Consider the following 72,089-nt stretch of genomic DNA (forward strand, 5'->3'; position numbering starts at 1 on the left):
ACTGCCTGGTGGGTTTTTTTTTTCTCTCATTCATTCATTCAATCGTATTTATTGAGCGCTTACTGTGGGCAGAGCACTAAGCGCTTGGGAAGTACAAGTCAGCAACATATAGAGACGGTCCCTACCCAACAACAGGCTCACAGTCTAGAAGGGGGAGACAGACAACAAAACAAAACATGTAGACAGGTGTCAAAATCGTCAGAACAAACAGAATTAAAGCTATATGCACATCATTAACAAAATAGCAGAGTAAATATGTACGAGTAAATATGTACAAGTAAAATAAATAGAGTAATGAATCTGTACAAATATATATACAAGTGCTGTGGGGAGGGGAAGATGGTAGGGCGGGGGGGATGGGGAGGAGGAGAGGGAAAAGGGGGCTCAGTCTGGGAAGGCCTCCTGGAGGAGGTGAGCTCTCAGTAGGGCTTTGAAGGGAGGAAGAGAGCTAGCTTGGTGGATCATCATCAATCGTATTTATTGAGCGCTTACTGTGTGCAGAGCACTGTACTAAGCGCTTGGGAAGTACAAATTGGCAACATATAGAGACAGTCCCTACCCAACAGTGGGCTCACAGTCTAACAGGGGGAGACAAAACCAAACATACTACAAAATAAAATAGAATAGATATGTACAAGTAAAATAAACAAACAAATAAATAAATAAATAAATAAATATGGGCGGAGGGAGGGCATTCCAGGCCAGGGGAGGGACGTGGGCTAGGGGACGATGGTGGGACAAGTGAGAATGAGGCCAGTGAGGTGGTTAGTGGCAGAGGAGCGGAGGGTGCGGGCTGGGCTGGAGAAGGAGAGAAGGGAAGTGAGGCAGGAGGGGGCGAGGGGATGGACAGCCTTGAAGCCGAGAGGGAGTTTTTGTCACTTTCTCCCTTTCTCCCTCCCATCCCTCATCCCCCCACAAGCTTCCTTCCAAACGGTGGACCCACTGGGTCCTAGGTCAGCCTGGAGTCATGGCCTGTCAGCAAAGGCCTAAAAATGGAATCAACAGCTCCTCTCCCAGAACACGGGTCCCATGCAGCACCCCTCAAATCCGGCACAAGGTGGGGGGGGGGGGGGGGAATGTAATTATTCATTCATTCATTCATTCAATCGTATTTATTGAGCGCTTACTGTGTGTAGAGCACTGTACTAAGCGCTTGGGAAGTACAAGTTGGCAACATATAGACGGTCCCTACCTAACAGTGGGCTCACAGTCTAGAAGGGGGAGACGGAGAACAAAACAAAACATATTAACAAAATAAAATAAATAGAATAAATATGTACAAGTAAAATAAACAAATAAATAGAGTAATAAATACGTACAAACATATATACATATATACAGGTGCTGTGGGGAAGGGAAGGAGGTAAGGCGGGGGGGATGGAGAGGGGGAGGAGGGGGAGAGGAAGAAGGGGGCTCAGTCTGGGAAGGCTTCCTGGAGGAGGTGAGCTCTCAGTAGGACCTTGAAGGGAGGAAGAGAGCTAGTTTACAGCATCTTTCGTCTCACTAAGTAGAACCCTGACTTGTCAGCACCCTCTTGCAACTCACTTGCGTGTGCATCAGGAAGAAAATTCTGGAAATTCCATTGTCCCACCCTGTGCTCCTTGGCAAATGGCCATCGCTTACTGAAGCTTTCTGGTCAAACTAGAGCGGCCACAACTACCCAGCCAAAATTAAATCCGGCCATTTTAAAGCTGGCTAGGGCAGTAGGTGAATAGATTGTGCAACTGGAATGGAATTTAAAGCTAAAAACTTTAGACATAATTCTGGAGTGAGATTTTGCGTCTGCGTGAAAGGCTCCTCAAGAAGGTCACAGTTTGCTTTGACCAGTGCACTGTGTGCCAAACTCTCATTATTACTTTGAAAAATGCATTACCCAACGATGTCTGGACTCTGGCAAAGATAAGTTAATTAATTTCAAAATATCAAAGTTCTCCCTAATGAGACTGAGTGGTTAATTGTAAAATCACATCCATTTATCCCATAAAGTTTGAATTGAAATTATTCCTAAAAGGCAAGTTGACTGCCTTTTTCTTAAGTAGATTTCACCATTTCTTCCTAATAAGACTGAGTGGCTAATTGTAAAATCACATCTATTTATCCCATAAAGTTTGAATTGAAATTATTCCTAAAAGGCAAGTTGACTGCCTTTTCCTTAAGTAGATTTCACCATTTCTTCCTCATTCATTTTCCTGTGAAATGGGTAGGAGCAGGTGGTTTAAGCCCATGTGATCAAGAGGGAAATTGAGGCGCAAAAAATATGCCAGGTTCATGGAGTTCTTCAGTGATAAAGTTGGGAATGAAAGATAAGTCCCTTGCCCTGAAAGTGCCATTGGATTGTTAGGGAGAGACATAGTTATGAGGATCATCATCACAGTATTTATGAATGGCCTTTTTTAGAGAGAGAATTGTTTTAGAAGCAGTGTGGCTCAGTGGAAAGAGCACGGGCTTGGGAGCCAGAGGTCGTGGGTTCTAATCTGGGCTCCACCACATGTCTGCTGTGTGACCTTGGTTAAGTCACTTAACTTCTCTGAGCCTCAGTTCCCTCATCTGTAAAATGGGGATTAAGACTGTGAGCCCCAGGTTGTACAACCTGATTACCTTGTATCCCCCCACCAGCGCTTAGAACAGTGCTTCACACATAGTAAGCGCTTAACAAATGCCATCATTATTATTATTATTTAGAGAGTGACCAGCAGTATAAAATAAAATTAAGACTTGGACCCGGCCCTTGCGATGTTTATAAAATAGAGAATTGTTGAAGGGCAAATGTTTAAGAACTGCCCATATCATTGACCACAAAATTAACTCTTCTCAGTAGCCAATTTAAATGGGAAGGAACCCTTTCCTTTTTTTTTTGTTACAATTTTTAATTGAAGAAGAAAAAAATGGATGATAAAAGTAAATTGTGAAGCTTGCCACCTGCTGCTGAAGCCTAGAGCACTGAAAGTTATAAAAATGAAATAGAAGTAGAAATGACATCTTATAGGATCACCTAGTATTCCCAGAGACTTTTCCATTTAAATATTCATTATGCACAGTGACAATTCTACTTAACGATGTGTATATAGCTATAATTCTATTTATTTATATTGATGCTATTGATGCCTGTTTACTTGTTTTGATGTCTGCCTCCCCCCTTCAAGACTGTGAGTCCCTTGTGGGCAGGGATCGTCTCCATTTGTTGCTGAATTGTACTTTCCAAGAATTTAGTCCAGTGCTCTGCACACAGTAAGCGCTCAATAAATACGATGGAATGAATGAATGAATGAACTAACTTCTACAGGTTTAGATGTGTATAGAGTGTTTTTCTAGTAGTCTAACAATTATCTATATGTTTAGTATTATTGTCTGTCTCCCCCTTCTAGACTGTGGGCCCGCTGTTGGGTAGGGACTGTCTCTATGTGTTGCCAACTTGGACTTCCCAAGCGCTTAGTACAGTGCTCTGCACACAGTAAGCACTCAATAAATACGATTGATTGATTGATATATATAACCTGTATATATGTGTATATGTTTGTACATATTTATTACTCTATTTATTTGTTTATTTTACTTGTACATATCTATTCTATTTATTTTATTTTGTTAATATGTTTGGTTTTGTTCTCTGTCTCCCTCCTCTAGATTGTGAGCCCACTGTTGGGTAGGGACTGCCTCTATATGTTGCCAACTTGTACTTCCCAAGTGCTTCGTACAGTGCTCTGCACACAGTAAGCGCTCAATAAATACGATTGATTGATTGATATTAGACACAATCCCGCCCCACACTGGGCTCACGGTCTAAACAGTGCTTGGCACATAGCAAGCGCTTAACAAATACCATCATCATTATTATTATTAAAAGGCATTTTTACAGCCTCTCTGTTTCCCTCCCAGGTCAATATGTATTCTGTCAACATGTCCAAGCTGTGGAACTCAGCGGAGGGTGGCTGCGCCTAAAAATTAAAACGCTGGATATAAAGGCATCTGATACAATATTCTTAAAGTAAACTGTCCAACTCTACCTCCCAGCGTCCCCATCTCAGCTTCTACTGCCGATTCCACAGCTCAGAAGAGGTTTCCGTGTTCATGTGACTGTGGGAAGGGAAAAATAATGATAATCAATGGTACTGAGTGTTTACTGTGTGCCGAGCACTGTATTAAGCAGTTGGGAGAGTACCATACGGGAGAGTTGGTAGACATATTCCCTGTCCACAACAAGCTGGTAATGGTATTTGTTAAAGGTTCACCATGTGCTAAGTACTGAAGCATTGATGGGATCAGATTCCTGTCTTACATGGGGCTCAGTCTAAAGGGAAAATGGGAGACGGGTATTGAATCCCCATTTTACAGATGAGAAACTGAGGCAAAGAGAAGTTATGACTTGCCCAAAGGCATACAGCAGGAGGAGGTGGGCTTAGAGTGTAGGTCTCCTGACTCCCACTCCTGTGCTCTTTACCTTAGACCACATTGATAATAATAATAATAATGATGGTATTTATTAAGCACTTACTATGCACAAAGCACTGTTCTAAGCACTGGAGAGGTTACAAGGTGATCAGGTTGTCCCACGGGGGCTCAAAGTCTTAATCCCCATTTTACAGATGAGGGGACTGAGGCACAGAGAAGTGAAGTGACTTGCCCAAAGGCATACAGCAGGAGGAGATGGGCTTAGAACGCAGGTCTCCTGACTCCCACTCCTGTGCTCTTTACCTTAGACCACACTGATAATAATAATAATAATAATAATAATAATAATGGTATTTATTAAGCACTTACTATGCACAAAGCACTGTTCTAAGCGCCGGGGAGGTTACAAGGTGATCAGGTTGTCCCACGGGGGCTCACAGTCTTATTCCCCATTTTACAGATGAGGGGACTGAGGCCCAGAGAAGTGAAGTGACTTGCCCAAAGTCACACAGCTGACAATGGGCGGAGCCGGGATTCGAACCCATGACCTCTGACTCCGAATGGGGTAGGGACCGTATCTATATGTTCCCAACTTGTACTTCCCAAGCACTTAGTGCGGTGCATCTGCACACAGTAAGCGCTCAATAAATACGATTGAATTCATTCATTCACTCATTCACTCGTATGTATTGAGCGCTTACTGTGTGCAGAGCACTGTACTAAGCGCTTGGGAAGTACAAGTTGGCAACATATGAATGAATGTCTGTCTCCCCCTTCTAGACTGTGAGCCCACTGTTGAGTCGGGACCGTCTCTATATGTTGCTGACTTGGACTTCTCAAGCGCTTAGTACAGTGCTCTGCACACAGTAAGCGCTCAATACATATGAGTGAATGAATGAGTGAATGTGTGAATGAATGAATGGATGAATGAGTGAATGAATGAATGAATGAATGAGTGAGTGAGTGAATGAATGAGCCCGTTGTTGGGTAGGGACCGGCTCTATATGTTGCCAACTTGGACTTCCCAAGCGCTTAGTACAGTGCTCTGCACACAGTAAGCGCTCAATACATACGAGTGAATGAATGAGTGACTGTATGAATGAATGGATGGATGAATGAGTGAGTGAATGAATGAGCCCGTTGTTGGGTAGGGACCGTCTCTATATGGTGCCAACTTGGACTTCCCAAGCGCTTAGTACAGTACTCTGCACACAGTAATCGCTCAATACATACAAGTGACTGAATGAATGAATGGATGGATGGACGAATGAATGAATGAGTGAATGAATGAATGAGTGAGTGAATGAATGAATGAGCCCGTTGTTGGGTAGGGACCATCTCTATATGCTGTCAATTTGTACTTCTGAAGCGCTTAGTACAGCGCTCTGCACACAGTAAGCGCTCAATAAATACCATTGAATGAATGAATGAATGGATGGATGGATGAGTGAGGGAGGGAATGAATGAATGGATGGATGGATGAGTGAATGAATGAGTGAGTGAGTGAGTGAGTGAGTGAGTGAATGAGTGAATGAATGGATGGATGGATGAGTGAATGAGTGAGTGAATGAATGGATGGATGGATGAGTGACTGTGAGCCCACTGTTGGGTAGGGACTGTCTCTATGTGTTGCCAATTTGTACTTCCCAAGCTCTTAGTACAGTGCTCTGCACATAGTAAGCGCTCAATAAATACGATTGATGATGATGATGATGATGAGTGAATGAATGAATGAGTGAGTGAGTGAGTGAATGAATCAATGAGCCCGTTGTTGGGTAGGGACCGTCTCTACACGCTGCCAATTTGTACTTCCCAAGCGCTTAGTACAGTGCTCTGCACACAGTAAGTGCTCAATAAATGTCACTGAATGAATGAATGAATGGATGGATGGATGAGTGAGTGAATGAATGAATGGATGGATGGATGAGTGAATGAATGAATGAGTGAGTGAGTGAATGAATGGATGGATGGATGAGTGAATGAATGAATGAATGAATGAATGAGTGAGTGAGTGAGTGAGTGAATGAATCAATGAGCCCGTTGTTGGGTAGGGACCGTCTCTACATGCTGTCAATTTGTACTTCTGAAATGCTTAGTACAGTGCTCTGCACACAGTAAGTGCTCAATAACTACCATTGAATGAATGAATGAATGAATGGATGGATGGATGAGTGAGGGAATGAATGGATGGATGAGTGAATGAGTGAGTGAATGAATGAATGGATGGATGGATGAGTGAATGAATGAATGAGTGAGTGAGTGAATGAATGGATGGATGGATGGAGACTGTGAGCCCACTGTCGGGTAGGGACTGTCTCTCTATGTTGCCAACTTGTCCTTCCCAAGCGCTTAGTCCAGTGCTCTGCACACAGGAAGCGCTCAATAAATACGGTTGATTGATTGATGAGTGAGCGAATGAATGAATGAACGAACGAATGAATGAACGAACGAACGAGGCGGTTGCGCGTCGGGCCTCGCCGTTGGGCGCGAGGCGAGCGCCCCCGCCCTCGTCGTCGCGTGCGTCGGGGCCTGCGCACGCGCGCGCCGGGGAGGGGAGGGGGGGGGTGCTCTCGCGAGATCCGGAAGCCGGCGCGGGAGCCGTGGGCGAGCGCGGCCTGAGGAGAAGGAGGAGGCGGCGGCTGAGGAGAAGCCGGTTGAGGGGGGTCGGCCGGGCCCCGTGCTTCCCTTCCCGTCGACGGGCCTCCCGCCGCCCCGGACTCCCGTCTCCCGCCCGCCGCCGCCATGTCCGCCGAGCCGCCTCCGCCGCCGCCGCCGCCGCCATCGGAGCGGGCCGCCCTGCCCGCCGCCAACCACCACAACAAAAGCGGGGCCGACCCCGCCCCGACCCCCGCCGCGCCAACGGAGGTGAGCGCCAACGCCCGGCCCGTGTGTGTGTGTGTGTGTGTGTGTGTGTGTTTATTCATTCATTCACTCCCTCCATTCATTCATTCATTCAGGCCAGAAGGAAAGGTGATCATCGTTCAATCAGTCAATCAATCAATCGTATTTATTGAGCGCTTGCTATGTGCAGAGCACCGTACTAAGCGCTTGGGAAGTCCAGATTGGCAACACCTAGAGACGGTCCCTACCCAGCAGCGGGCTCACAGTCTAAAAGGGGGAGACGGAGAACAGAACCACACATACCCGCAAGATAAAATAAATAGGATAGATATGTACAAGTAAAATAAATAAATAGGGTAATAAATATGTGCAGCCGTATATACATATAGACAGGTGCTGTGGGGAAGGGAAGGAGGTAAGATGGGGGGGGGATGGAGAGGGGGACGAGGGGGAGAGGAAGGAAGGGGCTTAGTCTGGGAAGGCCTCCTGGAGGAGGTGAGCTCTCAGCAGGGCCATTCAATCGTCTTCATAACCCTAGGGTAATCCTATCCTATCAAATCATATCGCATGATATCAAATCATATTATTTTTAGACTGCGAGCCCACTGTTGGGTAGGGACTGTCTCTGCATGTTGCCAGTTTGTACTTCCCAAGCGCTTAGTACAGCGCTCTGCACAGCGTAAGCGCTCAGTAAATACGATTGATGAGGATGATTCATCCACTCCCTCCCTCATTCATTCATTCGTTCACTCCCTCCCTCATTCATTCATTCATTCATTCATTCACTCACTCCCTCCCTCATTCATTCATTCATCCAGGCAGCGTGGCCTAGAGGAAGGACCCTGAGCCCGCTGTTGGGTCGGGGCCGATGATGATGATAATGATGATGGCGTTTATTAATCAATCAATCGTATTTATTGAGCGCTTACCGTGTGCAGAGCACTGTACTAAGCGCTTGGGAAGTACAGGATGGCAACATCAAGAGACGGTCCCTCCCCAGCAGTGGGCTCACAGTCTAAGAGGGGGAGACGGAGAACAAAACCAAACATACTGACACAATAAAATAAATAGAATAGATATGTACAAGTAAAATAAATAAATGAATAAATAGAAGAAATAAATAAATAGAATAAATAAATAAGTAAATGCCATTATCATCATCATCAATCGTATTTATTGAGCGCTTACTATGTGCAGAGCACTGTACTAAGCGCTTGGGAAGTACAAATTGGCAACATATAGTGACAGTCCCTACCCAGCAGTGGGCTCACAGTCTAAAAATGATATGATTTGATGTCATATGATATGATATAATTTGATATCATATGATATGATTATCCTATGATTATGAAGACGATTGAATGATTATCATCTTTCCTTCTGCCTCCTTTCTTCCCTCCAGCCCCGAATAGATATGAACATTAAGCGCTTACTACGCTTACTACGCGCAAAGCACTGTTCTAAGCGCTGGGGAGACGAACAATAAATACGATCGATTGATTGATTATATGTTTGGTTTTGTTGTCTGTCTCTCCCTTCTAGACTGTGAGCCCGCTGTTGGGTAGGGGCCGTCTCTATCTGTTGCCGCCTTGTACTTCCCCAGCGCTTAGTACGGTGCCCTACACACAGTAAGCGCTCAATAAATACGATTGAATGAATGAGTGAAAGCCCTACTGAGAGCTCACCTCCTCCAGGAGGCCTTCCCGGGCTGAGCCCCCTCCTTCCTCTCCCCCTCCTCCCTATCCCCCCACCTTACCTCCTTCCCCTCCCTACAGCACCTGTATATATGTTTGTACAGATTTATTACTCTATTTTACTTGTACGTATTTATTCTATTTATTGTATTTGGTTTATACATATATATGTTTATATTTATTTATTTTATTTGTGCATATCTATTCTATTTATTTTATTTTGTTAGTATGTTTGGTTTTGTTGTCTGTTCTCCCCCTTTTAGACTGTGAGCCCACTGTTGGGTAGGGACTGTCCCTATATGTTGCCAACTTGTACTTCCCAAGCGCTTAGTACAGTGCTCTGCACACAGTAAGCGCTCAATAAATACGATTGATTGATTGATTGAACAGGATTCAGTACACCCCCTGGCAGTGGAAGCCTGCGCGAGCATCGCCCAGCTGCTGGGCCGGGAGGACTTGGAGGCGCACACTACGGCGGGCCGCAGAGGACGAGTCCTGGCGGGTTTGCTACGTGGTGGCCGATAAGCCCCACATGGGGCTCGCGCTCTCGGGGAGGAATTGAATTCCCAGCTTACAGATGAGGAAACTGAGGCCCAGGAACGTCAAGTGACCTACCCAAGCTGTGGGGTCCGAACCCATCATCATCAATCGTGTTTATTGAGCGTTTACTATGTGCAGAGCACTGTACCCAGCAGCTTTCCTCTGAGGTGGAGGGGTTCCCCCTCTCCACCCCCCCATCTTACCTCCTTCCCTTTCCCACAGCACCTGTATATATGTATATATATTTGTACATATTTATTACTCTATTTTACTTGTACATATCTATTCTATCTATTTTATTTTGTTAGTATGTTTGGTTTTGTTCTCTGTCTCCCCCTTTGAGACTGTGAGCCCACTGTTGGGTAGGGACTGTCTCCATATGTTGCTAACTTGTACTTCCCAAGCGCTTAGTACAGTGCTCTGCACACAGTAAGCGCTCAATAAATGCGATTGATGATGATGATGATGACAGGGTGATCAGGTTGTCCCACGGGGGGCTCACAGTCTTCATCCCCATTTTATAGATGTCTCATCATCATCATCATCATCATCAATCGTATTTATTGAGTGCTTACTGTGTGCAGAGCACTGTACTAAGCGCTTGGGAAGTACAAATTGGCAACGTATAGAGACAGTCCCTACCCAACAGTGGGCTCACAGTCTAAAAGGGGGAGACAGAGAACAAAACCAAACATACTAACAAAATAAAATAAATAGAATAGATATGTACAAGTAAAATAAATGGAGTAATAAATATGTACAAACATATACATATATACATATATATACATATACCTCCCCCTTTTAGACTGTGAGCCCACTATTGGGTAGGGACCGTCTCTGTATGTTGCCAACTTGTACTTCCCAAGCACGTAGTACAGTGCTCTGCACACAGCGCTCAATAAATACGATTGATGATGATTTACAGATGAGGTAACTGAGGCCCAGAGAAGTGAAGTGACTTGCCGAGAGTCACACAGCTGACAACTGGCAGAGCCGGGATTTGAACCCATGACCTCCGACTCCAAAGCCCGGGCTCTTTCCACCGAGCCACGCTGCTTCTCTCAATGATGTGCAGCTAGTTTTACTTCTGTTTGTTCTGACGACCTGACACCTGGCCACATGTTTGGTTTTGTTGTCTGTCTCCCCCTTCTAGACTGTAAGCCCTATGTCGCGTAGGTACTGTCTCTATATGTTGCCAACTTGGACTTCCCAAGTGCTTACTACAGTGCTCTGCACACAGTAAGCGCTCAATAAATACATTTGAGTGATTGAATGAGTGTCCCCCCCCCCCCCCCCCCCCCCAGACTGTGAGCCCGCTGTTGGGTAGGGACCGTCTCTGTATGTTGCCAACTTGGACTTCCCAAGCACTTACAACAGTGCTCTGCACACAGTAAGCGCTCAATAAATATGATTGAGTGATTGAATGAGGGTCCCCCCCTTCTAGACCGTGAGCCGGCCGTTGGGTCGGGGCCGTCTCTCTATGTTGCCAACTTGGACTTCCCAAGTGCTTACTGCAGTGCTCTGCATACAGAAAGCGCTCAATAAATACGATTGAATGAGTGCCCCCCCACACCTTCTAGACTGTGAGCCCGCTGTTGGGTCGGGACCGTCTCTGTATGTTGCCAACTTGGACTTCCCAAGCGCTTACAACAGTGCTCTGCACACAGTAAGCGCTCAATAAATACGATTGAATGATTGAATGAGTGCCCCCCCCCCCCCCCCCCCCTTCTAGACTGTGAGCCCGCTGTTGGGTAGGGACCGTCTCTATATGTTGCCAACTTGGACTTCCCCAGCGCTTAATACAGTGCCCTGCTCACAGTAAGCGCTCAATAAATACGATTGCATGAATGAATGAATTCCCTCCCTCCCTCCCTCATTCATTCATTTATTCAGGCAGCGAGGCCTAGAGGAAAGACTGTGAGGCCGCTGTTGGGTCGGGGCCAATGATGTGCATTTAGCTTTACTTCTGTTTGTTCTGACGACTTGACACCTGGCCACATGTTTGGTTTTGTTGTCTGTCTCCCCCTTCTAGACCGTGAGCCCGATGTCGCGTAGGGACCATCTCTATATGTTGCCAACTTGGACTTCGCAAGCGCTTACTGCAGTGCTGTGCACGCAGTAAGCGCGCAATAAATACGATTGAGTGAATGAATAAATGTCTCTCTCCCCCTTCTAGACCGTGAGCCTGCTGCTGGGTCGGGAATGTCTCTATATGTTGCCAACTTGGACTTCCCAAGCGCTTAGTACAGTGCTCTGCACACAGTAAGCGCTCAATAAATGCGATTGAATGAGTGAATGAATTCCCTCCCTCCCTCCCTCATTCATTCATTCATTCAGGCAGCATGGCCTAGAGGAAAGACCATGATGCCGCTGTTGGGTCGGGGCCAATAATGTGCATTTAGCTTTCCTTCTATTTGTTCTGACGACTTGACACCTGTCCACATGTTTTGTTTTGTTGTCTCTCTCCCCCTTCTAGACCCTGAGCTCGATGTTGCATAGGGACCGTCTCTATATGTTGCCAACTTGGACTTCCCAAGCACTTACTACAGTGCTCTGCACACAGTAAGCGCTCAATAAATACAATTGAGTGAATGAATGAATGTCTGTCTCTCCCTTCTAGACTGTGAGCCCGCTGTTGGGTCGGGGCCGTCTCTATATGTTGCCAATTTGGACTTCCCAAGCGCTTACTATTCATTCAGTTGTATTTATTGAGCACTTACTGTGTGCAGAGCACTGTACTAAGCGCTTGGGAAGTACAAGTTGGCAACATATAGAGACGGTCCCTACCCAACAGCGGGCTCGCGGTCTGGAAGGGGGAGACAGACAACAAAACAAAACATTCACAAAATAAAATAGAGTAAATACGTACAAATAAAATAAATAGAGTAATAAATACATACAAACATATATGCATATATACAGGTGGTGTAGGGAGGGGAAGGAGGTAAGGCTGGGGGGATGGGGAGGGGGAGGAGGGGGAGTGGAAGGTGGGGGCTCAGTCTGGGAAGGCCTCCTGGAGGAGGTGAGCTCTCAATAGGGCTTTGAAGGGAGGAAGAGAGCTAGCTTGGTGGATGTGCGGAGGGAGGGCATTCCGGGCCGGGGGTCGATGGCGGGACAGGTGAGAACGAGGCACGGTGAGAAGATTAGTGGCAGAGGAGCGGAGGGTGCGGGCTGGGCTGGAGAAGGAGAGAAGGGAGGTGAGGTAGGAGGAGGCGAGGTGATGGACAGCCTTGAAGCTGAGGTTGAGGAGTTTCTGCCTGATGCATAGGTTGATTGGCAGCCACTGGAGATTTTTGAGGAGGGGAGTAACATGCCCAGAGCGTTTCTGGACAAAGACGATCCGGGCAGTGGCGTGAAGTATGGATTGAAGTGCGGAGAAACAGTAGGATGGGAGATCATAGAGGAGGCTGATGCAGTAATCCAGACGGGATAGGATGAGAGATTGAACCAGCAGGGTAGCGGTTTGGATGGAGAGGAAAGGGCGGATGTTGGCGATGTTGTGGAGGTGAGACCGGCAGGTCTTGGTGACGGCTTGGATGTGAGGGGTGAACGGGAGAAAGGAGTCGAGGATGACACCAAGGTTCCGGACTTGTGAGACGGGAAGGATGGTAGTGCCATCAACAGTGATGGGAAAGTCAGGGAGAAGGCAGGGTTTGGGAGGGAAGACACGGAGTTCAGTCTTGGACATGTTGAGTCTGGATGGCGGGCAGACATCCAGATGGAGATGTCCTGAAGGCAGGAGGAGATGTGAGCCTGGAGGGAGGGAGAGAGAGCAGGGACAGAGATGTAGATCTGGGTGTCATCAGTGTAGAGATGATACTTGAAGCCATGGGAGCGAATGAGGTCACCAAGGGAGTGAGTGTAGATCGAGAACAGAAGGGGGACCGAGAACTGACCCTTGAGGAACCCCTACAGTAAGGGGATGGGAGGGGGAGGAGGAGTCTGCAAAAGAGACTGAGAATGAACGGCCAGAAAGATAAGAGGAGAACCAGGAGAGGACGGAGTCTGTGAAGCCAAGGTTGGATAGTGTATTGAGGAGAAGGGGGTGGTCCACATTTTCGAAAGCAGCTGAGAGGTCGAGGAGGATTAGGATAGAGTATGAGCCGTTGGATTTGGCAAACAGGAGGTCATTGGTGACTTTTGAGAGGGCAGTTTCCTTGGAATGTAGGGGACGAAAGCCAGATTGGAGGGGGTCGAGGAGAGAGTTGGTGTTGAGGAATTCGAGGTAGCACGTGTAGATGACTCAATCAATCAATCGTATTTATTGAGCGCTTACTGTGTGCAGAGCACTGTACTAAGCGCTTGGGAAGTACAAGCTGGCAACATATAGAGACAGTCCCTACCCAACAGTGGGCTCACAGTCTAGAAGGGGGAGACAGAGAACAAAACCAAACATACTAACAAAATAAAATAAATAGAATAGGTAGGTACAAGTAAAATAAGTAAATGAAGAGTAATAAATATGTACAAATATATATACATATTTGGGTCGGGGCCGTCTCTGTATGTTGCCCACTTGGACTTCCCAAGCGCTTACTACAGTGCTCTGCACAAAGTAAGCGCTCAGTAAATACGATTGAATGAATGAATGTCTGTCTCCCCCTTCTAGACTGTGAGCCCGCTGTTGGGTAGGGGCCGTCTCTATATGTTGCCAACTTGGACTTCCCAAGCACTTAGTACAGTGCTCTGCACACAGTAAGCACTCAATAAATATGATTGAGTGAATGAATGAATGTCTGTCTTCCCCCTTCTAGACTGTGAGCCTGCTGTTGGGTAGGGACCGTCTCTATATGTTGCCGACTTGTACTTCCCAAGCTTTCAGTACAGTGCTCTGCACACAGTAAACGCTCAACAAATACGATTGAATGAATGAATGAATAATCCCCGGCCCTAACTCCTGTCTGCTGGGTGACCTTGGGCGAGTCACTTCCCTGGTCCCCTTGTCTGGAAAATGGGGAGTGAGACTGGGAGCCCCACACAGGACAGGGACTGGGTCCAACCCAACTGGCTTGTATCTACCCTAGCGCCTAGTACAGTGCCTGGCGTACAGTAAGTGCTTAACCAATTCCATCATCAGTATTATTGTTATTTATTGAGAGCCCCATGCGAGACAGGGACTGGGTCCAGCCTGACTGGCTTGTATCTACCCCAGCGCTTAGTGCAGTGCTTGGCACATAGTAAGTGCTTAACCAATACCATCATCATCATTATTATTGTTATTAATTGGGAGCCCCACGCAGGTCAGGGACTCGGTCCAACCTGACCGGCTTATATCTACCCCAGCGCTTAGTGCAGTGCTTGGCACATAGTAAGTGCTTAACCAATACCATCATCATCATTATTATTGTTATTAATTGGGAGCCCCATGCAGGTCAGGGACTCGGTCCAACCTGATTGGCTTGTATCTACCCCAGCGCTTAGTGCGGTATCTGGCACGTAGTAAGTGCTTACACTATTATTGTTATTTATTGGGAGCCCCACGCGGAACAGGGATTGGGTCCAATCTGACTGGCTTGTATCTACCCCAGTACTTCCCAAGCGCTTAGTACAGTGCTCTGCACACAGTAAGCGCTCAATAAATATGATTGAATGAATGAATGAATGGCACATAGTAAATACTTAACACTATTATTGTTATTTATTGGGAGCCTCATGCGGGGCAGGGATTGGGTCCAACCCGACTGGCTTGTATCTACCCCAGCGCTTAGTGCAGTGTCTGGCACGTAGTAAGTGCTTAACCAATACCACCATCATCATTATTATTGTTATTACTATTATTGTTATTTATTGGGAGCCCTACGCGGGACAGGGACTGGGTCCAACCCGACTGGCTTGTATCTACCCCAGTGCTTAGTGCAGTGTCTGGCTCGTAGTAAGTGCTTAACCAATACCATCATCATCATTAGTATTGTTATTACTATTATTATTATTATTTATTGGGAGCCCCACGTGGGACAGGGAGTGGGGCCAACTCGACTTGGCTTGTATTTACCCCAGCGCCTAGTACAGTGCCTGGCACATAGTAAGTCCTTAACCAATACCATCATTGTTATTACTGTTATTACTATTATTATTATTTATTGGGATCCCCATGCGGGAGAGGGACTGGGTCCAACCCGACTGGCTTATGTAAACCCCAGCGCTTAGTGCAGTGCCTGGCACACAATAAGTGCTTAATCAGTACCATCATCATCATTATTATTGTTATTACTATTATTATTTATTGAGCGCTTACTGTGTGCAGAGCACTGGACTAAGCGCTTGGAAAGTACAAATAGGCAACATATAATAATAATAATGTTAAGCGCCTACTATGTGTATGTATGATGGTATTGGTTAAGCGCTTCCTATGTTATGAGCGCTGTTCTAAGTGCTGGGGTAGATACAAGGTGATCAGGTGGTCCCAAGTGGGGCTCACATCTTAATCCCCATTTTCCAGATGAAGTCACTGAGGCACAGAGAAGTCAAGCGACTTGCCCAAAATCACCCAGGTGATGAGTGGTGGAGCTGGGATTAGCACCCACGACTGTTCTAAACTCCGGGGTGAATACAAGGTGATTGGGTTGTCCCACCTGGGGCTCACAGGCTTCATCCCCGTTTTCCAGATGAGGTCACACAGCTGGCAAGGGGTGGAGGCAGGATTAGAACCCACGACCTCTGGCTCCCCAGCCCGGGCTCCTGCCACTGAGCCCCGCTGCTACTCCAATATAGAAACAACCCTGACCCAACGGCGGGCTCACAGTCTAGAAAGGGGAGACAGACAACAAAACAAGTAGACAGGCGTCAGTACCATCAAAATAGATAAACAGAATTATAGCTATATGCACATCATTAGTAAAATAGAGTAATGGAGATGTACAAATAAAATAGAGTAATAATTATGTACAATTATACACAAGTGCTGTGGGGAGGGGGGAGAAGGAGGAGGGAAGGAAAAGGGGGGGTGTTCAGTCTGGGCAGGCCTCCTGGAGGAGGTGAGCTCTCAGTAGGGCTTCGAAGGGAGGAAGAGAGGTGCGGCCGGGGCCGGTCCTGGCGGGTTGAACCCCATTGCGGGCAGTCAGGCAGGGGATGAGGCCGTGCCCAGCCCCCGGCCCCGTCCTTGGCCCTCCCCCCGTCGCTCGCCGCGTGTGGGAGCTGAAACAATCCCGGCCCCCCGCTCCTCGGGGCTCCCCCAACTCCCAGGACTCTACGAGACGCCCCTTCCCCCGAGCCGAGCCGGCGCCTCCAAATTGGAGGCCCCTGGGGGCCCGGCCGCCTGGGGCCTAGACAGAGGGGCGGGGGGGAGCAGCTGGGGAAAGTCTCCACCAGATGCCAGCCTGCCCCCCCGGGCCCGGAGAACCAGCCGGGCTCAGTGGAAAGAGCCCAGGCTTGGGAGTCAGAGGTCGTGGGTTCTCATCCCGGCTCCGCCACTTGTCTGCTCCATGTGACTTTGGGCAAGTCACTTCTCTGAGCCTCAGTTCCCTCATCTGTCAAATGGGGGTGAATCAATCAATCAATCAATCAATCAATCAATCGTATTTATTGAGTGCTTACTATGTGCAGAGCACTGTACTAAGCGCTTGGGAAGTACAAATTGGCATCACATAGAGACAGTCCCTACCCAACAGTGGGCTCACAGTCTAAAAGGGGGAGACAGACAACAGAACCAAACATACCAATAAAATAAAATAAGTAGGATAGAAATGTACAAGTAAAATAAATAAATAAATAAATAAATAAATAAATAGAGTAATAAATATGTACAACCATATATACATATATACAGGTGCTGTGGGGAAGGGAAGGAGGTAAGACGGGGGGATGGAGAGGGGGACGAGGGGGAGAGGAAAGAAGGGGCTCAGTCTGGGAAGGCCTCCTGGAGGAGGTGAGCTCTCAGCAGGGCCTTGAAGGGAGGAAGAGAGCTAGCTTGGCGGATGAGCAGAGGGAGGGCATTCCAGGCCCGGGGGATGACGTGGGCCGGGGGTCGATGGGGTGAACACTGTGAGCCCCATGTGGGACAACCTCATCACCTTGTATCCTCCCCAGCGCTTAGAACAGTGCCCTGCACATAGTAAGCACTTAACAAATGCCATTGTTATTATTCTTAAGAGCCCGGGCTTGGTAGTCCGAGGGTATGGGTTCTAATCCCGGCTCCACCTCTTGTCTGCTCCATGTGACTTTGGGCAAGTCGCTTCACTGCTTTGAGCCGCAGTTCCCTCACCTGTCAAATGGGCGTGAAGACTGTGAGCCCCACGTGGGACAACCTGGTCACCTTGTATCCCCCCCAGCGCTCAGAACAGTGCTTAGCACATAGTAAGCGCGTAACAAATGCCATCATTATTATTATTATCCATTCATTCATTCAGTCGTATTTATTGAGTACTTTCTGCAGAGCTCTGTACCAAGTGCTTGGGACGTACAAATCGGGGTGGGATCGCAGTCAGCCGCCTGCCCTCTGCCAGCTCTTGGGCCTTCCTTTCCTCCGCCCCACCGAGGGCAGGACCAGGCCTGGGGGCAGAGGGGCCGGGCCCAAGGCTCCCCCGCAACTAAGTGACGCCTCCTTGTTGGCCTGAGCCGGCCCCCCGTCCCTGCTGCGGGTGGGGGGAGCTCACTACGAGTCGGCGCCCCCCCAGCCGCCCTTGTCCCCTCGGCTCCAGATGGCCGCTCGGTTGGAGCCAAGCTACCAGCCGGGATTTCAGAAACCGTCTCAGTGGCCTTTTGGTTCAGGCCGAGGGCCTTTAATCCAGGGCCAAACCAGGCCCAGTAAGTGATGCGTTGAGGAGGAGCAACCAGCCATAGTTCAGAAAAAGAACAACAAGTGGTCACCAGTTTGGGGGCAAGGCCTTTAGGTGGTTCCCCCCAACCCCGGAAGCATATTTTACCTTCATTATTGGGTGTTGCTCAGTCCGAACACATTAGGAAATGCCCATTATTTGAAACGAACCCTTTGAGTGGCCAGTAGAAACAAAAATCCCACCCATGGTGGTTTTGTTTAACTCCAGAGCCTCTAAGCAGCTCAAACCGTAAGGCGAAAAGTCCGGACGGGAAGTTTTAAAATCACTTCTAAAGGGCAAAGTGAAGTGTACATCCGGGATGGTGTTCAGAACGAAGAAATCTAGGGCGAAGGAGGATCGTCATTCTCTGGTAAATGAATCCTCCAGGCTGCTTGAATTGGTGCAGTTTCTGAAAAACAAATGTGTTGGTGAAAAATAAACAGTAGAAAGCATTGCATAGTAAGTGTCCTTGTGATGCACTGCATGAGGTGCTTGGGCGGGTACAGAATAAAGAAGTTAAACAAAATATTTTAATTGTTTTACTTATATATATTAATATTACAGACTCAAATGTGAGACTTTTGTCTTTTTCCAGCACTTTGAACAGTGCTCAGCGTTTAAAACAGTGCTTGGCACATAGTAAGTGCTTAACAAATACCACCATCATCATCTTCACCTCCCCCTCCCCCCACCGACTGACAGTGAATGTAGTTGAGTATTTATTTTTTTAATAGTATTCGTTAAGCACTGTGCTAAGACTACGCTAAGTGCTGGTGTAGGTATCAGGTTGGACACAGCCCCTGTCCCACACAAGGCTTACAGTCCTTAATCCCCATTTTACAGATGAGCTAATTGAGGCACAGAGAATTTAAGTGACATGCCCAATGTCACACAGCAGACAAGTGGCAGAGCCAGGATTAGAAGCCAGGCTCTTCTGACCCCCAGGCTCTAACCACTAGGAAACACCTCTTCTCAGTGTGATGTATGATTGTATGTCATGGCTTGTTCTTACTAGTAATATTTTGGCCACTTATTTCCATCAAAATTTATTTTCATGTAATTTTGTCCACTTTATGGACAAAAAATTCATTTACCAAGATGCAGAAAACTACACATCTTGTCCTCTGCCATTTTTTTTCCAAGTGGTATTTGCTAAGAACTTACTATGTGCCAGGCACTGAACTAAGCACTGGGGTGGATACAAGCTAATCAGGTGGACACAGTCCATGTCTCACAGTCTTAATTCCCATTTTATAGATGAGGTAACTGAAGCACTGAGAAGTTGTGACTTGCCCAATATCGCATAGCAGACAAGTGGGAGAGCCAGAATTAGAATTTTCCACTGGGCCTCACTGCTTCGCTTTTTATGTAATGTCATCGTACGTCCATTGACTTTGTCCTTTTCTTCCAGTTTCTGGTTTCAGAACCCTTTCTTTTCAGCATATCCAAGAGGAAATGATAGACCCCAATTGAGAATTATGATCCAGAGTGTTTGAGGGGATATATCGTGCTAGAAAACCTTCTGATTACAGAGATATTATGCAACTGTTGTGTGTGCAGAATCTACTATTGCATGAATATTGCTGCACGTTTCTGTCTCCTGATTTGTTAAAGGGCTACAACATGACAACTTTTAAATAGAAGATGATGAGTTATTAAGTAGTCAATCTGTTTTTAATCAACTCTAGGAATGTGATTTTTTTGGGTCCTTATGAGATCACTCTTATTCTTGAAGGTCTCTAGTTTTTGTGAGATTGTTGGCCCCAAGATCCTGATTAATTTCATACAGGTCATCTAACAGTTTGTGTGACAGCCATTTTTAATCAGGGTCTAAATTGTTAGTGACGAGTGTGTGATTAAAGTTCTTATGGAGAGTGAATTGTTGCTTAGATATAAGTTAATGATATGGGGGGAAATCTATATAAGTTGGTGGTAAGCTAACTATTCAGAGAAATAAACTCCACCTGTTTTAATTACTTGATTTTTTTTTCTCCTAGGAAGTATTTGGTGATGCATCTCCAGGAAAACAAAAAGAAATCCAAGAAACAGATCCCACTTATGAAGAAAAAATGGTGTGTTATGTAGTCTCTGCTGATAATGACAGTCTACTATAGCTCAGTAAACTGTAGATTCCCATGTATCACTTGTGAAACACTGAATTACCAGGCCAGAGTATACTAGAATAATTCCTTCTGCCATGGGAAGCTAATAACAAGATTCTTTTGATATTTCTTGAAACCTGTTTGAACTGTTCCATATCCACATCCACTTATACCCAAGCCTGGTGTCGTCCTGTCCCACCCCCCCCACCCCAGAGTTTTTACATCTGTTTAAATGCGTAAGCAGTTTTGTTTTGTTCTTTTTCCTCACTAAAGAAACCCCACAAAACCCTTGGAATGAGATATGGGAAGTAGCCCCAGTACAGCTGCATGTAGACTGGAACTCTTTTCTGGTAGCAGGAGTTTATCTTTCAGGAACTTTTTGTAAAGGGCAGTTGTCACCAGAAGCAAAGGCTTGAGCCAAGCTCCACAGCCGGGTGAGACCTCCTCACTGGAGTCTAGAAATCTCAGCCGCTGCGTTTTTGAATTTAACTACGTGGGAATGCTCCGCAGTGTGAATGGGCAGTTCAATCAGAAGGGGCTGCTCATTCTGAGCCACAAGAACATATGAGGAATGATCCTAGAGCACTTTTTCCCCTTGTCTCTTTGCTTTCTTGGGCTTAAGTGTAGGTATGGAAGTAGCAACGTTTTTCATGTGCCTGCTCTATCTTGGAATGAAATAGGTACATCAGCACTGGACTGAAGGATCAGAATTATGGTGTTGGCAAATCCTCCTTTTCTGAAAGTTTTAGCTTCGTGGATTCTGCTCAGAACCACCAGAGTATTTAGGTGCTCATTTTTGCATCGTGGCATTCTGAGGCTATGGGAATAATAGAAGTAAGCAAAACAGAGCCTTTCCAGAAAGGTGTTTCTGCTTCCTAATCTGTGATAAATCTGGATGAAGTGTGATTTTCTTAAGACAAAAAGGAGTTGGGAGGCTCCAGTTTATTCTGGGCACACAGGTTACTGGACAGCCCCTCACACCACACTTTTAACATACTTTTAAAAGAAAGCAAACCATTTTTTGATTCGAAGAGAAGTGGCGTGGGTAAATGAGGAATGGGTGTTGAAAATATGGGAGGATGCTGGAAAATTAGGATAGAGAGGGGAGGGCAAGAAGATGGAGTTGACAGAAGCGGTTCGAAGATGGACAGACCCTGAAGAGGGAGGACGTCAACCATGGGTAATACTTTATCAGCAGGGAAGTCAGGGATGGAAGAAACAGAAAAACTTTAAAGCACCCTGAGATGCAAGATGCAGTTGAGTTTTGTGCTGTAAAGTTAGGCCTGTAAAATGCTCTCTGCCTTTCTCTTAACCTTGCATTAAGCCGTTTTATAGTCCTGGGTATAGGTTTTTTTAAACCTTTGTAATCTTTGATGAGTTCAGGAGTTTTGTCTATAATTGTAGTTATCATTGAGCATAAGTCCACCCCCTAGTAATTAAAAAGGAAGGGCCCAAAGAGCCTAGAAGAAATCTGTATTTACACGCCAAAGATGTTAGTTTGGTTACTGGACACTCCTGCAAAGGGCCAGGGATAAAACCGCCTCCCCTAGCTCCCCTGGTCTGTCTCTGGCTGCTCCTACCACTTGTCTGCCCCCATCAAACCCCTTCTCTCCCACCTCTCACGCCCCTTAGACTAGTTCCTACACTCAGGGCTGGGATTATGGAAATTCAGGCCTGGGGACTGATCCCCATGTGACCTACGACACACATGGCTTTGTACTCTCCGCTCTGTCGTGACGGCACACGCGATTCCCTCCGAGTTGCACCTCCACACCCGGACTGTCATTGTTCCCATCAAAATCCGCAGACCACAGCTCTCCCCAACTTGAAAACCTTTCCGCAAAAACAAACCAAAGCCCGTATCCCTGTTTCGTGATTTGAGGTAGCGGCCACGGTAGCAGTGGCATGAGTAGCGTGTTGGGAGGGAAAGGCCTTCCGGGCTGTTGATGGGAGCTGTGGCCCTCTGAGTTGAGTGGCTGCGAAGCAGGGGCACGTTTGCAGAGGTGGCGGTGGCTCAGAGGGCTGGAAAATAGCAGCAGCCCCAACAGCGTGCCAGGCCAAGGTGGGTGGTAGGAAGTGAAGGCAGGAAGCGGAAAGGTGGCTGTGGAAGCAGGTAGCAGCACCACCTGTGGCAATTCTTTTGAGGGACTTCTTTAAAACAACAGTGTAATACCTGGAATCCCATCGGGTCCTCGAGCCTAAGGCCTGGGACTTATACCACGTGAGCCCTTCTGTTAATCCGGCCCTGCCTACATTTTTGCCCTTCCCTTTTTCACCAGTTGTGAGCCCGTTGTTGGGTAGGGACCGTCTCTATATGTCGCCAACTTGTCCTTCCCAAGCGCTTAGTACAGTGCTCTGCACAGTAAGCGCTCAATAAATACGATTGAATGAATGAAAAGGTGAGAATTTGTTCATAGGAGAATGCTCCCGATAGCAGAACTTTTTTCTCCGTTTAGTGTAACATTTCTCAGCACTTTCATTGCCTTGACTCTTCCACCTCACTTTCCCCATCCCAAGGCCTCCCCTATCAATCTGATATAGCGTGGCTCAGCGGAAAGAGCGCGGGCTTGGGAGTCAGAGGTCATGGGTTCGAATCCCGCCTCCCCCATATGTCTGCTGTGTGACCTTGGGTAAGTCACTTCACTTCTCTGTGCCTCAGTTCCCTCATCTGTAAAATGGGGATTACGACTGTGAGCCCCACATGGGACAACCTCACCTCCTTGTGTTCATCCCAGCGTTTAGAACAGTGCTTTGCAGATAGTAAGCGCTTAACAAATACCAACATTATTATTATTGAGCACTTACTGTGTATTAAGCGCTTGGGAAAGTACAGTACAACCGTTGCTAGATGTGATTCCTGCCTGCAAGCAATCCTGCATGATCTACTTTCTCCCCTCAGCCGCCGCAAGAAAATCCAGGATTTTTCCCCCTTGGCATCACAGTAGATGACAAAATCTGGAAGGTAGGGAGGACTCAGAAGACCAGCTCCTTTGATTTGACTGGCCTATAGTTTGCTGCTGCTGCCAAATGGGTTCAAAGTTTTGTAGATTCAGTGTCTGGGGCCTGCCCCTCTAACTCTTCGCATTTCCTTCGAGAGTGCCAATCTACAGTTTGTGAAATCCTGACCTAGTAATATGGTAGCAGTAAAAAGAGATGGGAATGTAACTAAAGGAAGAGTGGATGTGATCCGTGTAAATTTTGTGGATCAAATTGAATTTTCGTAGATGTGTGTGAAAAAATTTACAAGACTGTCAGTGACCAAATAAGCAATTTTTCTTCGTGAATGGATTCTCTCGTAGCTGTAACTGTAAGCATCTATAGCTGCATGTTCTGACATAGTGAATCAGACTGAAAATGCAATATTCTTTTCAACCCACTAATTTACTATAATCTCTCCTGTTTTGATGTTGACTATTTTGGTTCTGAAGTATCTTTCGATATACCTTCCAGCAAACTGATCGAGCGAACAGATTTGAGTATCTGTTGAAGCAGACTGAGCTGTTTGCACATTTCATTCAGCCTGCTGCTCAAAAAACTCCCACGTCACCTCTGAAGATGAAACCGGGACGCCCCCGAATAAAGAAGGATGAAAAGCAGAATCTTCTGTCAGTTGGCGAGTAAGTAAGAGTTGAGACAGTTTAGAGTAAAACGTGGTATTTTTACTTTCAGGGTTAGGAAAAATTATATTCAGAGTGCTCAGCTAGAATTAAATATAAATTACATTTTTTGCTTGCCTTCATTTCCTTGTTTATTACAAATTATTGGCAAACTATTGCACTGCTTCTATTTCAAGTAGTCAGGTTGGCCAAAATCAATCAGTGGCATTTACTGAGCACTTACCTTGTGCAGAGCACTGTAGTGAGCCCTTAGGAGGGTACAATACCACAGAATTGGCAAACAAATTCCGTGCCCACAATGGGCTTAGTCTTGAGGATATTCAGAATGTTATGCTCTAGGAATTAACAGGACAACTGCATCTGTTGAAATATAATATTGTTGTTGGAAATCATAATATTAAAAATCTCTAGATAGATAAGAACAATTAAATAGAACTCTTTTTAGGCCCACGTTAATGTTGATTTTATAATTTTAAACTTGTCCAATTCTTTGGACACTGTAAGTCAAAATCTAAATGATTGCAGGAATGTCTTTGGACAGATGTGGAATAAGCCAAACTGCTTATAAACTATCATTTCAAAACACTTAATTTCTTTTAATTTTAAGCTACCGGCATCGTAGAACTGAACAAGAAGAAGATGAGGAGCTGTTAACTGAAAGTTCCAAGGCAACCAATGTGTGCACACGATTTGAAGATTCTCCATCATGTATGTTGGTTCCGAAATGGCTTTTTTTTCCCCCCCTTATGAGACTCTTTTGGGAAATGTTTCACTGGGTACCATCATGGTGTAGACTCCTCTATCTAAAAGGTTGATTGGTTTTTTTTTTTTGTTGTCGTAATCTGATTCTAAATACAGTTTTTTAAAACAGAATTTAATGAATGCTTTTTTTCAAATGTGGGGTAATGCTATCTAAAGAAATATTGCACGTAAATTTTATTTGACCCATTTAGAGCATTAGAATGGATGGCAAAGGAATAAGAATGCTCTTGGATGCTCATCATACCGGATAAGGAAATGGGTGGGTGAAAGCAGCCTCGGCAGCTTTTGGTATAGCAGCAGCATAAAGTGAGGTAGCATTCTCTGAATTAGAATTGTTCTTTCTTAAAGGCAGTTTGGAACCTGCAGTTTGTCAGTGATGTTGTGGTCTTTTAACTTGGTTGTGCTAAATTTTTCTTCCCGTGTGTTACTTCTAGATGTAAAGTGGGGTAAACTGAGAGATTATCAAGTACGAGGACTAAATTGGCTCATTTCTTTGTATGAGAATGGTATCAACGGGATCCTCGCAGATGAAATGGTATGTTCCCAACTGCAGCTGTTTGAAGGAAAACTTCAGCACTGTGGTCTGTGTACAGATGTTTCAGGGATAAATGTGAAATTCAGTTCGGGTTTTGTAGTGATCCTCAGTTGTGGGTAAATTCAGCTTTTGTCTCCCAAAACCAAATTTTTAAAACCTTTTTCACAGTGCTGCTTCACCAGTTGTGTAAATCAAACAATGAGTAGTATTTATTGAGCACTTACTGTGTACAGAGCATTGTACTGAGCGCTTGGGAGAATACAGTACACCAGAGTTGGTAGACGTTTTCCCGATCCACAACAAACTTTAGGGTCTTGCGGGTTAAGTCAGTTATGCACATTCCTTTTGCGACATTGATTAATTTTAGCAATATAATCAAATTGAGGGAATTCAAATGAAAAGCAGATTTGTTTTACTATAAAGGCCGAGAGTCTTAATCACCATACAGTCTAGAGTACTTATTCTGTTCACGGGTGCCATCGCACTATTCTCCACTTTTTCGCTGAAACTTTGTCCCTCTTGGTGCATGATGGATTTCGGCATGGACTGAGTAAGGTCTGAGAGAGAGCACTGCGAAGCTGGCTAGTAAGTAACCTCATGTTTTTGCCACACAGGAAAAATCTAGCGCTCAACCTCTTTTGCTCTAGGTCAAACTGAATCTCTCACGATGGGGTTTAGAGTGAAGGAGGGAGGCAGGCAAGAACTCCAGGTCCTAGGATAAAGGTCAGTCCTCAGCACTGGAAGCCAGAGAGAAGCTTTCCAAGTTACATTTACTTAGAGCATTTAATACCTAAGTAATAATAATAATAATGATAGCATTTATTAAGTGCTTACTATGTGCAAAGCACTGTTCTAAGCGCTGGGGAGGTTTACAAGGTGATCAGGTTGTCCCACGGTGTGGGGGCTCACAGTCTTCATCCCCATTTTACAGATGAGGTAACAGAGGCCCAGAGAAGTGAAGTGACTTGCCCAAAGTCACACAGCTGATAAGTGGTGAAGCCGGGATTAGAACCCATGACCTCTGACTCCAAAGCCCGGGCTCTTTCCACTGAGCCACGCTGCTTCTCTAACTGTATGGATTGACAGTTACATATTTTAATATGTCTTTAAGGATGCTAAACTGATTTTGGCCAATTTTCTTTTCCTGAGACCATGGGATTTTGAACTCTTGGGTCTTTAAGAAGTTTCTAACCCAACATTCAGTGTGAAAGCATACTCATTTTTGAAGATGATTTTTAATTACACCGTAGCTTTGATATAACACTTTTATTCTCCAAATGCTTTCACATTACCTACCTCATATTTGCCCTCCCAACCCCGAGAGGTAGGTAGAAGGGCAGGTATTGTTATCCCATTTTGCAGATGAGGAAACTGAGGTACAGAGAAATGAAATAACTTGCCCAAGGTCACACAGCAGGTTGGTGGCCGAGCTTCCAGATGGTTGCTCTCCCACTCCACCATTCTGCCTCTCTAAGTCGTCGGTTATTGCCTGGGAAAAAGTTGGATTTTGCTTTCAAATGTTCCCTGGCAAGAGTCCTTTTTGCACATTTTTAGAAACAGCATTGCCTAGTGGATAGAGCACTGGCCTGGAAGACAGAAGAAGGTCATGGGTTCTCACTCCAGCTCCACCACTTGTTTGCTGTGTGACCTTGGGCAAGTCACTTCACTTCTCTAGGCCTCAGTTACCTCATCTATAAAATGGGGATTGAGACTGAGCCCCACGTGGGACAGGAACTCTGTCCAACTGAATTTGCTTGTATCCACCCCAGCGCTTAGTACAGTGCCTGGCACGTAAGTGCTTAACGAACATGACAATTATCATCATTATTCTTCTTATTAATAATATTATCTGCATCCTTGATTGATTACAATGGCTGTGAAAATTAACTTTAATGAATGTTAAAAAGTTTTAATTATTTGAATGTTCTGCCTCAGCAATAAGCAATGTAATTTCTTCAGTTTATAATGAGGTGCTTGGAGCCTTAGCTAATTGGGATAACTGCTTAATTCAGGTCCCCCAAATGATCTTTTGTAGAGAACCAGAGGTTATGGTGCTCTGAATTCATTCAATCACATTTATTGAGTGCTTATTGTGTGCAGAGCACTGTACTAAGCACTTGGGAAGTACAAATCGGCAACATATAGAGACAGTCCCTACCCAACAACGGGCTCACAGTCTGAATGGATGGCAGACCCCGTTGCAGGAATTCTGTCCTTGCAGAAGTTTTAGTCCCATGATGTCTCAAGCTTATTTTAAGACCTATTTTTAAAACTCAGAGGGGTGGAGAAGCAGCATGGCCTAGGGAGAAGAGTATGGGCTTGTCAATAAGGGAACCTGGGTTTTAATCCCCATTCATCCATTTGCCTGCTCCGTGTTTACTTGGCTTTTCTGGACTTCAGTTTCCTCATCTATAAAATGGGGATTAAATTCCTGTTCTCCCTCTCCCATAAGACTGTGAGCCTTGCGTGATACAGGGTCAGTGTGTGACCTGATTATCCTGTTCCCACTTCAGAGCTTACTACAGTGCTTGGCACATAGTAAGCGCCTAGCAAATGCCACATTTACTATTGTTAGTAAATAGGCAGTCGTTCAATATTTTGGATGAATTTGATTTGGGCATCTTTTCAAATTTCTGGTTTTAGTTTTATAGTACTAGGATAGGCATTTCTTAAGACCAAATTAGGAATAGTAGTAATAATAATAATAGTAGTAATAATGGTTAGGCACGTACAAAGTGCTGAACACTATATTAACTCTTGGGGGTAGGTAATCAGGTTGGACAGAGTGTCTGTCCCATATGTGGCTCACAGTTGAAGTAGGAGGGAGAACTGGTATTTCATCTCCATTTTGCAAATGAGGAAACTGAGTTACAGAAGTTAAGAGACTTGCCCAAGGTCACGCAGAAGGCAGGCGGCAGAGCTGGGATTAGAATCTAGGCCCTTCGATTCCCAGGCCTGTGCTCTTCCCAGAAGGTCATGCCGCTTAGAAATCAGAATACATCCAACTTTATTATTTACCCTAATGAGGGGAATTGTTTATGTAAAAAAATATCTTGGCCGGTGTCACTGTTTGAGTTGCCGACTTGCTGATCTGATTGGGAGGCTACACAGCAGACAGAGTGGCCGAGCTGAGAGTTTAACCAAGGTCCCTTGATTCCCAGGCCGAGCTCTTTCAAGTAGGCACAGAGACACTCCAGCACACAAGGACTAAAGACAGACAGGGCCAATGACAGAAGACTGTAGGGCCACAGGAGGACAGTAGCAGAGATCAAAGGTATAAAGGAAGGCAGTTGTGTACAAAACCCCAACATTAGTGTGGTGTGGCCATTCCGGTATGAATTATTCAGAGTGGATGGTCTGGTTTTTTCCCTTTTTGGTGCCAAGCCTCCTCCCGCTGAGGCTTAGGAACGTGGCTGACTCACCTGATCTGAAATGTTGTTAGATCGGGCTTTGAACTGGCAAATTCATGGCGATGTGGGATCTGGGCTGCCCCTTATTAGTTGGGGGGGCTCTCGTAGTTGCCCGTGTGAAATCATGGACTTGGCTCTAAAGTGGCACTGGCCCAAGGCTCGGGCATGGGATTGGGCTTCAGGGGGTCAGTAGGTCACCAACAATGCCATCTGCTCTTACAGCAAGCTCAGCATGACTCCCAGAGCGGGTAATGGGTAGTGCTGAATGAGATCTGTCCGGGAATGGGTGGGAGAGGTGGCCCGCCGGCCCTGCTGCTCCATCCCTAGCCCAGGCATGTGACTTGTGGGCTTCCCACCGTCCTTGCCGACCAGCAGCTCTTGGCCCCCATCCCTGGGTCTTTGGAAGCAATCGGACCCTTCCTTAGTGGCCGGCTGCCCCCTTTACTCCCCATCCCTACAACACTAGTATGGTGCTTGGCACGCAATAAGCTTTCAGTAAATACGATTGATTGTTGTAGTGGCAGTGGGCCCTGCTTTCAATCCCCAGGTGTTCCAGTTTGAAAAAATGTGCACTTTCACCCTTCAGAGCAGTAGGGGGAAAACCAAAGGAGAAAGAATGAGAAGTACATAAATCTAAGCACCCAAGTACGTGAGCACAAACTGGTTATTCCTGCCAGTTTGTAAAGTGCATTCTATAATCGTGTTAGCATTTAGTTTCGACTACATTCTGACCTCTTTTTTTGCAAAAAATTACCGAGAAGCAGCAAACCTGATAATTCACTTCAGTCATCTACCCGCATTCTTTTTCTGAAAGTGCTAATGAGGTGTGAAATGTCTCAAAAGGAAAAAGTAAATGGGATGAATCCAGGTTCATAGAAAATTCATTAACTGGCTCATCAGGCTCTGGATAATTACGAACTGACTAAATTGTGATTTACCAGGATGTGTAATTTTTGTGTGCTTGGCTGTTTCCAGGGTCTGGGAAAGACACTTCAAACCATTTCTCTTCTTGGGTACATGAAACACTATAGAAATATTCCTGGCCCACATATGGTATTGGTTCCCAAGTCTACTCTACACAACTGGATGAATGAGTTCAAGAGATGGGTCCCAACACTTCGATCTGTTTGCTTGATTGGTGATAAAGAACAGAGAGTAAGTATTCAACATTTCTTAGGAGTAGCTTTGTATAAGAAGATACCCAATTTCTGAGAGAGACTATGACCCTCCTGGGACCCGGGAAGAATTATTTTAGATGTGGAAAGTTTCGATTTCATATATTAGGTGAAATATTAATGACCCCTTGTGAGGCTGTAGTGATAAGGGAAGGCTGGTAATTACAGAGTATATTAGTGATAAAAAAGAAAGGTTGTTACGACTGATTAGAGCCACTTACATTGCTTTAGGGTCTGGAAGGTGTCCTGTATTCTCCTTTGAAATCGTTCAGCTTGTTAAGGTACTTAATCCATGAAATACTGTAATGCTGAGGTCTTTTACTTTCTACTGAGTTAGTGCTAAACAAATGACTACTGTTGGGTGATTTACTTTCCCTTCATTTTGTTCTTGATTATATATAATAATATAGAAGCAGCGTGGCTCAATTGAAAGAGCATGGGCTTTGGAGTCAGATGTCGCAGGTTCAAATCCCGGCTCTGCCAATTGTCAGCTGTGTGACTTTGGGCAAGTCACTTAACTTCTCTGTGCCTCAGTTACCTCATCTGTAAAATGGGGATTAAGACTGTGAGACAACCTGTGGGACAACTTGATCACCTTGTAACCTCCCCAGCGCTTAGAACAGTGCTTTGCACATAGTAAGCGTTTGGTAATAAATGTCATCATTATTATTATAATGCATGTCCTGTTTCTGAAACGTAATATCCTTTACCGTTTTGCCATGCAGGCTGCCTTTGTCAGAGATGTCTTGTTACCAGGCGAATGGGATGTATGTGTAACATCATATGAAATGCTCATCAAAGAAAAGTCGGTGTTCAAAAAGTTTAACTGGCGGTATTTAGTCATAGATGAAGCCCACAGAATCAAAAATGAAAAATCTAAGGTAACGGCCGTAAGATGACTTTCTGATAGAGTTTGCTTAATTTTAAGTTTATCTTTAATTTTGAAGGGGTTACCAGTAAAATGTGGTGGATTCTAGTGAAACTGATTGCTTTTTCTCTTTCAGTTGTCAGAAATAGTGAGGGAATTCAAGACAACGAATCGACTGCTGTTGACAGGAACACCACTTCAGAACAACTTGCATGAGCTCTGGGCACTTCTCAACTTTCTGTTGCCAGATGTCTTTAACTCAGCTGATGTAAACTTTTTTTAAAATATTACTAATAATTTACATATTTAATGGTAGCTTCAGCCTTGGTGCTATTTTCATTTTTATCTAGAATTGGAAACTGGCATAAATAAGATATATATATATATGCACACACACATTTATTTACATCTCTGTTAATTTTGATTTCGTCTTGCCAGCTTGAAGTTTATGGGGCCAGGAAAGATCCATTTCAAACCAATGTATTTAGAGAATGCTTGTCAAAAACAGTATAATTGTTGATAAAATAGAAGATCAAATTTTGGGCTAATCATACATTTAATCTTTGATAGGATTGAACATTACATTTTAGAAATAGGTTTAAGAAACTTTTGTACATGCAGATATCTAAGCAATATCCACTCGTTTTCCCTCTATTTAAAATGAAGATGTCATTGCCTCATAGTTTTTTCCTTGAGATATTCCCATTTATCCTTCCTTCTTTTCCTACCCTTCTCTCCCATTCCCAATCACATTTATAGGTCAGTTCTTCAAGAAAAAGCTATGACTGTGATTTGGCATTTTTTTCCTATTTTCCTTGAACCCCAGATAATTCATTTTATTTTGGTTTTGTGTACTAATAGTTACATGGATACTTTGAAAGTGGAATATTGGGAATGCACTTATTTAGAGAAACATTCGGCTTTTAAACTGATATTTTTTCTTCAATTGAAGTTATAAACTTGGGAGTGGTGTTTGTTGTTCTGGAAGTGAATTCAGTGCGTTCAGAAGTGTTTACCTGCCTTTCTATAACTGCGCTAGACTAAGCTGTAGAAGGTAGGAGGGGTCAAGGAGTTGTTTTTCCCAGGCCTGCACTAATTAATTTTTATCATATTTTGACTTTAATGGTAGGTTACTTCAGGGGTGGACTTCTTAGGCAAACTTATCACCAAAGTATCTGGCTATAAGTTCACAAAACATTTGGTTTGAACTGTTACCCTAAATGATGCTCAGTTTTGCAGAGTTCACTTCCTAAAACCGAGGGTCATGCTTCTCTCGGTGCCCATAATTAGGTATGTGCCGTAATTGAGCTCAGAATTTTTTTTATCTGTTGGTTTAGGACTTTGATTCATGGTTTGATACAAATAACTGCCTCGGGGATCAAAAACTAGTTGAACGTCTTCATATGGTAAGTAGACAGTTTTCATTTTGGAATAGTACTCCACTCAATTAACTAATGAAAATTGCACAATTTTCTGTTGGCTGCTGATAAAGTGGGAATTCTCTAAAGCTGTCATAGACATTGTTTCCATGAACGTTTGCAAAAGATGTTTCCTACCTACAAATAGTTTATATGGTAATGAGGACAGAAATAGAAATATTTGCTTCCCAGGTCTCCATACCCAGGTCTCCCAGGTGCCTTGTTGATCTGAACTGTCCCAGGAGTCAGAGGCCACTCTGTCTCTAGGTTCTAGAATTGTTTTTCTTCTGCGAGGGTAGTTAAGAGGATTTGTTGTTGGCAAACAGATTTAAGTTCATCATATTATCTGCTGAAAAGTAGTTATTAATTTGCATGAGCCAACATTTTAGTGTTGGGAAAAAAAAGCTATACTCTGTTGAAGGAAGATTACGTACTTAGAAATGTTTGGTAACTTAGATTAAATCAATTTTGACACACATAGTTTTCTTTCATGTTTGAAGATGACACCAAGTGATGATTAAGTTCACCTTTGGGTCGGTGGATGGGTGGCCAAAGGGATAAGATAGGTACCCACAGCCCTGACCACAGTTTGTATGCCCAAAGACTTGTCATGTTATATTTGTTGTTTGCAGTGTCTGGTGCTGTTTACACTTTTTGCTTTTTTGCCCCCCAATCCATACGTATTTTATGCTTGAAGAGAGAAGCCCTTTTATTGTTGGCAATGTCCATACTGGTCAGTCTACATCAGTTGACTAATTTTCAGCTGATATACAGCATTATCTTAGGCTTTTTTTTTCCACACCTATATCCTTAAAATGTTTCCTCTCCCTTGCTTTTGGTTTCCAATTTCAAACTCCAGGATTCACTGTTGTTTGCATATTGTCTAGTCTTCATGCATATCCCATTCAGTGCAGCTGTGTTGATGTAACACTTAGGAGATAACCCTGTTCTAGCATTTCATTTTTGTGCTCTTGTCCTGGCATTTGATGTTGAGTATCGCCCATAACTGATAATGATGGAAGTGCTCAGAGAAGTAGATACGGCATCTGGGGGAGCCCTGGTCTCAAAGGCATAGAGATGGTCGGAGAGCACTACAGCTTTGGAAATCTTTAGTTTTGCTCTGGAGCCTGATAAACCACTGCTACCGCACTCTGATAGTCCCTAAAGGGTGTGCTGGCCTTATTGATTCGGTTTTCTTTTATTGTATTGTTTGTCAAGAGTGCTACCCAGGTAGGGGAATTATGGTCTGTGTTGCCAGTGTGCATTTTTGTGTGTATTTGCACCTTCCCTGGTTGAGCCAGATAAATGACCAAAGTTTTTTTCAGACTTACCGTCAGCCCCATAGTGCCTGGTAAAACTTGGTGAAGTGATTTATGTTAATTTGTGTGTCCACTTCAGTGTTTGCAAATAAAATATAAGCAGACCAGACCAGACCCAATCGCTGTTCCACATGAGGCTCACAGGCTAAAAGGGATGGGATCCTGATTTTTATATTCTGTCTTGATCTGTATATCACGGTGCAGCCTCATTTTTGTCAATTGTGAGGTGCACTTACTGTCGTAATCATTTTGTTGCAAGTAGATTCTATTTTTAAGTCATTTGCCCTAAGCCAATCCCCTGGTCCTGCCCAGTGTCTCGATGGCTGCCCGGTACACAGAATCGGGGAGGAAAGCACATTTGTTGCTCATATTCGGGACTGTGGTTTGAATTTCATCTTCCAACAGAGCGGCTCTGATATTGTAGCCCAGAAATGAATTCGGACCGGTAAAGGGAACAGATCTCTTCTAAGCATTTCAATTCTTATTTTAGGTTTTGCGGCCATTCCTCCTCCGAAGAATTAAGGCTGATGTGGAAAAGAGTTTACCTCCAAAGAAGGAAGTTAAAATTTATGTTGGTCTCAGTAAAATGCAAAGAGAATGGTAAGTGATCAAAATGGCCTTTTTCCTTTGTCCTTCCCAAACTGCAAGAGAAACTTGATCTCTGCCAACGACCGGGTGTTTGGCAAGGTGAGAGGTGGTGAGACAATGAAAGACTTAAGCAGTAAGAACTCCTGGCCCTTGCCCAGTGAGTTAACATTTCTCACATACTGGTGTGCCAATTTCCAGGCCATAAACACACACACACTACAATTTTTCTACCATTTTGGGGATTGTGCCCTTTCAGATGTCACTCATGTCACCCTGTCTTATCTCTTATTGGCATTACCTGCTTCATATGATTGCTTACAATGGGTAAAGCCCTGGGGTGATTCCATGCAGGTGAGAAGACAGGGTCCTTCTGGGTCTTTATTATCCCGGGCCTACCACCACTCTGCATATTCTGATCACATCTGTGCACTGGATCATAATGTAAAAGGAAGAATGGTGTCGTGGCAGTAAAAATGATGCTGAATTTTGGTCTGGGTAGGACAGGTGGCAGCAGTTGAGCTATGGCCACAGCTAATACCTTAGGCTTGGCATTTGTCCTTTTTCTTCTTTGGACTTGCAATGTCAACCATAAAAATTTGCCATCTCTGAGTGCACAAAATTATAACTACAGTCAAATTGCCATTTGCAGGAGTCAAACATTTAATGTTTGTAAAAATGTTCCTTTGAGTTTTTTGCTTCAGAAACTACTGTAAACAAACCGTAGAGTAGGGCTCCAACATTTTAAATGGAACTTGCTTGGGTAATTTGCCGGTTTTCCCGATACGTAACACAGAGTGTCTTTCCTGATTTCAAGGCACTTGACAAATAGCTTTTCAAGCAGTGAACATCAAGGTAAACAGTTCATATTAGATGGGAGAGTTGGGACAGCAGGGATAAGAACAAGGGAGGAGCAAACAAAGATAAAACTGTTATTGTTTAATGAATTCATTCTCATAATTCAGAACACAATAATTTTTAGAGCGCAAAACTATTTTGCATTTTAGCCACCATGTAGATTTAGAATTATAGTTTAATTTTAATGTAAAATTTCCTGACCTCATGGTAAGAATTGGCTGCTTTCTTCTTTTGTTTCGTTGTTCACAGAAAATGGTGTGGTAATTTTGACAAAAAGAGGAGGCAGAGATTCGAGAGGAGATGAAGAAAAGTTGAGGGTGGAGTTTATTGTTCAGTTATAACTTCTACCCACCACCTAAGCCTCTTGAGTAAAAAATATTTTCCCTTCCCTAGGTACACAAGAATCCTGATGAAGGACATAGACATATTAAACTCTGCAGGAAAAATGGACAAAATGAGGCTGTTGAACATTCTTATGCAATTGCGGAAGTGCTGCAATCATCCATACCTCTTTGATGGAGCGGAACCTGGTCCTCCTTACACAACAGATATGCATCTAGTTACTAATAGTGGAAAAATGGTGGTACTAGATAAACTGCTTCCTAAATTGAAAGAGCAAGGTATGCATTAAATGTGTCAAAACAGGGGATTGGCAAAAACTGTTAAAGCTCTCAAAATTTGGCTATGATTTTCAACTTCAAAATTTTTCCATTTTTTGCTACACTTAAGTTTTTAAAATACGGAAACTTTTTAAAAAGGCAATGGCTTTAGATAAGCCGATTGTTCTAGAGAAGCAGTATGACTTAGAAGAAAGAGCACACTTCCCCAGGACTCCGAGGATCTGGGTTCTAATCCTGGCTTTCCCATGTGCCTTCTCTGTGATCTTTGGCAAGTCCCATAGGTTTTCTGTGCCTTAGTTTCCTCATCTTTAAAATAGGAGTCAATATCTCTTCTCTCTCCTACTTCGCCTGGGACAGGGAGCACGTGTGATCTGATTACCTTGCTTCTGTCCCAGTACTAAGAAATGGTTGGCACATAATAAGTGCTTAACAAATACCGTTATTATTAGTATTAGTGTAGCAAATTTTCTTCTTTAGTCACCTGGATTTCTGGTGACTTATTGAAAGACACTGTAGTGCACTTTATTCTGTGCCTCTTGGAGCTGATTTGAACGTCCCTTGTGTTGCTGTGAGACCAGCATGTGGATGCCTTTCCCATAATTACTAATTGGGTTGACAACAATTTGAAAAACACTGTTTTAAAGAGATGTTGTCAGGTCTTCCTCCTGTTTCTTTACATCTGTCCATCTACCGCTCTACAGTCTTCTTTGCAAAATTTTTAAAATGGCAGCAACCCACTGTATATTTGGAAAGCTTAATACTTGGAATATGCACACAATCTTTAGTTAAACATGACATAATTCTTGTTTTGAGAGACTATAATCACACAGTATTTCTGTTCAGTCTTTGCATGCTGGGTTCCACATAACATTTTATATAAGGTTACTCAAGGTATTGATTTTTAAAACACAGGTTGTGGTAACACATTCTAGGTACAGTTTTGCCGTTTGCCTATTTTTGTCATTCGTTGTTGCAGAATTGAAGAGTACAAATTTATAATGGCTTTATAATTCGTCATTTTTTAATGTTAAGGTATTTGTGGCTGTTATCTTTTAAGATTAATCATCCAGAGAAGCAGCATGGCTCAGTGGAAAGAGCCCGGGATTTGGAGTTAGAGGTCATGGGTTCAAATCCCGGCTCCGCCAATTGTCAGCTGTGTGACTTCGAGCAAGTCACTTAACTTCTCTGTGCCTCAGTTACCTCATCTGTAACATGGGGATTAAGACTGTGAGCCCCCCGTGGGACAACCTGATCACCTTGTAACCTCCCCAATGCTTAGAACAGTGGTTTGCACATAGTAAGTGCTTAATAAATGCCATCATTATTATTATTATTACATCAGGTTTCCACATTAGGAAACAGCTGTGAGAGGTTAAGTATTGGCATTAAAATATCAGAATTTTTGATAAATAATTTCTATTTATTATCAATGAAAAATATTTTAATAGAGAAATTTCATGATGGGAGAGAGCAAAATGTTCTCTCTGTCCAAATATTTTAGTAGTCTTGCTAATGTATTTTGAAACCTAAAACTTTCATGACAGAATGCTGCTCTGTGTGGTTATTGAACTTTCCAAAATTTCATGTTAAAGATATTCAGTAGTTAGAGATGCTTATTAATGACAACCCTTATTAGTCTTATACATTTTTAAGTAGTTTTTAAGGTTTTAGTAAAGATTTTACTACTTTGAGATGCCTGATATTGCAATCTTCTAATCTCTACAGACTCACGAGTACTGATTTTCAGTCAGATGACAAGAGTTTTAGATATTTTGGAAGATTACTGCATGTGGAGAAATTATGAGTACTGCAGGTTGGATGGGCAGACACCTCATGATGAGAGACAAGTGAGTTAATTTATCATCAGTCATCCAGTAGTATTTATTGAGTTCTTACCGTGTGGAAAGCACTGCACTAAGTCCTTGGGAGTGTGCAGTAAAGTTAGTGGACACAATCCCTACCCTCAAGGAGTTTGCAATTTAGTGAGAGAGACAGGCACTAAAAATAGCATGTAAGGGAAGCAAGAGAGTATAAGTATAATCAATCAATTAATCAATGATATTTATTTTATTGAGTGCTTACGGTCTGGACCACTGTCTTAAGTGCTTGGGGAAGTACAATACATCAGAGCTGGTAGACAAGTTCCCTATCCACAAGAAGCTTACAGTTGAGAGGGGGAGACAGCTTTGCTTAAGGTTACAGATCCAAGTGGGAGAGGAAATCAGAGAAAAAGGGCTTAATTGGGGAAGGCCACTTGGAGGAGATATGATTTTAATAAGGCTTTGAAAGTAGAGTGGTGGTTTGTCATATATGGGAGGGGAGGGAGTTCCAGGTCATGTCAGAGATGGGCAAGGGGTCAGCGGCATGGGAGATGAGACGGAGGCATAGTGAGCAACCAGGTGCTAGAGGCGCAGAGTTTACCGCCTGGATTGTAGTCGGAAATCAGCGAGGTAAGGTGGGAGGGGATGAGCGAATGGAGTGCTTTAAAGCCGAAGGTAAAGGCGATTCTGTTCGATATAGAGGTGGATGGAAAACCACTGGAAGTTTTTTGAGTGAAGAGATGTGGACTGAGTTTTTTTGTTTTGTTTTGTTTTTTTAAAAAAATGATATGGGCTCCAGAGTCAAGTGTGGCCTAGAGTGGGGAGAGAAGGAGAGCTCTCTTCCTCCCTTCAAAGCCCTACTGAGAGCTCACCTCCTCCAAGAGGCCTTCCCAGACTGAGCCCCATTTTTCCTCTCCTCCTCCCCCTCCCCCCTGCCCAACCTCCTTCCCCTCCCCACAGCACCTGTATATATGTTTGTACAGATTTATTACTCTATTTTACTTGTACATATTTACTATTCTATTTATTGTGTTAATGATGTGCATCCAGCTTTACTTCTGTTTATTCTGATGACTTGACACCTGTCCACATGTTTTGTCTTGTTGTCTGTCTCCCCCTTCTAGACTGTGAGCCGGTTATTGGGTAGGGGCCATCTCTATATGTTGCCAACTTGTACTTCCCAAGTGCTTAGTACAGTGCTCTGCACACAGTAAGCGCTCAATAAATACGAATGAATGAATGAATGAATGAATGAGAGGTCAGTGAGAATATGTAAGAATGTATACGTAAGTGTTATAGGGATGCTGTGAGAAAGGAGGGTGGTTGATGTCATACACAATAATGTTTTGACTCTTTGCTTCTGTTTCTACAGGACTCCATCAATGCATACAATGAACCAAACAGCTCCAAATTTGTATTTATGCTGAGCACACGTGCCGGGGGTCTTGGAATCAATCTTGCTACTGCTGATGTTGTAATTTTATATGACTCTGACTGGAATCCACAAGTAGATCTTCAGGCTATGGTAGGAGATTACAAATCAGTTCTATAAGCCCTATTTACGAAAGCATTTACTCTTAGTAAGTGCCTAAAGAAGGCCCACCGCAGGTCTGAGTAGCCAGTTGGGGTGGCTGTGGGGATGAATTGTGACCAGATGACCAGCTGACCTGATCCATAGAGAAAGGATATGTCTTGGGGCCCCAGCCTCTTATTTCCCATGTATATTATTGGCAGCAGTCTCAAGGATTTAAATAGAACAGATTCATTTGTTCCTACTGTGGAGGCCACAATTATTATATGATACAAAACTACCCAGAATGCAGTCCAACCCATGCTTTGTTTTGGTGCCTCTTCTAGAGTTCCCCTAAAGGGAAGCAGATCAAACCTTGCTGAGATCCATTTTTAAAAAAAATCCTTTTTGTCCTAAAATATACTAAGGATTAGAGAACCATTTTTCCAGAATTAGGGAACTGAATCAACTTTTGCTGTCTTAAGTGTGTTTGATGTATGAAAGAGGTGCTTAAGGTCTGAGCTTGGGGTTCCAGCCTTTATCCCACTAGGAAGACCCTCAATAAAGAGGAGTTGTTCCTTGTTGGCTCTCAATACCAGTAGATGTGCTGGGGAGCTGCCACCTGGGAATGGAGGAATGAGTGGAGATTATTTATTTTGGGGAAAGCTGAGAACAACTATACTAAGAATTTTGCCTTTGCAGTCTTTTTTATATAACAATGAGCCACTGAGCAGATACTGATAATTTTGTGGACCTGTGGAGCTGTGGAACCAATCACGAGTAGGATGTGATTAATTTATCAGGGCTCTGTGCTTGAGCTCCTCTCCTTCCTTTGTCTGCCCATAGTTCTGGCTGGAGTTTTGGATTGCAACTGAAAGTTTTGGGACGTGAAGCCACCACTGAAATATCTTGTATTTGTTGTTGTTAAAGTTTACTAAGTGGAAAATTAAATTTACTGTATACTCATAACTAGAGGGAGTAAATGATTTTGTTGCAAGACCTGAGAGTGCATTTTGCTTTAGTTTTTTTAAGCTAAGGAAATTTAGAGACTGCTTTGGAAAAAAAGAAAGTACTTTATCTTCCAGGAATATTGTGAGAATGACCTGAGATAACATGCTCCCACCAATCCAAAATATTTACTTCTCTGGTGTGCTAAATGGTATCCTAGTAAAGTGAAAGAGTGTGCTCTTTCCAAGTGTCTTATTACCAAAGGAATGGGCATTGGAGACAATGTAATTGACTCTCCTCAAAAGAAATGTACTCTACAGAGTACAGTTAATTTTTTTTTCAATTTACCAAGGATCTCAGAAAATCTAGCTGGAAGCTTTCGTTTGTGTAGCTTCAGTGTGAAGGTAAACTGGTTGATCAGGTTAAAGCAACGTCAACTTCTTGATCAGAAATGAAGCAATTTTTTAATGATTTTTCATTAATTGAAGTCTTACAGCTAACATTTTCACTGTAGTTGAAATACTATTTAAAAATAGTTCAATTTTGGGAATAAGAAAACCCATTATTCAAGCTGGTGATGAATATATTGAAAATATTTTTTTTACTGCCAAAGAGTGCATTAAACAAGTTGAGAAAATCAGTGCTCCAAATATAGTAGTAGCCATAGCTTGTATTCTTTCTTTGTTGCATTTATAATTTAGTTACAAATAAATAGGGAACCATAGGTCTTTCGTTCTTTTTTGGGGGGTGGGGTGGGGGGAATTTCAGTACACAAATTAATATCTTCAACAGGAGTTGGATTTGAAAAATGGTTGGGGAACTCCAGATGATTTTTATTAGAATTAGCAGCTTTGGGAAATTGTTTGGAGGCAGAGGAGTTTGACATAAATGGCTAGCATGAAGCCACTATTGATTACTTAGGGTAGGGCTTATCTGTGGATTTAATTGACCTGAGCTTTCCCTTTCTCCATCTGAACAGATAATTGAGCATTGTCTTTGTTGAGTAATAAAGATACAGGGTAGACATCTAAAGTTTATGCTTGAATTGGTTTTTAAAAAATACCCCCTTTGATTTGAAAAAAATTGGGAACTTGTATTTTATGAGTGATTCAAGTAGATGCAGAGAAAGACTTTAAAAAGTCTAATAAAATTATGCCATTTTGAAAGGATCAGTTATTAAGAACTTGAAATTAACTTTTTAAGAGGGAAAATTATTGGCATTCAGATAGCACCGCTTGAAGTTACTCTTGCCAGAATGCAACTTTTTAGTGTTTTGGACACAACTCCAGTGTCACAGTGTGTCTGTGAATTGGCCATAAGCATATCAGTCGCATTGGTCTCTTAATCAGAAGCATCACTTTCAGTAGCATTGCATAGAAAACTAATTGTTACACCATATGTTTACTGGAAACAGTGAACTTTAATCAGTTACAAATTAGTTTCCTGTTACTGGTGCTGGAGACATAATACAAGCCAGCTTAAATAGGTTTTAGAGGCTGAAGCCTCTTTCTTACTGTTTCAGCAGTTTCTGAACTATTTTTCCCTTAGTCCCATGTTTATGTGGGGAGACAATGGTTGCACAGAAACAACTTCTTAGCTTTCCTAAGGTTTTTCAAGAATGCAATTCTGGCATTGTAACAGGAATACTTATATATGAAATGTGAGAACGCCTGTAGATTATTTTATATATTTCTTAGTCTGATTATTCCTATAGGCCATTTTATACTGTTGTCTGGCACTTGTATAATAGCCGATCAGAATTAAAACATCATCTTTAAGTTTGTCATCACACACGATGCTCACATACATTTGTTTGTCTAGGATCGGGCACATAGAATTGGACAAACCAAGACTGTTAGAGTATTCAGATTTATCACCGACAACACAGTGGAGGAAAGAATAGTAGAGCGTGCTGAGATGAAACTCAGATTGGATTCAATAGTTATTCAACAAGGTATGTAATGAAACATTAAAAAATAATTCTTTCCCTTTGCTTCTTGGATAAGAAGCAAATACATCTTGGATAAGATGTATTTAGCAGGTTTTGGAGTTTCGGTGGGTTTTTTTGTTTTTTGTTTTGTTTTTCATTTTTGGATCATTTGTTGTTCTAACCAAGTCAGTCATGTTTATCTAGTATGATTAAAAGCAAGTGCCCATGTTTCCCGATGATCTGAATTTGGAGCAAGTCTGTTAACTTTCTGTAGTTGTACTCTGAAGTGTTTCATTCCATAAAATTATCACTTTTAATTTTAATTTTCTGAACCGTCATATTTGCTCTACCATATTACTTGCTAATGGTAAAACAGTCGGTGGTATTTTATTGCGAGCATACTATGTGCAGAACACTGTACTAAACACTTGGCAAAATGAATATACTTGGTAGAGTGATCCCCGCCCACAGGAAGCTTATAGTCTACAGGGGAGACAGACATTAAAATAAATCACAGGTAGGGGAAATAAGAGTGAAGATATGTATATAAATGTTGTGGGGCTGAAGGAAGGCAGCCACTTGTACACTACGAAACAGAGTGGGTACAGCAAACATTGTTCCTTTGGGTTCTGAAAGAAGTTTTCAAATCCAGAATTGTTTGAAGGGAGAAGTCTTCCCCTCCTTTTCTCCCCCCCTGAAAAAAATGCACCCATTTTCTCTAAAACAAAATTTCCTTAAAAGAAGCTCTGAACTAAATAAGATTAACTTGCCTAGAAAGGTAGTTTTCAAATCATTAAAAAGATCAAGTGGGACCTGGATTTTCTAGTTCATTTTCTAGCTCATGGTATTCCCCGTCATTTTTCCTAATTGAGCTAGAAAATAAAATGAATGCCACAAACCTCAAAATCTGAAGGTAGGTAAATTATGGGTCTTCACTGTGCCACTTGACTGGAACAGAACTGTAGATTTAGAGATCATCCTTCCAGGACGAGCTTGTCAATAAAGTGTGGCTTGTGTTGGAAGAAATGCTTGGGCACATGTGGGTGATGATGGGCATAGTCAGTAATAAAACAAGAGTTTTCCTTTGTGAGTATTTTGTGCAAGAATGCAACTCCTTCTTCACAGGAGAATGGTAGTATTTATTGTGCCCCCTTATTGGTTTTAATTTACAAATTCTCAAACATCAGACCAGTTTGTTTAATAATGTCTAGGAGTAGAGGGCTAAGGTTGAAGCTCTTCTCCAGGAGTGATTGACCAAAGAATTAAAATTGAGCGTGCTTTTTATTGATTTCTAGATTTTACTACTCTATTGCTGACTAATAATTAGTTTTGTAGTCTTCCCCCATTTCTTCCCCCCAGTATGCATTTAATAAGTATTATAACACAGGGAAAGGGTCTGGTGAAAAATGTGCTTGAAAGTAGGTCCCATTTGGGAGATGGTGTTAGTGAGCAGCATGATGTAGTGGATGGAGCACAGGCCTGGGAATCAGGGTCATGGGTTCTACTTGTCTGATGTGTGACCTTGGGCAAGTCACTTCACTTCTCTGTGTCTCAGTTGCCTCATCTGTAAAATGGGAATTGAGACTGTGAGGCCCAGGTGGGACGGGCAGTGCATCCAACCTGATTTCCTTGTATCCACCCCAGGACTTGGTACAGCGCTTGGCACATAGTAAGCACTTAACAAATACCACAGTTATTATTAAATGTTTTTATATGAAAATGTAGGACAGTACCAGATGACTTTTTTAAAAAGAAACACGTAGTTTTTGGTGTCAAACTTTTCCTTTCTCATTTTCTCTAAATTCTACCATATGCTGTTCCCAGGAAGGCTAGTGGATCAAAATCTGAATAAAATTGGGAAAGACGAAATGCTGCAAATGATTCGGCATGGTGCAACACATGTGTTTGCTTCAAAAGAAAGTGAGATTACTGACGAGGATATCGACGGTATCTTGGAAAGAGGTGCAAAGAAGGTGAGGTCCAAACTGATTTCAGGTTTCGCAAACTCTTATAGCTAACCGAATAGCCCATTTCTCTGCTTCTCTGGGCAGAGAAAGGTGCACCCCAGTCATCCCCACTGAATGGATATATTGTCAAGTCAGGGTTAGATCTCCTTTCTAGATGTTCTCTTCCGCTCCCAGGGTTTTGGGGACAGCAGTCTTGATTATTTTTGAGGCTAGTTCAGCACGCTGAGGCTTAGAGGGAGGTAATGGAGGGGCATTGGGGCATAACCATGATGGCATTTATTAAGCACTTTGTGCAAAGCACTGTCTAAGCGCTGAAGGAGGGTACAAGGTGATCAGGTTGTCCCATGGGGGCTCACAGTCTTCATCCCCATTTTACAGATGAGGTAACAGGCACAGAGAAGTTAAGTGACTTGCCCAAAGTCACACAGCCGACAATTGGCGGAGCCGGGATTTGAACCCATGACCTCTGACTCCAAAGCCTGGGCTCTTTCCACTGAGCCACGCTGCTTCTCACATAAGGAGGGTGGAGGGTAGTGAATAAAGCAGAAAAGGCTACTTTTGAAGCCAAAATTGTGGTCAGGTGTAGGATGGGCTGTATGAGTGATGCAAAAGAGATTGAGGCACAAAGGGGGAGACTGTATGGTGGAATAGCAGGGGCATGGGTACAAAATGAACACAACATGCTTATTTCATGGCAAATATTTTGAAACAGACATATCTGACATTGTTCTGATCACATCTTTTTTCAGACCGCAGAAATGAATGAAAAGCTCTCCAAGATGGGTGAAAGCTCACTCAGAAACTTTACAATGGATACAGAATCCAGTGTTTATAACTTCGAAGGAGAGGACTACAGAGAAAAGCAAAAGGTAGTACCTAAAGTTTAGCTGAATGAAGATTTAATATGGATATCAGCACCATGATGAGTACTTTTTGGAATGCAAACATTTTGCAGCTTTCTCTACAAAACCATGTACCTGTTAAATTTACTGTAATTTAGCTTGGAAACTTTGAAAATTTCCTCCAGGTTTATATATATACTCACAAATGTATATTGCATATCCCATTGTAATAGGTGTATGTCATGGTTTGCAGTTAACTCCATCATCTAAAGGATGTGGAGTTAACATGAGTAATTGAAATCCTCTGGTAATTTACAAACTTTTATCCAATAATTATAAAGACCTCACTTCCCTAAACCTTTTATCAGTGCTGCTGGCTAGGAGCAAACGTAACTGCCTTGGGCTTCATTTTGTTTCTCTCTACTTTGCTGTATCATTTGGCAGAAGAGCTGATGAACAGTGAAATGTGCAGAAAGCAGAACTGAGCAGCAAAGGATGGATAATCCATAGAGTGTTTAACTGAGACTTGATTTTTCAAGAGTAAAAGCATTATGTGGCATTTTACCAAAGAGCTCTGGAAACTGACATAACTGAGGAGTATTTTTCAACCTGAAAACTTTAGTATAGTAGCAGGGAATGGTGCAGAGGTTATTTGGGACTCCGATTACTCTTGGGTCAGATGATGGGTGTGTAAGACTGAGAGCCCCACGTATAACATTCATTCAGAATTAATGAATGAATGAATTCAATCATATTTATTGAGCGCTTACTCTGTGCAGAGCACTGTACTAATCGCTTGAAAAGTACAATATAGCACTAGAGACAATCCCTGCCCACAATGGGCTCTCAGTCTAGAGGAACAGGAACTGTGTCCAACCTGATTTGCTGGTATCCACCCAGCACTTAGAACAGTGCCTGGCATATAGTAAACTCTTAACAAATACTATTATTTTTATCATTAGTATTATTATGGATGAACAGACAGTTGGGGAATAATGGGTGAAGGGAGCAGATAGATATTGTGGGGCCACATGGTGATGAGCCTTGAAGCTGATTATGGGTGAACTAATGCATGTGTGTTATGCAGTTATTTGAAAATTGCACAATGTTTTTTCAAATTAATTTTTTTCAACTGTTTTAGAATGTCTCATATAGCACCAACACATTGCCTTAAGCTGTGTAACAAAGCTTTAACTTTAGCTTAATTAATTTATGGCACATTGGGTCTGCAGGTTTTCTCTCTCTCTCTCTCTCTCTCTAAGACCAGAAATGCAGGGAAATCCTGCTTTAAAAAAGTGTATCAGATGGCAGGAAAAACATTTTTTGGTGGCTTTTTTAGGAATAAATTATAGAGTGGGGGTAGTCACAACAAAAAGATTCCAAGGGACCTAAACTATAGAAGGGTCCCAGGGTCCTTTAGATTTAGTTTTGCAATATTGGGGATTTTTGTTGGTAAAACACAATGGAAGTATTAGGGAGTGCTGTTCCATCAATGTGAATATGTCCTGAATAAAACACAACCCACACCTTGGCACAGAAAGATTTAGTGGAGGAGGAAATTATAGGCTGACACAATGTGCCAATCAAGACGATGTGGAAAACATATAGAGAGGTGGATGTCTATCTTTATGCGTCCCAATTTCTGCCTCAATATCAACTATACTACACTGTACATTTGTGTTTTTGAACTTCTGAACTTTACAGGCAAAAGCTGTAAAGTCTTCTGCTAATGGTGAACACAATACTATAGAGAAGTAGTGTGGCCTGTGGCCCTGGGAGTCAGAAGCGACCTGGGTTCTGATCCGGGCTCCCCGACTTGTCTGCTTCATGACCCTTGGGCAAGTCGCTTCGCTTCTCTGCATCAGTTACCTCATCTGCAAAATGGGGATTAAGAGTGGTCCCCATGTGGGCAATGGACATTGTCTACCTTGATTAGCTTGTATCTCCTCCAGCCCTTAGTACAGTACCTGGCATGTTGTTAGTACTTAATACCACAAAAAAAACTATAGAAATATATTTCAAAATAGGTCAGTCAAAGTGTTATGTTGTAATCATCTTTATTCCCTTGAATTAACCGTTTTTATTTATTGAAGCTTTCCCCAAACCCGAGGTTCTTCAAGAATGTGGAATATAACATGCTATATAGCTGTTATAACATGTTATAGCTGAAGTGACTGTACAAGTCATTGTTGGAGTCACTTTGATATTAAACACCTTTATTTTTTCAGATGGCATTCACAGAGTGGATTGAACCACCCAAGCGAGAAAGAAAAGCCAACTATGCAGTTGATGCATATTTCAGGGAAGCTCTTCGTGTCAGTGAACCCAAAGCACCCAAGGTGAGTTGATTGCAATAATGAAATTGTAAGAAAAAAATCAAACTTTTTTTCTATGTACGTAGGCGGGATATATAGAGTAGGTGGCATGGGAGCTATTAAAATGGCCTCAAGTTCCTGCTGTAGTTTTGACTACTATAGTAATTTTATGAGCTAAAAAATGTCAGTATATTTAATTTTATCTTTTATTGCAATGGAAGCATTTCTCAATTCAGAGAGCTGAAACAGGCATAATTGGAGGTGCTATAGAGAAGATGAGTTTTTGAGAAAGTGATGCTTTTTGAGTTGAAAGTTTCCAAGTTTTACTTCTCTCTTCCTTACTTTGCTGCATCATTTGGCAGGAAATGGAAGTGTGTGTCATTGGGGTGTAGGGGAAAGTGCCCAGTTCTTGCCTCTGCTATTAGCAGCTGCAGCCTCGCTTCTTGTAAGTGTCTGGCTGACTGGCCACTGGCCCTTTTCTCCCCAAGGGAAAGCAGGAAATAGTTCTACTTTGATCTTTGGGGCTGGGGGCGAGGGGTATTTGCTCAGGTAGACTGTCCCATGGCTCAAGAGCTCAGGCCATGTGCATTTTAGCGATGAGCCCAAAAGAGGGTCTTGTTGGCAGAAGAGAGGTGTCTGGATGCTAATGTACAGACAACAGGAGTACTACCCAAGTGCGGTGGCCGGCCTATCAGTGGGAGGGTCCACTCTACAGGTTTGTGTTTAGTGTCTTCTTAACAGTGCGCACACGGAGGGGTCGGGGAAGCACAGTGGCCTAGTGGTAAGAGCCTGGGAGCCCTAGGACTTGGTTCTAATCTTGACTCCGCTGCTGCCTGCTGTGTGACCTTGGGCAAGTCATTTAATTTCCGGTTGTTTAAAGTGGGGATTCTGTGTCTATATTCCACCCTACTTCAACTGTGAGGCCCATGTGGGACAGGGACTGTGTCCGACCTGATTGTCTTATTGGTTATTATCTTATCTTATTATCTTATCTTATTATTACCCGTTTATCGCAGCATCGCTAGGGCTGGCAGTCGGAGAGGCGGGAATATCCGCGACCTCACCACTGCGGACACTCAGGCCCGGAGAGGTTCACGGTCCCACGACGGGCCGGCCGGCGGCCGACCCGAGAAGTGGTGTGACCTAGTGGGTAGAGCCGGGGCCTTGGAGTCGGAAGGACCCGGGTTCTAATCCCGGCTCCGCCGCCGGTCCGCTGGGCGACCCGGGGCAAGTGGCTTCACTCGTCCGGGCTTCGATGACCTCCTCTGTCCAAAGCTTTACTTCTATTTATTCTGATGACTTGACACCTGTTCACATGTTTTGTTTCGTTGTCTGTCTCCCCCTTCTAGACTGTGAGCTCGTTGGGTAGGAACCGTCTCTATATGTTGCCAACTTGTACTTCCCAAGCGCTTAGTACAGTGCTCTGCACACAGTAAGCACTCAATAAATATGATTGAATGAATGAATGAATCTTGGATCTACCCCAAGGTTTAGTGCAGTGCTTGGCAGATAGTAGGTGCTTAACAAATACTGCAGTTATTATTACGAAATTTTTCTCTCTCTCCTCCCCCGAGTGAGTTTCCAGAGGGGAGCCTCTTAGGAATTTGACCCTCAAGGAGAGGTTGACTGCTAGTATCAATTCATATTTGAGCATCCACCAAGTGCAAGGCACCTTGTAGTCTGCTAGTAACCTGTTTAATTACCTAATTCCCAGTCACGATTCTGCTTAACTTTTTCTTCAGGCTCCTCGACCACCAAAACAACCCAATGTTCAGGATTTCCAGTTCTTTCCACCACGCTTATTTGAATTGTTGGAAAAAGAAATTCTGTATTACAGAAAAACCATTGGGTACAAGGTAAGGATCTCGGATTCCAAAGTGTGGAAAGATGCCATAAACTAGAAGAAAATATCCTTGCATTAATTTTACCAGCTATGCATTCTCCTTCAGGAGGGTATGAAGCGTTAAATGTTTTTGTGAATTGGTAAATTAAAAAAATCAAAGCTGATCTACTTTAAATAAAATATAATGTTGATTTTTAACTCTTCAAGGGGTATGAATGACCTTGTTTAGTTGGAACAAAATTAGATGTCATTTAGGTCATTTCAGGACAGATACATTACTAGCCACAAATTGAAATTCACAGCCTAATGCAGTAGCATAATTCAGAGTAAATTTTTCTCAGGTACCTAGAAACCCTGACCTTCCAAATGCAGCCCAAGCTCAGAAAGAAGAACAGCTCAAAATTGATGAAGCTGAACCCCTTAATGATGAAGAGTTAGAAGAAAAGGAAAAGCTACTAACACAGGTATGAAAACTCTTTAAATCTGGGTATGCACTTTTCTATCTCCTTTCCATGGACAAAGAGGATCTAACTGACATTCTTTGTACTGATTCACTAAAGTGATTTAAAAACATGTTAGACATGAATCTTGTGCTTTACTTAGACATACTGTTGAAACACAAAACAATTTGCCCCGAGCGTGCATTTTTTGCCAAATCTCTAGATTGTCAGGTTACAGTTTATCTTTTTAAGTTCACTGATATCTCTGCACATTTCCATTTTATTTTAAGCCTTGGTAGTGTGGTAGGTCCTTAGTGAATATCTGGATTTTAAATGGTTTTACACAATTTTGCAAACACAAAAAACCTACTGGCCTTTTTGGATTTGGCCACCTTAAAGGTGGAAGTGACCAGCGGTTTAGGGTTATTGTGCCATAGGAAATTGAAGATGTGAAAATATAGAATTATTCTGTAATGCCTCCACTCTTTTCTAGGTGGGAAAACCTGAAAATGCGTCTCTAAAGAGCTATGTAACGTGGAGGGCTGTAGTTTTTGAAGTATGACCACTTAGGAAGCCTGAGAAATTTTGCTGGATTATCTAGAACAAATTGGCAACATTAGACCCACATATCCCGAGGTGGCATATGCCAGATCATTCGTCACACTCAATTTACAGTGTGATGCTGGGGTCTGGCACCTCTGCAATTCTGTATCTTTGTTTAGGGTTCCTCCCCCTGTCTCCCAATGTGTCTACTTGGATGGGCAGGGTCGGGGGGAATGTATGGGCAGAGCAGTTATGATACCAGGCATAAGTAGTGGCTTTGAATTCTGGTATAGTAACTGTGGTACAGAGAGACCCAACATACTCCTTTTTCTTTCAATCCCTGTAGGCCTGGTAACAGTAACGTGAAAACAAAGCCAAAGCCTGGTCTATAAAACTTTATATCTGAAACCTGTTGAGAATCTGTTGTACAGTGCTAGGGAATTAATTTTGTTTGGAAAAAGTCCTTGGAGTTGACGTTAAGGAATTTTATTTGGATGTACTAAATATTTTCCCCCTAATTGTTTCGAAGGGTTTTACCAACTGGAATAAACGTGATTTTAACCAATTCATCAAAGCTAATGAGAAGTGGGGCCGTGATGATATAGAAAATATAGCAAGAGAAGTGGAAGGCAAAACTCCAGAGGAAGTCATTGAGTACTCAGGTGATTTTTTTAAAAATTTCCATCGTAGGTGTAGGCTAATTTCTGGGATTCAAGTTAAATAGAATTTATTTTGATTGTCTTATACGTCTCTGACCTGAAAGTTGTGACATGTTTGTGAGTATACGTCCAAATGGAGAAAGGCGCATATTTCTCCCTTAGATTCCTCTAGCTTCTCACCACGTAGAAGAAAAATGGAGGCTTAGTTCTTTCTGACCACTCGTGCGTTTGGTTTCTCAGATCATTCTGTGCATTTAAACTTTAGTAAATGCATTGTTATATCATGCTTCTTGGAAAGGCTGTTGTATACATCCTCCTGAGTACCTCATAAAATATTTTCTACACTTCTGATACTTTTAATATAAGACGAGAAGGTAGAGTATTTGAATGAAACTATACAGCTATTTAGAGCATCTCTGACAACCCTAAGGATTGAGCAGGGGAACCTAATGTTTCTTTGTAGTAAAGTAGTAACAAAGGGGATTACGGAACAATAGTGTTTTCGGAGTTCTTGGCTATGAAGAAAAGGTAAGGTTGGAAATGGTTCATTAAAACTAACCAGTTTTATCATTTTGAAAAACTAAAGCTGTGTTCTGGGAAAGATGCAATGAACTCCAAGACATTGAGAAGATTATGGCTCAGATTGAAAGGGGAGAAGCAAGAATTCAAAGAAGAATCAGTATCAAAAAAGCACTTGACACAAAGGTATTTTTTTAAAAAAAATTAATAAAATTAAGCTTGGGCTGTCGGTGTTCCATGAAAAAAAGTAAGAAACTTTTGAAAGATTAATGTCAGTTGCAAATTGGACAGGGTTCCTGTATGTAAGAAATTGACAGGTGATATTTTTGTAACAACAGTTGTATCCTTCATTAATATTGAGTAATATAGAATTTATAGTTCAATTTGGAATGCAGGTCATTCTTACCATAATGCAACATGTTAATATGCAGCTTTTGAATAGACTGTGTGATGGGAAGAATAGGGAAAACAGAGCCTAAAAGTGGCTTACAGGAAATGACTGCCAAGTAATAGTTCATCTGCACTGGGTAGGGAGTCATTATAATTTTCCAGTATAAGAGCTGATCTGTTAAACAGCTTAAAAAAATGTAATTTTACCTTCCTAAATTGAAAATGAGTAGTCTGCACCTGAAGAGGTGATTCAAATACAATTGAGATGCTTCTGATTTGATTAGGAGTTTCCATCCAAATTACAGTAGTTTCAGCCTCTCATATCAGAAGATATTTAGTTGTTTTAATAAGTAAGATCATTTAAAAAAAAACGTTGTTTGTATTCATCGTCCTCTGTGATTGAGGGTTAAACACTTGAAAAATTTATCATTGCCCTAGATCGGACGATACAAAGCACCTTTCCACCAGCTGAGAATTTCCTACGGTACTAATAAAGGTAAAAACTACACAGAGGAAGAGGATCGATTTCTAATCTGCATGCTTCACAAACTTGGATTTGACAAGGAAAATGTTTATGATGAACTACGACAGTGCATTCGCAACTCTCCTCAGTTCAGATTTGATTGGTTCCTCAAGTCCAGGACGGCAATGGTGAGTACTTGAGTGTGTAGATGAGGTGGCTTCTGACTTAGACCGTGAGCCCACTTTGGGTAGGAACTGTCTCTATATGTTGCCAACTTGTACTTCCCAAGCGCTTAGTACAGTGCTTTGCACACAGTAAGCGCTCAATAAATTCAATTGATTGACTATTGACTCTGCCGCAGGTACTGCTTTTCTCAATGCTTGGAACTTTGGGGTTATTAGTTGATTTCAGATGTTTTAAGAAAAGGGAAGGAATTTTGTCCTTTAAAAATAATAATAATAATGATGTCATTTGTTAAGCGTTTACTATGTGCAAAGCACTGTTCTAAGCACTGGGGGGGATACAATGTGATCAAGTTGTCCCACGTGGGGCTCACAGTCTTAATCCCCATTTTTACTGATGAGGTAACTGAGGCTCAGAGAAGTTAAGTGACTTGCCCAAGGTCACACAGCAGACTTGTGGTGGAGCCGGGATTCGAACCCGTGACCTCTGACTCCAAAGCCCGTGCTCTTTCCACTGAGCCACGCGGCTTCTCTGATGGTAAAAATAGTAAATAGTAATAGTAAAAATACTAGTAATTATAGTAGTAATAGTATAGTAATAGTAAAAATACTTCTCTGATAGTAAAAATAGATAGTACCTGAGATGTACTTTGGGCTTGTCTTAAGGATCTTCTTGGTTAAGCTTACACAAAGTAAGTAATTTAAGATAGAACTTGAAGTATAGGATTTTGATTTGAAATTCAAAGTCAAGATAGAATTGTTGAAAGGCTTTTAAAGCACATGAAGGTCAACAGAATTTAGTACAGTGCTGTATACCCAGTAAGCACGCAAATAAATAGTTGGGGAAATACCGTAGAATTACTAAACTCTTCCTTCTTCCCTTAAGTTAAGCCTGCCATCTAGCAGAAGAGATAAGTTAGGAGGAAATAGTCTACTAGCTTTTATGTGCTATTATTTATAATGAGGATGAGTTTAAATCCCTTCTCTATCCCTTGTATGCTGTGACCATGGAAGCGGCATGGCTCAATGGAAAGAGCACAGGCTTTGGAGTCAGAGGTCATGGGTTCAGATGGGCTCTGCAAACTGTAAGCCGTATGACTTTGGGCAAGTTACTTCACTTCTCTGTGCCTCAGTTTCCTCATCTGTAAAATGGGTATGAAGACTGTGAGCCCCACGTGGGACAATCTGATCCTTGTGTCCTCCCCAGCACTTAGAACAGTGCTTTGCACATAGTAAGTGCTTAACAAATGCCATCATCATCAAGTAATCCTTCTAGACTGTGAGCCCACTGTTGGGTAGGGACCGTCTCTAAGTGTTGCCAACTTGTACTTCCCAAGTGCTTAGTACAGTGCTCTGCACACAGTAAGCGCTCAATAAATATGATTGAGTGAATGAATGAATGAATTAACTTCTCTGTGCCTCAGTTTCCTCAGCTGTAAAATGAGGATTACAGTCCTGTTTCCCCCAAACCCACTGTGGGACAGGACTGTGTCCAATCTGATTGTTGTATATCTACCCCAGTGTGTAGTTAGCGTAGTACTTACAGGGCACATACTATGCACTTTAATATCACTGTACTAGAAAATGGACCTCCGGGATTTTTTCTAGAATTCTTTTAAAAGGGACTGTGGAAGAGGGGAATCTTAATTTACTAGTCGTGTGTTTTTGTGTAACACAGGAGCTTCAGAGGAGGTGCAACACCTTAATCACCTTGATTGAAAGAGAAAACATGGAACTGGAAGAAAAAGAAAAGGCAGAGAAAAAGAAACGAGGACCAAAGCCTTCGGTACGTGTACGTGAATATTTACTTTCTTTTACTGCTTTGGTCTTTGAGGTTTGTTGGGGTGTACTCTGTTAAAGCACCTGCTACATTTTTAGAGCTGTCGGGGAATTAAGAATATCAGTTTGGTAAAAGTGACACGCTCACATTTTAATTCATAGAAAAGCGTTTGCTCTTCAGTGATGAAGCTGGGTATTAAAGTTGGGGGCGATGCCGCAAAATGGTGGGAATTGCGCCAGCTGAAACTCCCACAGCCTGGAAGCATCCCTGGGGAAAGGATAGTAGGATTTGTAGTTTGCAGCAACAGCTCAGCAATCTGTCTATCGTTGACTTCTCCCCCATGGGGCCTGCTCCCCTTGTGATTCAGCTGTAAGGTTGAGGAGAGGGTGGGGGGAAGCAGCAATAAAATGGCTTGATTTTTTTGTGGTTTTACCCAGATTTTTAAAAAACATGAATCTAGCGGGAAAAAAATTGGAGTAAAATCCCTCCCACCCCAAATCTAGGACTGTACAGGGCAGACCTCTAGAAAGTCTCAGTTTCACTCCTCGCTACCAAGAAGTATTTTGGAATTTGCGAGAATCAGACTCAATGATTTTAGGTAATTCTAAGATGATCTTTACTGAAAAATGTAAACTTGTTAGCCTCTCTGAGTCTGTCCTGAGAAGAGAAACTTAGCCCTGATTATCCCTTGATCTCTGCAGCAAGAACTTTTCGTGGTGGAATATATTTTCTAATGCTACTGTGTACTTCGGTGCACTGTAAATTTTCTGAGTGTGTGGAGTCTTTATTTCCTTCAATTTTCAGTGTAGTGATAGTGGATGTTATAATTTTATTGGGGCAACTTTCAGGTTTACCAATTCAGAGCGTATGTTCCACCCAGGATGCCCGAAGCTCACGATCCACTGTTCAAAATTTGTAGTGTCTTATGCCAGTAAATTTGTACTGAATTTAGGTGCCATGCAGTTTGTGTAGTGGGTTTAAAAAAAATTCAGATTGGAAAATAATTCATACTTTCATTTGCTGTAGGCCCAGAAACGTAAACTGGATGGAGCACCCGATGGCCGAGGAAGGAAAAAGAAGCTAAAACTGTGAAAGGAGAATTGTTTTATAATCACTAAATTTAAAAGTAGTTCTTTAATTTACGGGTCTTCATAAGATGTACTGTACAATGCTCAACTATTATGTCATTAAAGGACATCGGGTTCATCTGTTTACTGAATTAGAAACATAGTACTTAATGTAGTTTCACTTTTTTAAATGCAACAGCTGTGCTGAAATTTTTTTTACCATTAACACTTGAAGTAATAAAATAGGCTTCATTTATTAATAAATGCTTCATTTGATTTATTTTTCTACTGTAGGTCTACTTGAGAAGATAATGAATGTTTTGTTTTTAACTATAGGTTTGTAAACAATTTCTAGATAACTTTTGTAATAAATACCAAGCTATGACAAACGTGCATATCACTGGTAGCCTTAGTCCTTACTCTTAGACCATTAGTTGACCTAGAAGTTTTAAGTCTCCTCCTTGAGCACCATAAGTCTTATTTCTAAGGTCATGCAGATGCCATTCTCCTTGCTCACTATGTGGGTAAGATGAAATTAAAGCAGAAGGCGGGCTTAGCTAAGTCAATTCTGTCCACCCTCCATTTGCCGTGCCTCTTACTTCAATGCCCTCTCCTACTGGAAATGTTGCTTATTGTATGAATGTACCTGCTAGCAAGCAAGAGGAATAACTTTAGTTTTCTATATTGTACTCTCCCAAGCACTAGTGCAGTGTTCTGCACACAGTAAGTGCTCAGATATGATTGATAGGTCCTGTTGGATGGACATCTGCCAGTGCTAGAGATTTCATTGAACAGCCCTTATGTCCGGGGCCAGAGCCAACACGAGGGTGAACTCGATAGCATAAGCACTTTCTTCCAGGTAGGAAGTAATTGCTTCCTGGGGGATTAGAAATTAATTTGTCCCATTGGCTACAGTTGTCCGTTTTGAAACTTTTTTCCGAGGCAGATCTATAGATAATCCGATTGCGACTGGTTATAAGACTAGATGCGGTTTTGCTTAGAATTGATAGCCGAGGCAGGAATGCCCAAATTAGGTGGAGTCAAGACTTCAGTGGCAGGTCCCAGGTGCCTGTATGCTACATGTAATTTGTATATTTTATATGTGCAAATTGAGTTCAGAACAATTCCCCGTTTTTCTAGGGGAATGCAATAAATGTAGCAAAATGAATAAATACAATTTTTCTAACAACGTTGTCCTTTCTTTCCAGTTCTTTAGTCCCTGCTTACTTTTGCTTTTATTTCCCCCCTTCTGTTGTGAATTTTCGTTCATCTCCGTCTCTCCTAGTTGTCTTCCACCTGGCCCTATAAGGTGCTTGGAAACTTGGTTATCCGTCTTGGCATGAGTCACGGCAAAAAGTGGGGTAAAGGAATTGCCAACATTTTTGTGGATGTGAGTTAAGGAAAGCAGAAACCATTGTTATGAATGCAACCTACACCTGCTGGGGGGTGAGTTCTGCACTAGGCAGCCAACCTTGCAAGGCAAGCTGACTGCAAACTATTTCAGAAATTTTAAAAACAGTCACTGTTTTCCGTAGAATTTTTGCTTGCCTCATTTCCAGGCTTTGTTCTGTTAAACCCTGGTAAAATCAAGTCAAGAATACATGAAGATTTTGGAGTTGCCTTGCTGGAAGGGTTGAAGGGAGGGGAGTGTTGTATTTTCCCCCTTGTCAAGTCTTTTCTGCTGCTTTTTGAATTCTGAAAGAACAGTAGAAACTCTAGGGTCCAGCTTTGGCTGAGTTGGAGAGGTTGGAACTAGAGCTAGCTCCCTGTTGCCACCACCACAGTAACATTCGGGGAAAAGAAGGAAAAAGCAAAAGTGGATTAAGAGGGGAGAGTCTTATTTCTCATGCTGGAGCAGTGCAAAACCCACTCTAGGTTAAGGACAGAAATCAAGCAGGGAGAACAAACTAATCTGACCATTTCTGAGCCAAACAGTAGACTAGCTTGCACACCTGGGATAGAAGATAGGATTTATCAACCCGGGAAGCTCGGAAACGAAGTTTGAAACCACTGCTTTATTTCTTAGGCAGACAGATAGTCCTTGAACTGAAAATTGGTTTTTGAAATTGGAATCGTAGGTCAAAAAGGGTTAGTCTAAACCAGTATTCTCATGGGAACAATGTTAGTGGGGTATTGGTTTCTGAATCAGTCAGACACCATACTTTTATCAAAACTAATGTATTTAGATTGTTAGAAGTTTCCCGAAAGGGGTGCTATTTGTCATGCCAACCCTTCCCGGTGATTGGTTAACACTCTCACCTCCCCAAACAATTGCTTTTAAAATAACTTTACTTTGGCTCTCAGGTCCACCTTCCACCACACCAACCACTTATGAAAAGAGAGTTTAAACTTGTTTCATGACGTGGCTGATCTCTTCTGCTGCAGCCAGCTCTCCCTCCCTGACTTCCTCTACCTGGAGAGGAAATGGGAGCGAAAAAATTGGGGTGGGGAGGACAAGGGTGGGGTTACTTGATCACCAGTAGGAGAAGGTCACCATGTCCACCTTACCACTGCTGAAGTACAGCAGGCTGTAAAAGGAATCAATGTTGTAAGTAAAGTACTCCCTGTTTGATCTTATGAGGTTTTTAAAGCAAGTTCAAATCTGAACAGTTTTGACAGTTGAGCCTACTTTGAAAAAAAATGAGCAAATTTTACTGATTCACAGGGCAATATTGTGGGAGTAGCTCTGTTTCCAAGGGTTTGCCTCCTTACCTTTGACTTCAGCTGAGAAAGAGAACATATAACAGTTTGTATTGCTGCCTTCTTACAGGGTTTAGCCGATTTCTGTCTTCAGTGTCACCTGATAAAAGAGCGATCGTAAGTGAATCGGAGCATTTTTCAATATATCATAAGCTAAGTCTTTGATGAAGGAGGAAGGCAGTTTGAATGTTGGACTTCCAAAAAGAAACATAGCAAAAGGAGATAATAATAATAATAATGGCATTTATTAAGTGCTTACTCTGTGCAAAGCACCGTTCTAAGCACTGGGGAGGTTACAAGGTGATCAGGTTGTCCCACGGGGGGCTCACAGTCTTCATCCCCATTTTACAGATGAGGTAATGGAGGCTCAGAGAAGTTAAGTGACTTGCCCAAGGTCACACAGCAGACATGTGGCGGAGTTGGGATTCAAGCCCATGATCTCTGACTCCAAAGCCGGAGCTCTTTCCACTCAGCCACGCTGCTTAGCATGCATCAAGTCAATTCAAACACCATACTGGGGGCAATCCTTATTGGGTATAGTAATAAGAAGAATAGTATTACATACTTACTAAGCTGTGCCAAATGCTTGGGTTGATAACAAGATAACCATCTGCACATAATTCCTGTCTTAAATGGGACTCAAAGTGCAAGAGAGACGGAGATATTCATTTTATTCCCATTTTTACACTGGGAACCTGAGGGATAGAAATTTTGGTGATTTTTCCAAGACCCCTGGATGGCAGTTGCTGGAGCCAGGACGAGGACCTAAATCTCCCAACTCCCAGCCCTGGGCCAGTTTCCACTAAGCTCTGCTGCCTCACGCCAGGACTGTGATGTCAATCTTTGGCAACCAACCCAGCCAAATCTAACCAGATTATTTCAAACTATCACAAATCTGAAAATGTGTGTTTGTTACAGGATTTGTAAAAAAAAAAATCTGAACGTACTAATTGAAAAATACAGGAAAATCGAAGTTGTTTTTCTAAATTACTTGGACCATGTAATACATAAATACACACACACACACACACACACACATATATATATATGTAAATAGATATACAGTTAAATTATGTACTGTACCATCAGCACTATTCAGTCTTTCTAGCCCTACTCAAAAGCTGTTATTTCTTTGCCCTACCTAAGCTCCCTCCCTGTACTTCTTTATTTTGATTCCCTCACTCGGACCACTATCCTTCTAGTTGAGGACGTCTACCACTCTTGCCACCATTCCCCAGTCTACAGAAACCTATATGCATGCACATATAGTACTTGAAAGCAGAGTTTGTGCCTTTTATTTCTATCGTACTCTTTCAAATCCTTAGAAGAGTGCTCTACATACAATAAATATTGTCGATTGACTTGATTTCACCCCCTACACAAGTTCTTGCCCAGCTTTGTTGTTAATACAAAAGTTGCATTTTCCTACAGCAATCTCTTCAAAATTTCAGATGAGCTGTAGTCAAAACCTAGTTTTTATACCCAGTTTCTAAAAACGGATTTAAGTCCAGTACTGTTTCCGTCTGAACAATAAACTTCTGCCTTGTGCTCAAATTGGCATGGATTATAGGAAGGAATTTTGCACTTTAATTTTTCAGAGTAAATTTCAAAGAAAGAAATTAGCCACTCTCCTAGCAGTTTTGGGACACATCCATTTCAGTGGCCTGATGACGTGAACTGAATGCTTCTTTGATACAGCTGAACTCCATTATGCTAAGGTGGGGATTTTGTTTTGGCACACCTGCCCAAATTTGTGGATTTTCATGAATTGATTATGCTGCTGAAAAAACCAAAAGAGTAGAACTGCTCCTAGTATTTGATTCCACCCTATTCCATTGGGCTAAAGTGCTTCTAAAGCTGTCGCTCCAAGGACTAAATAGCTATGATAGCTTTCCCAGATTGGGAGAGAGATGAGGGACAGGTACAATATCCAAACTGATTATCTTACATCTACTCCAGTGCTTAGGACATAGTAAGTGCTAAACAAATACCATTATTATTATTGTTAGCAGAGGAAATATGAGTGAATAAAGGGTTAGGGATTTTCATGGTGTCAGGTAGCAATCACTCTAACATACTCTCCCAGGTACTCTCAGTGGAAAGAGCCTGGGGTTTGGAGTCAGAGGTCATGGGTTCAAATCCCAGCTCCTCCACTTGTCAGCTGTGTGACTTTGGGCAAGTCACTTCTCTGTGCCTCAGTTACCTCATCTGTAAAATGGGGATTGACTGTGAGCCCCACATGGGACAACCTGTTCCCTCATCTGTAAAATGAGGATTAAGACTGTGAGCCCCATGTGGGACATCCCTTTTTCCACTCCTCCTCCCCATCCCCCCCCACCCTACCTCCTTCCTCTCCCCACAGCACTTGTATATATTTGTACAGATTTATTACTCTATTTTACTTGTACATGTTTACTATCCTATTTATTTTGTTAATGATGTACATATAGCTATAATTCTATTTATTCTGATGATGATGATGGTATTTGTTAAGCGCTTACTATGCGCAAAGCACTGTTCTAAGCGCTGATGGTTTTGACACCTGTCTACATGTTTTGTTGTCTGTCTCCCCCTTCTAGACTGTGAGCCTGTTGTTGGGTAGGGACCGTCTCTATCTGTTGCTGACTTGGACTTCCCAAGCGCTTAGTCCAGTGCTCTGCACACGGTAAGCGCTCAATAAATATGACTGAATGAATGAATGAACCTGATCACCTTGGGTCTATTCCAGCACTTAAAACAGTGCTTGGCACGTAGTAAGTGCTTAACAAATACCATCATCATCATCATCATCATCATTATTATTATTAGAGAAGCAGCGTGACAGTGGAAAGATCACAGGCTTGGGAGTCAGAGGTCGTGGGTTCTAATCCCACCTCTGCTGTGTGACTTTGGGCGAGTGACTTCACTTCTCTGGGTCTCAGTGACCTCATCTGTAAAATGGAGATTAAGACTGTGAAACCCACATGGGGCAACCTGATCACCTTATTTCTATTCCAGCACCTAGAACAGTGCTTGGCACGTAGTAAGCGCTTAACAAATACCTTATTATAATTATTATTATAGTCTTTACCCGGGCTGCGGGGAAGGGCTGTCCCCTCTGGATCCGCTGGGCGGGAGGGAGATCGTGGCCTCGCGTGAGCAGCCCAGCAGGTACATAGTAATTAAATACTGCTGCCTTATCAACTGAACAAAAAAAATCAATCGATGAAGCTTTGAAAAAGTGTATTCACTGTAAAATTCACTAATGCAATTTTCAAAACATTAATTGCAATATAAGGAAACAGTAGGTTTGCAGACTACATAAGCATGAGAAGATATATTAAATTGACTGGTCAGTTGAAAAATGTATATTGCATATGCAAGCAAGGTATTAGTAGAACAAATGGTAATTTTGACTAATTTTTAGGCTTGCTAACAGATCATTTGGCTTTCAAGCATTTAAAAATGGGTATACATTTCTCATTTGGAAAGAAGAAAGAGGAAGGAGATGTTAAAAAAATGTTGAGTACTATCCTAAACAATGAGTTGTTTTGGTGCATTTTTGTTTTCTGTTTGTGTTTTTTGCTTGTGGTTATGGTATGTTGTGGTTTGTACCTGGCACACGGTAAGTGCTTAAATACCATGATTATTATGATTATTATTAAGATATATAATTAGTAATCATATTTGGCATTTTCTAGTTGTGTATTTTTTCTCAACTCTGTGGACATTGATCAAACTCATTCAGACTATGAATAACCATCTAACAATTGGCAAAATGCAAAATTATTTTCTTTGGGTGCATTTTCAAACAGAATCAGCCCTGCAATAATCCCAGTGCAGTTTCTTACCTTGAATTTAGAGCGATATTTACTTAAAAGTTGGCAGAATAAGTATTTCATGTATTTGCTAGGTTCAGCAAAATGCTTTATCCTCCCTGATGATCGTGTCTCCCTCTACATTCAAATTCCTCTTAAATCCCACTTCTTCCAACAAGGTGTATGAAGAGCCAGTCAAAGAATCATAACATAACTTGCTTCAGTGTGAATCTAATGGTTTTTAAATGCCCCATATTCCACCTCCTCCCCTGTAGTGCACTCTCACTAGAGACTGGGCTGGGTTAACCACCTCCCCAGGTGATGAAGGTTACTCAGTTTTCGGGAGCCCCAATGTGGCCCCTGATATTAGTCTATCATACGGCTGTTTCACAGCAACAGCATGCGTTAAGCTTGGGAGGGAAAGAAAAAGGAAAAGACAGAAAAGAAGCGCATAGAAAGTGCTTTGCACACAGATTAATAGTAATAAAAGATGAACCACCACGCCTCACCTTGAGGTTGAAAGAGGGCAGTGCCCACACAGCTGCCTACAGGCAGAAGCACATTGATCCATCAGCAGAAGGCAGGAATCCCCTGCCCTCTCCAATTGGGGCTACAACGAGGTCTTGCTTTTCCCATCTGGGAGCAGGGCACCATCCCTCCCCACCCAGTGCCCTTGGTAGGTTTTGACTGGGCTGCTGGGGGAGTTTTCCAAGGCTGCGTGGTGGGAGTCTGAGACCTCCTGTTTCTGCTGCTGCTCGCATTCCCCTTCCCTCTCCCTTTCCCTCCTCCTGCCCCAAAGAGCTGCCCCATGAGGGAGAGTCTGGGTGGGTGGGAGCTCAATCCAACCCTGGGTGGAATGGGGAGTGGGCCCATTTGGGACCATCAGCTCCAGGGCCTTTTACGTCATGGCAAGGATAATGCCACTCTCTCCTCCCAGAGGCTGAACGTGGCCTACAGGCTCTTGGGGGGGAGTCTGCCTTTTCCAATTTCCCCCTCCCACTGTCTCCCACCCCCAGCCTTAATGGGCCAGAGGCCCACAGCACTTGCTGCTATTCTAGGTAGGTTGTGGCAGCAGTGCTGTGTGAAATAGCACACAACCTTGGGTTGTTGGGACCACCTTAGCCCAAGACCCTGGAGGCCAGTCTTAAATACCCCTCTTTCCCTTTCTCTCCCCTACCCCCTCAACTCAAGACTCCAGTTTGGTTCCAAGAAGAGCCGGATATGGCTCCCAAGCCATAGGCAGCAGACCACTGCACTAGGCCATGCTGTTTCTCCTTCACCTGCCATAGAGGCTCCTGGTTTTCTCATGAAGGATCACACTCCAGTGCCTTGGGCCATCCCTATCAGCCTTGGGGTGCCCAGGCCCCTTCATTCCGAAAGCAGCAGTAGAGAATCCAGACCTAAGATGATTAATTTCATTGTTTTTAATCTTACTGTGATCATGAAACAACAACAAAGAAAAATCAGCCAGCATTCTCTACAGATGAAACATCAGATGGACATAGATGAGCTGATTTCAGTTCACCCTGTGAATGGTTGAAGACTTACCAAAAGAGAATCAGCCTGATTTAAGTCATTGCAGCCAGGAGACAGGAAAATTTCTGAGTTCCAAATGAGACTCTCCCAGGGGCTTGATAAGTGTCTGTCTTAGAATCTCTGTTTGCCAAATGGGGATAATACTTACCGATTGAAGTGCTAGTAAAGGTTTTGAGAATTATTCACCTGAAGCATCCAAGCGTGGAAATTCAAAAGGAAAAAAAAATCATATTTTTTTCACTTTTGCCTATCGTTTGTTATATAGCAATTAAAACAATTCATGTGTGCAGACACTGTTGAGGATTTTGAACCAAGAGAAACATGTGATCATCTAATCCCTCCGTTATCTCTTTGGATGGGTTCCTGAGGGGACAGGTGTGGCATTTCCTTCTCTGGACTGCTTTAAAAGCAGGACAGATGTTTCTTTGCATTTTTGGAGTGACAGAGAGGTAGGAAGCTGAAGAAGACTGTTTTCTTCAGGAATTCAGCCACTGAGGCATTAAAGTGGAAACTGGGGTGATGGATGGGACATTGTGAAGCAGTAGCAACTCCCTCTTGGATTTAAGGCCGCCTCTGAAGCTCTCCAGGAAGCTCTTGTTTCCCAGGGGTGGGAGGGAGCAGAGCTGAGGAGATCTGGAAAGCAGGCCAGGAATTGAGCTTTCTTTACCTTCCAAGCCCTCCTTTCCCTCTTGAGAGGTGACCCTACCCGTCCTGGGCAAGTAGTTTTAACAAAGCTGTAGCAGCAGAAAATAGAGAAGCAGCATGGCCTAGTGGAAAGATTATAGGTCCGTGTCAGACTGTCTCATATAACGATAATAATAATGGCATTTATTAAGTGCTTACTATGTGCAAAGCACTGTTCTAAGCACTGGGGAGGTTACAAGGTGATCAGGTTATCCCATGCGGGGCTTACAGTCTTAACCCCCGTTTTACAGATGAGGTAACTGAGGCACAGAGAAGTTAGGTGACTTGCCCAAAGTCACACAGCTGACAATTGGCGGAGCTGGAGTTTGAACCCATGACCTCTGACTCCAAAGCCTGTGCTCTTTCCACTGAGCCACGCAGCTTCTCATATCTACCCCAGCACTTAGTTTAGTGCTTGGCACAGTCAGCACATAACAAATACTATTTTTGTTAGTTTTATCAATCAATCAATCAATCAATCGTATTTATTGAGCGCTTACTATGTGCAGAGCACTGTACTAAGCGCTTGGGAAGTACAAATTGGCATCACATAGAGACAGTCCCTACCCGATAGTGGGCTCACAGTCTAAAAGGGGGAGACAGAGAACAGAACCAAACATACCAACAAAATAAAATAAGTAGGATAGAAATGTACAAGTAAAATAAATAAATAAATAAATAGAGTAATAAATATGTACAACCATATATACATATATACAGGTGCTGTGGGGAGGGGAAGGCGGTAAGGCGGGGGGATGGAGAGGGGGACGAGGGGGAGAGGAAAGAAGGGGCTCAATCTGGGAAGGCCTCCTGGAGGAGGTGAGCTCTCAGCAGGGCCTTGAAGGGAGGAAGAGAGCTAGCTTGGCGGATGGGCAGAGGGAGGGCATTCCAGGCCCGGGGGATGACGTGGGCCGGGGGTCGATGGCGGGACAGGCGAGAGCGAGGTACAGTGAGGAGATTAGTGGTGGAGGAGCGGAGGGGGGCGGGCTGGGCAGTAGAAGGAGAGAAGGGAGGTGAGGTAGGAGGGGGGCGAGGTGATGGAGAGCCTTGAAGCCCAGGGTGAGGAGTTTCTGCCTGATGCGCAGATTGATCGGTAGCCATTGGAGGTTTTTGAGGAGGGGAGTGATATGTCCAGAGCGTTTCTGGACAAAGATAATCCGGGCAGCAGCATGAAGTATGGATTGAAGTGGAGAGAGACACGAGGATGGGAGATCAGAGAGAAGGCTAGTGCAGTAGTCCAGACGGGATAGGATGAGAGCTTGAATTAGCAGGGTAGCGGTTTGGATGGAGAGGAAAGGGCGGATCTTGGCAATGTTGCGGAGCTGAGACCGGCAGGTTTTGGTGACGGCTTGGATGTGAGGGGTGAATGAGAGAGCGGAGTCGAGGATGACACCAAGGTTGCGGGCTTGTGAGACGGGAAGGATGGTAGTGCCGTCAACAGAGATGGGAAAGTCAGGGAGAGGACAAGGTTTGGGAGGGAAGACAAGGAGCTCAGTCTTCGACATGTTGAGCTTTAGGTGGCGGGCGGACATCCAGATGGAGATGTCCTGAAGGCAGGAGGAGATGCGAGCCTGGAGGGAGGGGGAGAGAGCAGGGGCAGAGATGTAGATCTGGGTGTCATCAGCGTAGAGGTGATAGTTGAAGCCGTGGGAGCGAATGAGGTCACCAAGGGAGTGAGTGTAGATTGAGAACAGAAGGGGACCAAGCACTGAACCTTGGGGAACTCCCACAGTAAGAGGATGGGAGGGGGAGGAGGAGCCTGCAAAAGAGACTGAGAAAGAACGACCGGAGAGATAAGAGGAGAACCAGGAGAGGACGGAGTCTGTGAAGCCAAGGTCAGATAACGTGTTGAGGAGAAGGGGGTGGTCCACAGTGTCAAAGGCAGCTGAGAGGTCGAGGAGGATTAGGACAGAGTATGAGCCGTTGGATTTGGCAAGCAGGAGGTCATTGGTGACCTTTGAGAGCGCAGTTTCCGTGGAATGAAGGGGACGGAAGCCAGACTGGAGGGGGTCGAGGAGAGAGTTGTTGTTGAGGAATTCTAGGCAGCGCGTGTAGACAACTCGTTTATATTATGTTATTGTTTACTGGGAGACCTGGGTTCTAATCTTGGCTCCGCCGCTTGCCTGTTGTGTGATCTTGGTCAACCCACTTAACTTTTCCGTGCCTCAACTTCCTCAAATCTGAAATGGGGGTTCATTACCAGTTCCCTCTTCTCCTTGGACTCTGAGCCCCATTTTGTTCAGATACTATTCAATATGATCCAACCTGATCATAGGTATTTATGCCAGGGCTTAGTACAGTGCATGGCATATAGTAAGTGTGTAACAAATAGCACAATTGTATTATTTTTATTGAAACTGCACTAAGTATTTGGCTCTTTCCCTGTCCCTGGCCTCAGCTCCAGTCACTGGTCTGCAAGAAATCCCTGTGGTCTTCCCAAAGTTGTGCAACAAATCCCTGAACAACTCAAGAGTAGGAAAAGGATATAAATCAATTTAACTCCTGGGTGATTCTTCCTTCCTTAAGGAGTTCTCTAAATGAAGCATTACATCAAATTTTAGTTCCTCTCAAATTAGCAACAAGCCTTTTAAAAACTGAGCACTTGCACTTTTTATCTTCAAAGAATAGTTTGCATATTAAGGTCATTAATCTTCTTGACAGCCTCATGAGGCAGCGTATTTTAGCCTGAGAGTTTTATTTGTTCACAGCTACTGGAGAGTCAATTCAACAAGAATTGTTATAAGGCTTAGTAGGGCAAGCAAATTTCATTCCATGAGAATGAAAACTTTTCAACCACCTGTTAAAATCAGAACAGAAATTAGTCTTCGAGTTCAGATGATGGAGCAGCACTGAGATGGTGTCTCGCCCTGCCTCTATCATCATCATCATCATCATCATCAATCATATTTATTGAGCGCTTACTATGTGCAGAACACTGTACTAAGCGCTTGGGAAGTACAAATTGGCAACATATAGAGACAGTCCTTACCCAACAGTGGGCTCACAATCTAAAAGGGGGCTCACAGTCTAAAAGGGACTGACAGACAGATTCAGTATTTTGGGAATCGGGGAAGATCCATTCTATGAAAGTGCATAAATATGTCCCCAGCGTTTGTAGGGTGGGGGCTGGGAACTTGGTATTATACACATATTTATTACTCTGTTTATTTATTTATTTATTTATTTTACTTGTACATTTCTATCCTACTTATTTTATTTTGTTGGTATGTTTGGTTCTGTTCTCTGTCTCCCCCTTTTAGACTGTGAGCCCACTGTTGGGTAGGGACTGTCTCTATGTGATGCCAATTTGTACTTCCCAAGCGCTTAGTACAGTGCTCTGCACATAGTAAGCGCTCAATAAATACGATTGATTGATTGATTGATATTATCTCCTGACTAGGCTCTTAGGGCCAGCTGTCCTGGGCATATGAATACTTATCTAATCTTATTTGAGATATGCAGTTATTTTTGTAATTCTCTAAGTATTTGACTAGTTTCCTTGGAAATGAAATATCATTTTAAAGCACTGTCCTGCAGAAGACTTCCCACTCCTCAAAAATTTCCAACAGCATCAAGCAGAAGCTACTGACTGTTGGTTCGCTCAGCTTGCTCCTCTCCCACTGCAACCCAGCCAGCACACTATGCTCTTCCAACTCCAACCTGCTCACTGAGTCGTGATCGTGCCTCTGTCACCATCCACCCCTGGTTCCCATCCTCCCTCCTTCTGGAACTCCCTTTTCCTTCATATCTAACAGAGCATCTTTGAAGACCTACTAAAATCACACACACTTCAGGAAGCCTTCCCTGACTCTCTCCTCCCCTCACACTATTTTCCCACTACTGCATCACCTATGAACTTGAGCCCTCACCCCCTAAACTCTTAAAATAGGGTGAGTACCTAAGAGCATAGTGGTGAGGACCCATCCCAACCCCTCCCCTCTGGCACTTATGTGTAAATCTTATACTCAGTTCTATTGTCTTCTCTGTAATTTATTTTTATGTCTGTCTCTCCTGATACCTCGAGGAGGTAAGCTCCTCGAGGGCAGGGATTATGTCTAACTATTGTACTCTTCCAGGAGCTTGGTACAATGCAAAGCCCAGAGCTCAGTAACTATGGTTGATTGACTGAGCATCTCCCCAGCCAGGTGGAGAGGAAAGATTTGATCACGAGTGGATAAAGCCTTGGCAGTGACCAGTTTTGAGCTAAGGTAAGAGGAAGATTGAGAACGATGCATTAACGAGTAGAATTCCTGCAGAATATTAGATTGAATCTAACTTGGGAAAATATGTGCCTTTGTGACTGGTATCTTGCATCAATTCTAGGTTCCTGAAGAATGGTTAGAAATTGAACTATAACAATCCCCAGACATTCTGCATGAATCCCAATTTTACAGGTGCCCCCAGGCATCAGAGAAGCATTAGAAGATCCATCCTTTAACTTTTACATTTGGGATGCGGAAGAGAGGAGAGATGGACACTATGCCTAGTGAATTACTTTATGACAAATTCTCAAGCGGACACCAAAAGTGATTAATTAAAATGATCCAGAATAATCATTATGTGGTTTCAATGACTGTTTTTAATGGACTGCATATACCCACACACGCACACACAGTTCTGTAGTTGTCAGAATGGCTACAAGTTTACAGGTGTAAAAGGAAAAACAAATTTAACTGGAAAGTCCATGAGAGTTGTGGAGGCGATCTTTCTGACCTATGATGGACCCAGCAACTGAACAGTGAAGGCATCCAGCCATGAAGGAACAGAATAAAGAAAAGGATGGGTGGCAGCAAGACATAGCGACATTTACTTAGATTTGGCCACTTCAAAACTCAAGTCAACTTCCTTATCCCTGCACCGTGGCTGTAACTCTGCCCCGACTCTTGGTGTGGAATCAGTCAACGATATTTGAACATTTACTGTGTGCCAATCACAATACTGAGCACTTGGGTAAGTATAGTATAGCTGGAATCCCCTCCCACAAGGAGCGCTCAATCTACAGGATGGTATTTTTTGAGCACTTTCTGTATTAAGTGCTTGGGACGGTACAAAAATTGGTAGACATGATCCTTGCTCTCGGAGCTCACAGTCTATTAGGGGAGGCAGATATTAAAATGAATTACACATAGGAGAAATGTATCGGGATATATAAATAATTGCTGTTGGGGAAGCCTCAGTTTTCGATGGATACTCGTTTCTGTGGACAATTTTCCAGTGCTGTGCCTTCTGAAGTGAAATCAGAGGTTTTGGCAGTTAAGGCACAACGAGATGTAATGCCTCTGACAAATACATGAAGAATGGACTTTGCCAGGATGCCACTCTAGACTGTAAGCTCTTTATAGGCAGAGAACGTGGTCTACCAGCTCTGATATGTTGTAGTTTCCCAAGCTCTTAGTACAATGCTCTGCACACAGTAAGTGCTCAAAAAATATGATTGGTTAATTAAATGTGTTGCTTGAGCTGAAGGAGTCAGAGAAAGCCATTTCTTTAAGTTTTACTTGAATACAGAGGTTAGCGCCACTCTACATGTATTTGATTATGACTAACTAGTTAACAGTGATGTAATTCTTATGTTTAAAACCAGTGGTTTAGGCAACTCTAAAATTGATAAATATGATGCCAAAGTGCAGTGGTGATTCCCTCAGATCAAAACCAACTCCTTCACACATTAAGGGAGTATGCCTGTATAGACTCATTTTAATAATCAGGAGTAAATCCAGTATATTAGCATCACTTGGTTGAGAGGAGTTTTGTTTTTTTAAAATAAAACACCAAGTCCTGCAGAACCTATAGTCTTCAGTGGTTCTGAGGGAAAAACTTGAGATCAAAAATTTCCCACATCTCAATCTTCCTTTCATTTCCACTGTCTTCTTTGGGATGTTTATGAAATGCAGAAATCTGGAACGGAATTTTTCATCTCAATATTCAACCTTACTTTGTAAAATTGTGTGGTTGCAGACTTCATTGCTGTGGAGAAACTTTCAGTGGTGTTTGGATTGTGTGGTTTCAAAGCCATGAGGTTATATATAAATTCATGTGGTGAAGTCCAAAATTCCAAGCAAAACAAATGAGCTTTGTTTCATTCTAGTACCTTGTCTGCAATCACACTAAGTTTTTCTGCCAGAATTTGACCACAACCCACTGACCTTCCTTCACACCAATGTGGTCCACAGTATGTATATAATTTCTTCTTAATCCTTCTTTACAAACAGTCCCTATAACACCTTAAAAGTTTCTTTGCTGGGACATTTTTTTCACCAGGATGAAAACAGTTGTGAGCTAGCTGGCTCTGGGCAATGGTTAGAGCCGAGGCAATTTGTGTATCCAGGATGGAAAAGACATTGACCCTAGAAATGGCTTAGCCAACTCAGACAAAATAAGAGGTAATCTAAGTTTACCCATAATTGCAATTCTTAAAGTGAACCATAGTCCTTTCATTTGAGAGTGAAAGTGTTGCAAGATTAGTATCATATTTGTACTTTCCAAGTGCTTAGTACAGTGCTGTGCACACAGTAAGCACTCAATAAATACGATTGAATGAATGAATGAATATGACATCATAGCTTTGAAAATTGCTTTGGAAATAATCACTTTTGTTGATTTCTTCACAAAACCCTGGTCCTGCAGAAGGCACTAATCATGAGAGAGGGGTCCTGGGAAGGCCTGTGGGCAACATTTGAGTGACCAGCTAATTGATTTATTCCATCTCCAAGTGTGCTGCTAGAAATGATCCTTTTCAAGGGGATGGAAGAGTGAGACATGGCCAGCGTACTCACTCGGGGACCCTGCGTGATGGAGAATTGAGGACTATTATCCCCTGCAAGCAACAATCACTGTTCATTTTAATAAATAATAATAATAATAATTGTGGTATTTGTTAAATGCTATGTGCCAAATGCTCTAATAACAACCTGGGGTAGATACACGTTAATAAGGTCGGACACGGTCCCTGTCCTACAGGGGACTCACAGTCTAAGTAGGAGGGTGATGAGGAAACTGAGGCACAGAGAAGTTAACTGACTTGTCCAAGGTCACACAGCAGGCAAGTGACAGAGACAGGATTAGAACCCAGGTCCCTTGATTCCCAGGCCCATGTTTTTTTCACTAGGCTGTGCTGCTTCTTAACTTCGTACTTCCCCCTGCTGCATTTGAGTGATCCAATCGAGTCTATTATTCTTACCTGTGTGCCTATACTACTCCCTGCCTCCCTGAAGTTTGGAAGCCCTTTTGGACCAGTAGTCCAAAAGTGGACTAAGTAGTCTTAGTCGATGGCCATGTAGTCTTTCCAGTGCCTTAGGAGAGAGTTTCACCAAGGATTGATTGACAAGTACTCACAAGAATCCCACATTCTAGAGGAAGTGCTTAACAATAGCATGATGTTAGCTGCCCCGGCCCCTGGGATATGTAGTCTATTTGTCTGTGGTTTTCAGAGCACTTTCTCATTCAGATTTACCAAACCAGAAAATGAGATCAATTTAACCACATCTAACCGGTCAGAAGAAACAGCAGTTGGCATGAATCATAAAAACTGTAGCAAGAAACAATGTTGAGAACCACAAAACCAATTTCAGAATAAGGCATTGTAAAATGCTTTCTTAGAAATCATCATTTGTCCTCAATAGTGTGCTGTTTGGGCTTAGAACCCAATAGTCAAGAACACTTTCTTGGGTATTGTAATAACATGGAAAGGGATATCATTTCATCCTTTGACATAGGAGACTTCCCAGGGAAAATTTATGTTTTCCCCTCATCCTCCCTCATTCAGACATCTCTGACCTGCATGTGAAAAAGAGGTCCGGCTTCCAACATAGGGTTGCAATAACCAATCAATAGTATTTATTTTATTTTATTATGGTATTTGTTAAACACTTACTATGTGCCAGGCACTGCACTAAACACTGGGGTTGATAGAAATTAATCGTTTTTTAATGTATTAAGTGCTTACTTTGTGCCAAGTACTGTACTAAGCTCTGGGGTAAATACAAACTAATCAGGATGGACACAATCCATGTCCCATATGGGGCTCACAGTCTTAATCCCCATTTTAGAGTTGAGGTAACTGATAGATTCAGGATTAGAACCCAAGTCATCTGATTCCCAGGTCCAGGCTCTTTCCACTAGGCTATGATGCTAATCATAAGGGAGAGCTTAGGGGAAGGGTTGTGGGCAACATGAAAGTGACCTGTGCTAGAAATTATCCTATTTAAGAGAATCTAAGGGTATGACAAGGCTAGGGAGTTTACACCTATTTGCCCTCCCTTTTCCATTACCTACACAGTTGGATCTGTGGTCCTTAAATAATAATAATAATGATGGTAAATGTTAAACGCTTACTATGTGCCAAACACTATTCTAAGCACTGGGATAGATACAAGCTTATCAGGTTGTCCCACGTGGGGCTCACAGTCTTAGTCCCCATTTTACAGATGAGGGAACTGTGGCACAGAGAAGTGAAGTGACTTACCCAAAGTCACACAGCTGACAAGTGGCAGAGCGGAATTTGAACCCATGACCTCTGACTCCCAAGCCCGGGCTCTCTCAGACTGTGAGCCCACTGTTGGGTAGGGACTGTCTCTATATTTTGCCAACTTGTACTTCCCAAGCTCTGCACACAGTAAGCGCTCAATAAATACGATTGATTGATTGATTTCCACAAAGCCACAAT

At 42.9% G+C, this 72,089-nt stretch overlaps 1 protein-coding gene across 2 annotated transcripts; it reads left to right on the top strand.

The window, feature by feature from the left end:
• Positions 1-7,015: 7,015 nt before the first annotated feature.
• SMARCA5 (SWI/SNF related, matrix associated, actin dependent regulator of chromatin, subfamily a, member 5) lies at positions 7,016-55,893 on the top strand. Of its 2 annotated transcripts, none has more exons than XM_038755126.1 (24): positions 7,016-7,254; positions 20,218-20,292; positions 23,773-23,939; positions 24,547-24,647; positions 25,136-25,236; positions 29,622-29,801; positions 30,547-30,702; positions 30,826-30,957; positions 32,027-32,095; positions 33,917-34,026; positions 35,263-35,489; positions 37,215-37,336; positions 38,682-38,834; positions 41,589-41,721; positions 43,522-43,670; positions 44,414-44,533; positions 46,735-46,845; positions 48,564-48,677; positions 49,006-49,128; positions 50,177-50,309; positions 50,893-51,011; positions 51,654-51,866; positions 53,539-53,652; positions 54,667-55,893. In XM_038755126.1, exons 1-24 carry the CDS (start codon positions 7,132-7,134, stop codon positions 54,730-54,732), a joined length of 3,111 nt encoding a protein of 1,036 aa, XP_038611054.1. In that variant the 5' UTR covers positions 7,016-7,131; the 3' UTR covers positions 54,733-55,893. The 2 variants fall into 2 exon arrangements, with proteins under 2 accessions (XP_038611054.1, XP_038611055.1); XM_038755127.1 differs by having other exon boundaries at positions 53,539-53,646.
• Positions 55,894-72,089: the final 16,196 nt, after the last annotated feature.

This window comes from Tachyglossus aculeatus, chromosome 12 (assembly GCF_015852505.1).
Source record: "Tachyglossus aculeatus isolate mTacAcu1 chromosome 12, mTacAcu1.pri, whole genome shotgun sequence".
In the NCBI taxonomy this organism is placed as follows: Eukaryota; Metazoa; Chordata; class Mammalia; order Monotremata; family Tachyglossidae; genus Tachyglossus; species Tachyglossus aculeatus.

Excerpts from the sequence above, each read along its gene's own strand:
- SMARCA5 (XM_038755126.1), top strand. The coding sequence starts at position 7,132 with ATGTCCGCCGAGCCGCCTCCGCCGCCGCCGCCGCCGCCATCGGAGCGG. Across the intron at positions 34,027-35,262 it reads AGTAAAATGCAAAGAGAATG|GTACACAAGAATCCTGATGA; the intron begins GTAAGTGATCAA and ends TCCCTTCCCTAG. Across the intron at positions 48,678-49,005 it reads GAAAAACCATTGGGTACAAG|GTACCTAGAAACCCTGACCT; the intron begins GTAAGGATCTCG and ends AATTTTTCTCAG.